Here is a 72,089-nt window from a genome sequence, read left to right on the forward strand (position 1 = left end):
CCCTACTCCTGCAATGGGAGCAGGGTGCCATGTAGGGAAGGGTCATGTGAGGCGTGGACAGTGCCCGCTGCCTGTAGCACGCGGGGCGGGGCCGGGCGGGGCACGTCCCCACACCCACTCCCTGAGTGGCACCCTGCCACCCCGTGCCACCCCTGGGAGCAGCTGCCAGCTGCGGGCTGTGGAGAGGGCATGGCATGGGGGGGAGGGTGTGTGGCCACAGGCAGCCCTGAGGGGACTGGGCAGGGGGATGTGGGCAGCACCCACCAGCTCCAGAACATGGTCGCAGGGCGGGGTGCACCCCTCATGCTTGCTCCCCACGTGGCACAGTGCAGTCATGCTCTATGCCCCTCCCACGTTTTGGTCCTCCTGGCTCCTGGTGTTTTGGCCCCCCACTGCAGCCCTCACAGTCACAAGCCATGCCTCCCCATGGCAGCAAGCCATGTCCCCACACGGCTGGTCCCAGCACCCCACAGTGGGGAACACAGCCTCGCCCTACCTGCCTCAGCCCCCACCTTCGCTTCTGCCTGGCTGTCCTAAGGATCCAGGCAGCGCAAGCGCAGTTGGTTCGGAGAGTTATGGGCAGACAGACAGAAGTGTTAAGGCTTTTATTATATTAAAATTGTTGTCTGTGTGCATGTATACATACAATATTAATGCACATGAATAAACTCTGACATATATCATGCTGGCATTTACTGCTCCTGGGTGCACATGAAGATGTGTGCCTGGGATCGCAGCACATTGAGCTGGGTCAGATCACCCTGGCTGGCAGGGAAGGGTCAACCTGACATCCCAGGGCTACTCTGACCCTGCTCAGCCTACTATGGAGGGGCTGGCTGAGGCATGAGGGTACTCCAGTGCAGGGCTAGCCAGCAGGCAGCCCTGCACTGAAGCACGCTCATGCCCCAGCCAGCTCTCTCAGTGTCTACATGTGCTTCGCTGCACAGTAAAGAACCCTGATGCAGGATAGTACTTGTATATACAAGTACTATTCTGTGGTGGAGTTACTTAGTTTTTTGCAGCCTAACCGGGCTGCACCTGTAGATGTTGAGACTTAACTGCAGAACTAATTAGGCAGCTCTGCAGTAAAGATGTCATGTAGATGCAACTTGTTACACCTAAATGGGGCACAACCCCATAGTTAAATTTGCCTGATCCTGAATGGAGCTGGAAACAGTTGGGGTTGAGCCAAAATAATAATAGATCTGGCATAACGTGTCCTGAGACTTTGTGTGTATTCTGCAGAAAGAAACTGGCTGTATATATAATCTCAATACTTCCATATTTCTGCCTTCCTCATCCAGAGACTGTGCTAAGCAGGCCAGTCACAGGACTGTAGACTGGAGCATGGTATTTTGGAAGAAAGGAGCTAGGGTGATAAAAAAGGTGATAAAATAGTGCTGTAGAAATTAGTTAAGAACAAATAGGCTGTAGAAAGCTGTTTACTGAACCATGTGATCTTTTTCTAAAGGGTAATCCCACAGGAAGCTTTAATATCTTTTTATTTTCATTGCCTTCTCTCTTATCTAATTTAACCATTTTCTTTGTTGTACAGGGCCATCCATCCCCTACCACAACTGATCAGCAAGGAGTGCCTTGGCATGGCATCAAACACAGCTGTCTATGATTATCCTCTGTTGGGATTACTCTAGGCTTGTATCAGTGTTACCTTGTTGATATCAGTGAGTTATACTGATGTAAAAATGGTGGTGGTGAGTCTCTGAAAAACAGTTATGCAAAAGGTGGGTTAGTCCTCACATTTTTGTGACTCAGGCTTAAGCGTCAGGTGATGGTGTGATACAAAAGTAGATGCATTAATGGATAAGATATCCAATAAGTTGAATAGCATCTAGCTCTAAGTGACTTGCCAAAGGTCCCACACCTGGAGTCTTTGACACTTCAGAGAAATAAACCCAAGTGTCTTGAATCCTAGACTAGTGCCCTGGGCCACTGGGGCATTAATTTTTTTCTATGTAGCATAATGGAGATACACACAAGGAGAACTCCGCACCTTGGTCTGGGCCCCTGAGTGCACTGAAGTAGCTCAGTGTTTTCCAGTGTCAGGCCCGTTGTTTCCTTTGCCTTGTTTATTCTACATATTCTGCTGGAATGTGACTATTCTTTCCTAATTGGATTAAAAGAAATAACTCTTCATGCATTTTTGATAAAGCATAAATGTCACCAGCTACAGAGAACACAGTGGAATGATTTAGCAAATGTATTAAAATTGAAAGATGCCCTTTAATACCAGTTGTTTATTAAGCTGCATTTTTTACTTGAATACTTCACTGATTTTTTGGCAGCTTCTCTGTTTATACTGAAGACATTATTTTCGAAATGAAGAAAAACAAAACAAAATCCAGCCCATAAAAGAGAGCTTTCCCTACCCTTAGACTTCTGTGTTTGCATGAAAATCTCATTTAAAATATCCTGAATATTTATGGTGGCATGTGCAAACCAAATTCCCAGGTCTGATATGGTTGTAAAGGCCACATCAAACTGATTAAAATGTGACTGCTTTCTTTTAAAAAATTTAGTCCTGCTTTTCACCCACACAAATGACTTTGGGCCTGATCCAAAGTCTGGTGAAGTCACAGTGGGAATCATGCAGGCTCTTCATTTTTACAAATTTGAGAACAGAATCAGTATTATTCACATGAGGAGTCCTGAAGCAGAGAATGGAATTATTCAGGTAAGTAAGAGTTGCCAAGCTGGGTATCTCTACTGGATGATCTTTATTTTTTCCCCTTTTTGATAGCTGTTTTATTTTTTAGTCAAAGAAAATCCAGTGTAAAATAATAAATACAAAAACACTCATCCAGATTAGTCAAATGGAGATAATATTAACTACTAAATGCCAGAAAATCTGTTGCCTGTCGGGGAATCATGTACTAAATATAATGAAACCAAGTTCTGCAGCACAAGATGTAAAACAGGGAGTCTTCACTGTACCTCACAGAGAAGGAAATTGCAGGGAATGTGTATGTGTATACGGTATGGACACATTTCCGTCTTTTATAGGACTTGGCATATCCTCTGTTACTCTGACATTTCTTTGATCAATTTCTTTTACAAAGCTAATTCCTGTTGTGTCTGATGAAATAGAAAATAGGGGTCTTGATTTCTCATGCTTGTTAAAGATCTTGCAGCACTTAACAGACCCTAGTTCTTGCATCCTGTGAACAGCAGTGGTTTGATACTTTGTTGTCTGACATTCTTAACCTGCAGCTGGGAAAGCTATTCTTCACTTAGAAACTGGCCTGGAAGGGGCCTCCTGGGCTATGCGGTGCCTTGCATTGTAAGCATTTGTTAACCCAAGGAATCCCTTCAGACCAGAATGTCATATACTTCTGTAAGGCACAGAACCTAGAATACCAAGAAAACCCATCACATGCTGCAGGTAAAAAGTAGTGGGGGGAGGGCACTGCCAGTGCTATCCTGCTTTCCCTCCTGGAATTGGCTTGCAAATGTGCAAATACAGTTGCAAAGCTCTGGACTACTGATGCAACCCTCTATCTTAGTTGCTTACACAAACTTCTCTACAGATGGCTCCATAGAAGACAACAACCTAGTTGTGCTCCCAACTTGTGGTTTACCTTATCAGTCAGGTAGGAGTTCTTTGGGTTAGAGTACTTGCCCACCTCTAGATATGCTACTATTGGCCTTTTCAAGACTTACAACAATGTAAATGCCCAAATCTAGTCACCAAGGTGTCCGGACAAGAATAGAATGCCACCTTAGTGATCCAACCCAAATAGTGGGCACTGGGTAGCTGTGCTCTTCTCATATGGATACACAAAGCATTTGAACTGATCCAGGTACCTTTAAAGTGCTCCAGAAATTGAGGATGCAGATATAAATCATCAGTGAAGTGCTTCAGCAGGGGCTGTTCCACTTAAAAAAAAAATAATACCAGAAAAAATAGGAACAACTTTGAAGTACTTCACTGTGAAGCACTTCATGTTACGTTTTCACCCTCCACTAGAACAGAGTAGGGAGTTAGTCTTCCCACATCCCACAGTGCTCTGCTTCCCAACCCCACACTGTTCCAGGGTGCCATCTCTGTGACTCAAGACAAACTTCACTTCTTCAGGGTCACAGGACCTGCCTAGCATGTGACCTCAGCTATTTACTGCCAAGTACAAAGGCATATTGTTCCCCTTTTTCTTCTGGAACCCACCCTGAGGACTCAGCCTGTACTAAAACAGAATTGTGTCAAGCACATCTACAGCAACCTGTGCCCAGAATGTAAATGTAAGCATCTTCTACCACGTTCATGGGGTAGTCTACCAACTGGAAGCAAGCAGAGGTAATGGACTTCCTTAAAACCGGAAGTTACAAGGATACCCAGTGTTTCCTAAGGATGTGCAATTACAACCAGGCTGTCCATAAGAGAATTATCTCCAAACTGGCTGTTCAGGGGTACAACTGCAATTTTTACCAGTACTGCACCAAGGTCAAAGTGCTGAAGGTATAAGAAGACTCAAGACACAAAGCAGATCTAAGGCAATTGGAGGGTGAGTTGTGTCTACTATTAAGAATTGCCTTGCATTCTAGTGGAACCATACTATGTTGTTGACTCCAGGGTCAACCCTGAGGCCACCAAGGGCTCAAGAGAGCCGTTATTGGGAAGAGCAGGAGAGCCTGGTTACCGCCCCCTGCACACTTGACCAGCAAGGCTCATCCCAATGAACATACCCTCGACCTCATGCTAGACCAGCTCATTACATAATGCTTGACCATCCTTTCCTCTTTGAAGTAGATTATTGCCGCCACATTTCTGTTGACCTCCCCTCCTTCACTCCTAATCATCCTCCCACCATCTCCAGTGAGTGTCCCCAACAGCAATCTGTGACAAGGCCTTTATCTCCCAGCACCCAGGACTGAGCTAAGTGGAGACAAGAGACGGGCAGACAGCCATACAACAACCTGGAAAATTTCAACATCCCATACTGATATCTGATGACCATACTGCTATCTTTCCACTCCATCCCCACAGCATCATAAGGCTGCCTGGGGGATGTGAGATCCTGCATAGTCACTGAATGGGGATATAAGTAACTATGAATACCCCCCACCCCCCAAAAACATCATTTCAGGCCACACAAAGCTGAAACAGGGCATGCTTGCTTTTAATGACTCTAGGGAGGGGCTCTTCTTACAAACCGCTGGATGAGGGACCGATGTGCCACCCCCACGGGGGGAGGCTTACTTATGGTGGGAGGCCTGTGCCCAGAATTTATGTGAGGGGTACTAACTTGCTATGTTATTATTTCAGTGATTGGTATGTCTGCATAGGACTATTGTCATGGGAATTAGCACCTCCCTCACTACCATTACTGCGAAGAGCTGCGCTGAAAGCAGTGTGAGAGAGTTTATGTGTGTGTGTGATTAAGCTGGGTTTTCCAGGGAAAAATAGAGAATTTCTGAAAAATTCTGCTGCCATCCATGGACACTAGAGGAGGTTGTAGAGACCTGTATGTATCTTCTTCACTCCCTCCCTCCTCCTCCCCCCACAGTGATGGGAGTTCAAACAGAGGGGAGAGCCTCAGAGGGCAGGATAAGCGAGTGTTAGTGCTACCCAGCCCCACTGCCAAGATTCTGACACTCCAGTCCAAATCCTCTCTACTGGTCCTCTCTGACTTTTAGCTGATGTTTTATGTGTGTCTACACCCTTAATGAGTTAAAACTGATCACTCTACTCTCCCAACTCTCATATGGTAAGAAAGCCATCTTTCATTCCTCCTGTTCTCCAGTTGCTGTGGAGAGGGCTATTGTGGGCAGATACATCATTTTGGGAACCTCCTAGTGGTGCTCTTACCTCTGCTGAGGTCCATTCTGCAGGCAGAGGGAGACCCTAGTGCATGTTTATCTTGAGTGTGCCCAGCTGTAGCCCCTGTGCTTCCTCCTCCAGAACTTCTTATTGAGGTTCTGGCTGCATTTTTTCCCACGCTGGCTTACTTTTGCACACCCTATGCATGGTTCCACCAAACCCTGGGGCCTCCTGGTCAACTCCGTGGCTGTACACCTCACCGCCCCCTGTGCTGCAGGGTGCCGCATGAGTAAGGGCATTTGAGGCATGGGCAGTGCCTGGGGTGGGGCATGCCCTCCTGCCTGCTCCCTGTGCAGTACCCTGCAGCCACGTGCCCCGCCCCACTGCCCCAATGTGGGGAGTGCCTGCTGGCTGTGGGCCACAGAAGGGGTGTGGCGCAGGAAGATGGGTGCACGGCCGCAGGCAGCCCCCGAGGGGAGCTGGTAGAGGGACAGGCAGTGCCCCGCCAACTGCAGCACATGGCTGTAGGGCGGGGCATGCCCCTCACGCAGCACCCTGCGGCCACATGCCATGCCCCTCCCATGTTTCGGTGCTCCCGGTGCGTGGGGGTGTGTGGCTGCAGGGTGCCACGTAGGGAGCGGGCAGGGGGACGTGCTGCATTAGGTGAGTGCTGCCCTCACCCCCACCCATGGCTGCTAAGTAATACTTGAACCTTTGTTTGAAAACCCTCCAATTTTCTACTATATTCATAGAATCATAGAAAATTAATGTTGGAAGGGACCTCAGGAGGTCATTTTGTCCAACCCCCTCCTTAAACAGGACTGTCTCCAACTATAGCATCCCAACCAAGGCTTTGTCTAGCTGGGTCTTAAAAACCTCTGAGGATCGATATTCCACCACCTCTCCAGGTAACCTGTTCCAGTGCTTTACCAACCTCTTAGTGAGAAAGTGTTCCGTAATATCTAACCTAAACTTCCCTTGGTGCAACTTGAGACCATTGCTCCTCGTTCTGTCATCTGCCACCACTGAGAACAGTTTAGCTTCCTCCTCTTTGTAACCACCCTTCAGGCAGTTGGGGATGGTCCTGCTTTGAGGAAGGGGGTGGACCACATGAGTGTGCACATGCAGGGGTTCGTGCTTGCCACAGGACAAACAATACTGGGACATATTTGTGCTACTTGTCCCTGGACATGCCCCTGCACGTGCACTCTGGTGCATGGCAAAGTGACCTGGGTGGGATAAGGGAGGCTGGAGTCAGTACCGGTAATGACACCAAGCCAGTTACTCAAAGCCTGGCTGGCACCCAGGTCATGGCTCTGGCTGGCCAGGCTCCGGTTTCTGGCAGTGCACATTGCTGCTATGTGGGCCATGCCACTTTTTTTAGTGGCGGGTTTTTTCGATACCAGGCTCTCCCAGTGTCAAAAAACCTACCCTGCTGCTAAATAGCGGTGTTGCAAGCAGGTGCATGTGCACCAGGTGTGGTTTGTGGCACCTCAAACAGGTTGTGATATGCCCCTAAGATCCCTTCCAACCCTAACATTCCCTGTCCTAGTGTTCTGCTAGACTTACAATTGAACCCTTAGCATTTAAGATGCTTCAGTTAAAATCAGCTATAGTCTGTGGATGGCAGAATGTGAGAAGCTTAAAATACAGTGGCTACATAAAATACTAAGCTGTCCTACAGTGCTCCTTTCCCCTGACACTGACCTTGTGAGACTCATCATACAGGGCTGACAAATAAAGAAGGGCAGCACTAAAATTGCACTGAGTGTAAGAGCCTGACTGGGAGACGGACAGATGAGTAAAAGTCAAACATCTGGGCTGCAATTTCCATTTTGGCTGTTGTGAAATATGATTACCTGATTAAGAGGAGCTAGAACTAAATGAAGGAAAGGGTGTTGTAAAGCTGAAAGTGACAGATCAGAGGAGTGAGACATTTCTGTTACTCTTAGATGAAAACAAATCACCAGACACTGACTTGGAACTGTCAGATGAGAAGCGAAGGCTCATCTGCACTCTGGGGCAAAGAAAGCACAGTTGCAATGTGATTTGAAAAATGTGTATGCAAAGGCTTGGGGATCAGGGCGCAACAGCAAAAAAACTGCAAGGCAAATGAGACTGAAGGAAGCATAAAAGAATTACCCAGTTCTCCAGTCCTCTCTGTCTCTGAATTGCCAAACAAAAATGGTCTTTTATCACTGCCCTGGAAACAAATGATCATTAGAGACAAAGACCAAAGACAACATAAAGAGGACTTTTCTTGCTCTAAAACAGGGCTGTATTACCTGGAATACTGAGGAGGTTCTGCTGTAACTTTGCAAGCTCTATGTATGCTGCAGGGATAAGTACATTTCCCTACTGGGAGGCAGCAAGTGCAAATGATTTGCTGGAGAGAAGGTGATCAAGGAAAAACAGCTCTTTCAAAAGAAGAAGGTTAGCTGATATGTGCCTAGTGCAGATCGGTGCTGTGTTGCTTCTGGTAGCTTGCTTGGCTTTGTTTGGGCCACGGGCTAACTGAATCCTAAAAGTGTTATAAGTTATCAACATTTGACATAAATTCATTGTGTTTCTCCCCCTTTGTAAATTTGAAGACCAGAACAGACCATTAGGATCATTTTGTGCAACCGTGCTCAGCAATCCTTGTGCTTGCCCAATTGCTGCAAGTTGAGCTAGGACTTACCTTTTCAGAAGGATGCGAAGCCTTTTTTTTTCAAAGGCTTCCAATGCTGGCAAGTCCTCCACATTCACAGGCAAGGTGTTTCAGTGGTTAATTCCTCTCTGCATTAAAGATTCACACATTTTTTTATTTGAATTTGTCTAACCTCAGATCCCAGTTTTCTGGGTCTTTCTCTGTCTTTTTTTGCATTATGAAATAGCCCCCTTTTTTTGGATAATATCTTCCTGAATCCTGGGGCATGGAGGGCAGAAGCAGATCAGCTTCACCTTCGGAGACCGTAGGCATCTAAACCCACAACCTTGAAAAGCTGTATGCTTTTATTAAAGATACCAGTGAATCACCCACTGCATTTAGCAACATTCATAGGATGGTGGGGAGCACAGGTATGGAAATTATGTTCCTTTGCAGCTTTACTCACTGACCCTCAGTTCATAGTAAATCTGTAAAAGGCATGGACCCTGTAAAAGGCATAGACATATGTTGTATTGATTTTAAAGGCATCTTCCAATGCAATCAGTAGTTTGACTTCCACTTTTTTATCTTTCTCTAGTACTGGTAGACATTCATGTAAAGGCATTGTGGGATCTGATCCCTGATCCAAACAACTGTGTCTCCTGCAATGCTACATGCACGGTTTTGGGATTGGGGGTCAGACCCCAGTTGCACCATTTCTGTTTGCAGGTGCAAAGAGAGTCCTGGATCATGATCCTAGGCTCCATCTGCACTGGCAAATTGAAAAATGTGTCCTTGTAGCTCCAGGGCAGGCTGACAATCGCTATTCTGTATACACTAAAAGCTAAGGAGTGGCTCTGTGTTTTTCTGCAGTGTTCTGGGCAGGACTAGAAAACCAGATATATTCCTTCAATTTTAGAGGCCTGAATTTCTCTACTAGGCAGATTCTAGGACATTATTATTAGTAACGGCAGCACATGTATGCCTGGGCAAAGGATGAATCAGTCTTTTGTTGTTTGCATTTCTTCTTGCGCCTTTTCACTTTGTAATTCTAAATGATGTGATTCCTCATCTCAGTTATGGAGAAGCTGCAATAAATACCTACATTGCAACTGGACACGCTTTTCTTCCATAAAAAAGTAAAGATCTTGAAGAGATAGCTGATTTGCCTTTTACGGAAAGAAATGACAATAATTTGAAAAAAATATATAAAATGACAATAATGAAAAAAATCATGTCAGTGTGTACTTATTAGATCATTCAGACAACCCAAGATGATTTAAAATTAGAGCCTTGCTGAAAACAGCATGAACATTGATATTGTTATTGATAGCACTCACAGTGTATTAGGAGCTGTACAGAAACAGAAGGCATGCTTCCTCCTCCAAAGACCTTACTTTCTTATAACCCACCAGCCTATATCCAGGTCTCCTTTTATTAAAATACTATTACAATAATGCCTAGAAGTTTATAACTCCTTTGTGCTCAATGATGTATGAACCCATAGCAAAAGTTAGACCTTGCCCCATAGATTGTACAGTCTCACTGAGGTGAGAAACAAAGGCTGCGCTATTCCTGTTTTGCAGCTGGGCAGTTATGGAATAGTGAAATTAAATGCTACTCCTATTTTCCTTTCATGTACTTTAGCGGCACTTAGGTAGCTGCACAGCTACAGTTGAGGACACCTATTCAAAGTTTGATCTTTTATTTTCACCTGCAGTAGAACAGGTTGATCCTCCACATATGGCTGTTAGAGAGGGAGGGGACACTCTCTGATATTGTAGACTCAATAGCATAGTGAACAGGGCACTTGCCCAGGGGGCAGGAGATCCAGAGTCTGTTTGAAACTATATCTCCTGATTTCCAACAGGGTGCTCTAGCCACTAAGCCACATACTAAGCATTGTCCCAAAGCCTTCTACCCCTTGTATTTAAGATTCACTGGACATACAACACTAAGGAAGTTTCTCTCAGATGGAAGAGGGACACAGGCTAGAAACCAGGGCTCTTTTCTTTCTATGGCACTGAGCTGCACACTCTTTAGCATGGGCTCTTCCTCCTGGCTCCACCTATCTTCCTCTCCTGGCTACCCTGTTGGCCAGCTTCAAAGGGAGGGCTGAAGGATGCTCTGGGTACTGCCTGTCCCATGGTCTGGTGGTTAGAATACTGTGCCTTTGAAGCAAGAGATGCTGTTTCAGTACCCCCTGTGAATAGGACCAGAACCCATGTCCCTTGCTACCTAAGTATCCTAGCCACTATTCAGTCATTAGAAGTTTCTTCCTTCCTTCTGCATCTAACATTCATTAGTTGTGTTTTTTTGTGCTTAAAGTTTAGGGACTTACCTGGTGTTATATGCATGCCTGGGCAATGCTGTTTCCTTGGGCACTTGTGCTGAGCTTGCATAGAAAGGAAACACCTGGTGAGCATACATACACTGAATCCCAATGTGTACACAAGTATCAAAAACTGTACTGCACAAGTGCCACATGGGTATGTGTAGAGGAGACAGAATTTAGGCCTGAGTGACTTGCCTTATGTCAAGGTCATACAGGGGTCTATGACAGAGCCAGGATTTGAATTCAGACTATCCAACTTAACCACAAATGAACTCTTCCTTATCTTTGTAACTTGGCTTTTGAATTTCAAGGCCTGTCTATTCAGTGGCATTCATGAAAGTTAACCCAAATTAGCTAACAGTTTGAATTTAAAGTGGATTGTTTTAACCATAATAATTCCCTTTGTGGATGTTAGGAAGAATTAGATATCGGGAAGAATTTTCTCACTAGAAGGGTAGTAAACCACTGGAACAGGTTACCCAGAGAGGTGGAAAAAGCTCCATCCTTGGGGGTTTTCAAAACCCGACTAGACAAAGCTTTGACTGGGATGATCTAGTTGGGGAGGGTACTGCTTTGAGCAGCGGGCTGGACTAGATGACCTCCTGAGATCCTTTCCAATCCTAACTTTCTATGCTTCTATGTTCATTCCAGCATTACACTGGCCTTAATTTGATTATAATATTCATTCACTTTCACTTTGGTATTTGTCATGTGGGAGCATGGACTGATCAAGTACAGATCTCTCTGTCTTTGCCTGCCAGCCCATAGCAAGGCCTTTGCCCATGTTAGAAATATTGTTAGAACTGCACAGTTTGCATCTCGTACCTGATAAGAAGAAACACTGCCAAGGACATTTCTCTTCCTTGGCCATTGCTAGCTTTTCTAATGCTAAATTACTCTCTACCCCCGCACTCCCCCTGACTTTCACATACAGATTACAGAAGCTGGAATTCAACTGACTGTGTCCTTGAAAGGTGGGGGGGATTTCAACTCTTGGTGACCTAGAGAGCTTTCTGAGCGTGCGTAATTAGCTGATGCATATATGCCTATCCGCCCCGCATACTTAAGTAATTAATTATAATATACATGCGACGAATGAAGTGACGTGATCACATATATGTTTGTATGAACCAGAAATGAGCTGTACGAGTTCCTGTTTCTGCACACGTGCCCAGGAGGGAAAGCATATAGTACCTGCTGCAGATTTCCTCAGGGGGGCGGAGCAATTTGAGATTTTCCGTCTCTGCTCTGACCCTATTTGCAAATACACCTTTTGTGCTGCTAATAGTGTGTGCCTGAGAATTATTTGCGAGCCTCCAAAAGAAATGAACCGCTTTTTGCATCACCCATGTTCTCAAAGATGTGAAGAGACCTGCACACAGTTAAAACACTATGTAGGAGCTGCTTGAGTCTTTCAGCCTTGCAAGAAGCACGTGTGACTTAGCTTTTAGTCTTCCAATGGTAAACACTTCTCATCCTGAAACTGCACGGGTGATTGTTAAACTGTACACAGAGTTGACCAGGATATGGGAAGAATATTCACACTATTAACAGTAGTATAACTGAGAGGGGAGGGATGTCAAAATAGCTGCTGCTGCAGTTGGTGGTTGGCTATGCTGCCATTTCTGGCAGCACATTGCCCCATGTACTGCTGCTGCCCAGGGTGCAGAGCTGCCCTGTCACACCTCTTACTTTTAATAGCAATACTGTTAGCCATCCTTTCAAGCTCCCTTTTGTTCATTAGCAAGAACAGGTGGCAGTTCCTGATATTTCTAGGGGCATTTTCTTTTCCAGACCAGCCTGCATCAATGTTTGCAAGCTGACTGTGGAGATTAACCAGTCCTTGGAATGTAACAGAGAATTACCCGTTTTAATTTTTTTATGATTTCTGTAGCTTGGGATGGACAAGCATGGGAGCTTGAGTTCTATGAAATGCTTCAAAGCCTTCAGTAACCTCCTAGGATTTGTAAGTCCTATAACACATATACAGGACTTACTGAATGAGTTAGCACACCTCCATCCCAGCTGCACCAGGGCCAGTTTAAAAACATCATGGGCACATCCAGATGAGTGTACTCATGCATTTTCCCCAGGGACAGATAGCAGTGGCGCATAGTTGTGCCATTGCTACTTGTCCCTGGGGAATGCCTCTTCATACACATTCTGGCACCTGACAGATTGCCCTGGATGAGGTAAGGGAGGCTGGGGCTAGCATATGGGTTGGCTCCAGCAGCCTTACCTGGAGTTCTGGGGGCCTCCCAAGGATGGAGCAGTGGTGATGCAGAGCCTGGCTGGCAGCTGGAGCGTGTCTCTGACTAGCCAGACTCCAGTTTTGGGTGGCACATGCTGCAGCCACATGCACTGCCCTGCTTTTTTTTGCTGCATTTTTTTCAGATACCAGGAATTCCCGGTATCTAATTTTGCCTCCATGGAGAACTCTTTCACATGTACCATGTGCGTTTTGCATCATGTCAGAAGCCTTTGTGGTGTTGCAAAGTGCACATACACACTTGTCTAGATATGCCACAAGCCTATGGCCACATGCTTCTCCATATAGAAGGAAGTTGCATATCAGGGTTCTGACTAGCTCTGAGCTATATTCAATGCAGTTTTGCAGGCAAGTTGCAATCCACAAGGCATAGATGAGCCTAGAGCAGTCCCTCCTGGATCATGGAGTTTGTTTTCCTCACTCTCATCACCTTTGTAAAGGCTGGACAGGTGAATAAATGCTTGATATCACTTAAATATAAAGTTCAGCAACAACTGTTCAAGCAGATCCCGGGACATCATTCTCCCACTGTACTCAGCCTTGGTGAGGCCGCAGCTGGAGTACTGCGTCCAGTTTTGGGATCTTCAAAAAGGATGCGGAGAAGCTTGAGAGGGCGCAGAGGAGAGCCATGCGCATGATCAGAGGTCAGGAAAACAGACCTTATGATGAGAGGCTGAGAGGAATGGGGCTATTCAGCCTGGAAAAACGCAGGCTCAGGGGCGATCTAATGGCCACCTATAAGTTTACCCGGGGTGTTCATCAGGATCTGGGGGAACGTTCACCAGAGCCCCCCAAGGGATGGCAAGATCAAATGATCACAAGCTCCTCTGTGACCGGTTCAGGCCGGACATAAGAAAGAACTTCTTCACTGTCTAAGCCCCCAAGGTCTTGAACAGACTGCCACCTGATGCGGTTCAAGCACCTACTTTGAATGCCTTCAAGACACATTTGGATGCTTATCTTGCTGGGATCCTGTGATCCCTGCTGACTTCCTGCCCCTGGGGCAGGGGGCTGGGCTCGATGATCCTCTGGGGTCCCTTCCAGCCCAAATGTTTATGAAATCTATGAAACTACCCATTGATATGGTAGAGGGTATAAAAAATAATATGTATTTGATGGTGGGATGCCAAAAAACAGAAGCACTGTTGTTACTCTCTGTTATCAGGGTAGTGAGGTGAAGATGTCACTTGTTCATGCTGCTTGGGGTACAGTTTGAAAATGGTGTTCTCTGCTGGAAAAGGTAAATTCTGAGTAATAATGTGATTTTTTTTTTGCAAGTCACCTATCCCCCGAATGTGGAATCTAGAGACTTCAAGCTACATTAGATAATCATGATGGCCCCTTCTGGCCATCGAGGGATGCAATTTCATGATGCAGCTAGGTCTGTGAATTGTGGCAGACTGTCTCAGGTTAAGAAAAAAAATTATATATGTTGAGACATCCTTAAATTTTCTTTAGCTTTATATTTTATTGCCTCTCTCTTGCAGAAAGTGCCTTTGTCCTAAATAAAGTCTTGCTCCATGCTTTAATGCAGATTAATCATTTTACACATTGTGAGAGCCTCCATATGAATCGTGCATGGAGCAATTATTAAGGCTGTGCAAAACTTCAGTAGCTGAATCAATTCAGAGTCGGAGATATAGTCCCCAAATCAGGAGACCAAGTAAAAGCTCCAAATCAATTTGAAGCATCCAACTTGATTTGGAAAAGCTTTGGAAAAGATTTGGCTGATTTGGAGATTCGGCTATAGATTAAACAGGCAGCTGACACAGCTGCCTCCAGCTGGTAAGTTTGTTGGGGTTGGGGGAGGGGTGGGGGAGGGAGTGATTAGGGCTGGGGTTGGGACAAACTGCTCATCGGGGGTAGAGGGGTGCATTACTTGGGGAGGGGGGCAGGTGGACGTGGGATGCGGGCACGGCAGCACTGGGAGTAGGGGCTCTGCTCTGCTGCTGCTTGCTCAGCTGGGGTGTGTGGTGGGGGGTGGGATGTGGGTGCGGCTCAGTCCATACAGAAGGGGGCAAGTGGCAGCAGGGCATAGCCCCCACTCCCAGAGCTGCTGTACTTGCATCCTGTGCCCTCTGCGCTGCCTGGCAAGCAGCTTCAGGGAAGAACCTTTGCTCCCAGTGCTAATGCAGGCACAGCAGCACTGGGAGTGGAGGCTATGCCTTGCTGCCACCCAGAGCGAGCTGCACCTGTATTGTGCCCTGGCCCTGCGCCAGCTGGGCAAGCAGCAGCAGGGCATAGCCCCTGCGGCTCCCCTTGCCAGGGCAGAGGCAGACAGCTGGAGGAGTTGTGGGAGAAGCCCCCATGGCTGCCCTGCCCAGCCCCATCCCCCACCCGGCCCACCCTCCCGCCACTTAAAAAAATAAAGAGTCCCGTACTCACCAGCTGGAGGAGCAACAATTGGGGCCTCTGGGTGCTTGTGGCAGAGTCCCCGCCATGCAGCGTAGGGCAGTGGGGGCAGCGGGGACATCCCTGCTTGCTTGGCACCTGCGCAGCAGCTGTCTGGGAGCTGAGGTGACTCCATGTGTCAGCTGGAGCCCAGCAGCACTCAGCCCTAGTGGCTCCAGCTCCCAGACAGTATGCGAAGCCCTGCTGCATGCCATGGGGCAGCTGCCATGGGGGTGCCAAGTGGGGGGTGGTGGTGATCCCTGCTGCCCCCCACTGCCTCCGACTTCTGCAGCCAGTGAGTGCGGGGCTTTTTTAAAGCTCTGCAGTCACCGACTGCAGGAGTGGCAATTGGTGCCTCTGGGTGCTCATGGCAGAGCCCCTCCACACAGTGCAGGGCAATGGGGGGCAGCAGGGATCGCCCTCCTCCTTGGCACCCATATGGCAGTGTCTCATTGCACGGGTGCAGTGTGGCTTGGCAGGGTGCTGCACACTGTCTGGGAGCTGGGGCAACAGCACTCAGTCTCAGCAGTCCCAGCTCCCAGACAGCATGCATTGCCCTGCCACTCTCCATCAGCCAGTCAAGTGTGTGGGGGAGAGGGGCAATCCCTGCTGCCCCCCCCACTACCCCATGTTGTGAAGGGCAGGGGGGCTCTGCCATGAGTGCGCAGAGGCCCCAGTCGCTGCTCCTGCAGCGCGTGAGTATGGGGCATATTTTTATTTTTTTTTAATGCTGGGACTAGGCTGGGGCCAGGTGGGGGATGGTGCCAGGCAGGGCAGCCATGGGGGCTTCTCCCATGGCTCCCCCCACCCGGGGAGAGGCAGGCACAGCAGAAGGAGCTGCCTAACTGTTTCTGCCTTTCCCCAGCCAATCTGAATCGCAGAATGTCTCAATCAGCGCTAAATCTTCCAAAGCTGATTCAGCCGAATTGATTCAGGACAGTGATCCAAATCTCCGAATCGAATCACTGTCCTTTGAATTGGCCAAATCCAAATCAAATACTTCCCTATTCACACAGGCCCAGCAATTATATTGCAGAGGGAAGGGGGATTAGGAATTAAGGCCTGAGTTCTATTTCTGTCCTTAAAGTTACTGAATTTTTGCTTTGCTGTTCTTTAAAGCAAGACAGCAAGACTCCATAATTTCATAGATTTCATAGACATCAGGGCTGGAAGGGACCTTGAGAGATCATCGAGTCCAGCCCCCTGCCCAAAGGGCAGGAAGTCAGCTGGGGTCATAGGATCCCAGCAAGATAAGCATCCAATTTACTCTTGAAGGTGTTCAATGTAGGTGCTTGAACCACCTCCGCTGGCAGACTGTTCCAGCCCTTGGGGGCTTGGACAGTAAAGAAATTCTTCCTTATGTCCGGCCTGAAACGGTCTTGCGGGGGTTTGTGACCATTCGACCTAGTCATCCCTTGGGGCGCTCTGGTGAACAAACGTTCCCCCAGATCCTGGTGGTCACCCTTGATAAACTTATAGGTGGCCATCAGATCATCCCTGAGCCTGCGCTTTTCCAGGCTAAAGAGTCCCATGTCTCTCAGCCTGTCATCGTAAGATCTGTTTTCCTGACCTCTGATCATGCGCGTGGCTCTCCTCTGGACTCTCTCAAGCTTCTCCACATCCTTTTTGAATTGTGGAGCCCAAAACTGAACTCAGTACTCCAGCTGCGGCCTCACCAAGGCCGAGTACAAGGGGAGAATGACGTCCCGGGATTTGCTCGAGAAGCATCTATGGATGCAAGCCAGCGTTTTGGTCGCTTTACTAGCTGCAGCATCGCATTGCAGGCTCATGTTCATCTTGTGGTCAATGATGGCCCCCAAGTCTCTTTCTTCTGTAGTGCTATCCAACATAGCACTGCTGAGCCTACAAGGATGCTGCAGGTTTTTCCTCCCAAGGTGGAGAACCTTGAATTTTTCAGTGTTAAACACCATCAGGTTCTCATCTGCCCATTTGCTGAGCTTGTCCAGGTCAGACTGGATCACCCGCCTATCTTCTGGCATGGATGCTTTGCCGCAAAATTTGGTGTCATCGGCGAAAGTGGCCTCATTACAGGCATTTATTTATTAATTTATTTGATTCTTGTAAAATGCAAAAGATTTTTTATTCAGAATGAGTATTTCAGTCTGGGTACATGACAGAGGTCTCTGTAATGCCTAACAGTGCTGCCTCACCTTCACTGCAAGCCAGTATTGTTTATGGTAGGCTGGGTATAAACCTGATAACTGCAGTTATCTGGTCAAATACTGACAAATATAACCCGAGTACAGTTTGACCTGAAATGGCTGTAACAATCTTCTAGAACAGGAGTGCTCAATCCCTGGCCCTGGTGACATTTATCTAGCCCACACCAGATTGGGCATGCAGAGAGTGGCACAGGGCCCAATCCCAGCATGCAGGGGCTGGATGAGGGCAGTACAGGGCCTCCACAGCCTGATCCTGACAGGAAGAGCAGAGGTGGTACAGGGCCTCCACAAGCTGATCACAGCTGGATGGGGGTGGCACAGGGTCTCCAGAGCTTGATCCTGGCTGGGTGGAGGTGGCATGGGTTCCTGGCCCCTGATCTTGGCTGGGCAGAGGTGGCATGGGGATCCAGGGCCTGATTCTGGTGCATAAGGGCTTGGCATAAAGCACAGTCCCAGTTGGACAGGAGTGGCACAGGGCCCAGGGCCCAATTCTGAGAGGGAAGGAGTTGCAAAGGGCCCAATCTAGCATGAGGATCAGCCCCGCATCATTCATCTGTGCTGCAGGGCCAAAGCTGTGAGCACCACTTTTAGAACATGCTGTTCACTGTAAGAGAGGAGTCAGTTATTTCACTGGACAAACCTTCAGAGCAGTTGGGTCACTGCCTAGCGGAAGCATATATACAGAACATATAATCATAGAAAAATAGGACTGGAAGGGACCTCTGGAGGTTATCTAGTTTAATCCCCTCCCTGAACCAGTTTTATCTCTATCAAAACCATTCCATACAAATCCTTTTCTCATCTATTACTTAAACTACACAATCAACCTTGTCACACGACTAGAAGATGTAGCACCCTAAGCTGCCACAGATGAAACAGGGGGACAATATCAGTCAGGGTCCTGCTGCTGTAAGGGTTGTTAAAATAAGCTCAACAGATTCAAGGAAGAGGACCATGCCTGCCACTACAGAAGGCAAACCCCGCCTCCATCCGTCTGACCATGGGGTAACATTCCTTCCTGACCCCAGACATGGCAATCAGCAAGACCCTGTAGCTAGGAGCCTCTGGGTTTAAGTCCCAGCAGGATCATTTGCAGACCCCAGGAAAAACCCCAGCCTTGGCTGGACCCAACACCCAATGCTTTTGAGGAAAGAGAACCGCCCCCTCCAGCCCTTGACACGTGTAGCAGCCAGTGCCTTTTCAGCCCTACATGGCAGTCAGCAAAGTCCAGAAGCATGGGAACAACCAAATATCCTCCATTCTGTTCTGTAGCCTTGGGGCAGACAGCATAAATGCATATATCACACCCACTTCTGCAGAGGCAGAAATCCCTTTTCTGTGTGACTGTATAATCTCATCACAGCCTCTTAATCTTCTATTAAGTCAGGTGTGGAGCTCTGCTTTATTCTCCTGCTGCTTGGTATGGTCATCTCCAATATTCTGCTTTAGGCTACAGAACTGTCCTTATTATCTCCCAGCAATCTTTGGGGAGGGGCTCCTGGGCTTCCACTTGTTCTTTACACAGCATAGCAGCCATAGGTGTTCCTGGCACTGGAACCCAGTTGCCACTGCTGCCCATGCTTTTCCCTCTGGCATCTGGAAAAAGCTACTGTTCCCAAGGCCCCTGCCACTGAATGCTGTCAAAACCTGCTTTGCTGCAACTTCAGGCTATTGTTACCTATCCTGCTGTCTGCAACAACAAAGAAAAGGAATTCTCTTTCTTCTTTAAGACAGCTCTTCAGATATTTGAAGACTGTTATCATGTTTTTGCTTAAGTGCCTTTTCTGCAAGCCTATTTCTTTCAACTTCTCTTCATATGGATTGCCTTCCAAGCCCTTTAATTATTTTTGCATCCTGCCTCTGAAACATAACTTTCCACATCCTTTTTAAAACACAGAGCCCAAAACTGCACATAGTACTCCAGATGAGCCTAACCAGTGCTAGTAAAGACATACTATCACCTCCTGTGTCTTGCACCTACTGTTCCTAATGATGCAGCCCAAAATCACACCCACCTTTTGTGTGGCTGTGTCATACTGCAGGGAATGTTCTACTATACTCATCCTTCCTGAGCCTGTTTGACAGATCTTCAGTGGGCCATTGCCTTTTTCAATTTTCTGTTTAGAGCCATTTCCTGAAATGAGCCACTTGTGGGCCGTTCGTGATACACTTTCAAAATTCTATGTTGATATGGACTAAAGTTCTCACTTTCTGATCCAACAGACTAGTGTCATTAGTGTGCCCACATATAGACAGCAATGTGTGTGTTATTTGTGGATTCAGCAGAGGAGTCATAGTCAAGCTTTTAGGAACAGGTTAGAATTCACTCATGAAATAAACTAAAGGAGAGAGATGTAACTTAGAGACAACTCTACAGTACAACTGCCTGAAGCCCTTGCTCCTAACCAGCTGCTCACAGACATGGTTACAGTAGGACAAGCCTCTAAAAGATGCAGTATCTTTATAGTGTCCAATTGATCAAAGATATATTGACTTTCCTCTCATTCTTCAAAACCATCTAGCCTGAGGTCATCCCATCCCATCCCATTCCATCATAGAATAATAGGGCTGTAAGGGACCACCCTGAAGGATCATCGGGTCCAGCCCCCTACATGAGCAGGAAAAACATCTGGAGTCAGATGACCCCAGCCAGGTGACCATCCAGTCTCCTCTTGAAGACCTCTAGGGTAGATGATTGCACCACCTCTGGGGGGAGCTTATTCCATCTTCTGTAGCAGCAGGATGCCAGGAATACGTGCTAGTTCAGTCTCAGTATACCGCATAGACAAAATCAAGTAAATGCAAATAATCCATCACTGCCTCTAAATTTCATACAACATACCTTTTTTTAAACCTATACAGCAAATAAAAATCATGAAAATCAACACCCCCCCCCATACAGCAGGCTGCTTCTTTTCAAGACTGTCCTACACTGGGCCATTATTCCTACAAATCATAAGCGTGTTTTTAAAAGGTCTATAAAGCCAGGACATAAGTGCATTTATTTCTGACTCAGAGAACTGCAGGAAGCATACTTCAAAGCTCCATAGAATAGTGAAATAAGAAAAACAGAAATGTACTTCCTGAACTGATCTGCTACTAAAGCTATGATGATATTGCTAGTCAGGTTGACCTTAAGATTCAACCCGTACCACCCAATGATCTACAAACAGTGGCTCTGAGGAAGGGAGCAGTTGGGTTGACTCTATCTTTATTTCCATGTGCTTTCACATACAATGGAAGGCCTGCCCTTCAGTAGAAATTGTTATAGATAATGAGGAAAGCCAGGCAGCTCCCTGAATATTACCTATAAGTGCTCTGAAAGCTGTCAGTGTTTCATGGACCACCGTATAAAGGTGAGATTACACATCACAACTAGACCATGTTAAATGTGCTTAAAACACAAATGGTTGTACATTTAGCACAACTGCTAAAAGCCCTCTAAGGCATCTTGAAGTTGCATCACTTTGGGTGAAGATTATCTGAGTTATGCTAGCTAGCTAGCTAGAATTAACTTCTGGCTGATGTGCACCACATGGGTGGTGGTTGTGACATCATAAACTAATTCCCATCCTGATGCAGTTTAGTTAGCAATGACACAACTTGAAACACAACTTAATCATAGAATAATAGAAAATTAGGGTTGGAAGGGACCTCAGGAGGTCATCTAGTTCAACCCCCTGCTTAAGACAGGACCATCCCCAACTAGATCATCCCAGCCAAAGCTTTGTTTAGCTAGGTCTTAAAAACCTCCAAGGATGGAGATTCCACCACCTCTCTGAACAACCTGCTTCAGGGTTTTACTACCCTCATAGTGAGAAAGTGTTTCTTAATATCTAACCTAAACTTACCTTGCTGCAACTTGAGACAGTTGCTCCTTGTTCTGTTATCTGCAACCACTGAAAACAGTTTCATAGTTTCTAGGGTCGGAAGGGACCTGAGCAGATCATCAAGTCCGACCCCCTGCCATGACAGGAAAGTACTGGGGTCAAATGACCCCAGCAAGGTGATTGTCTAGCCTTGTCTTAAAGACCCCCAGGTAGGAGCCAGCACCACTTTGCTTGCAAGTTGCTTCCAGACCCTAGCCGCCCTGACAGTGAAGTAGCGCTGCCTGATGTCTAGTCTGAATCTACCTGCTGCCAGCTTGTGACCGTTATTTCTAGTCACTCCTGTCCCGGAGTTGGTAAACCAAGCTCACGGTGTCACGGTGGGGCAGCTAGGTGGTGGCAATTGGACACGGACAGGTGGGATCAGTGGTGATGGAGTCTGAATGGCACGGGAATCATGGAGGTTTTAAAACCGATGAATTTATTTAACTTACGCTTTTTGAGGCGTAGGTGAGCTGCTCTTCAGCTACAGTGGCACAGAACAAACTAACAGCAAAGGGGTCTGTTGGCCCACGGGGTTCTGGAGTGAGCCCTTGCTATCTACCCCACGAGGAATAGGGGCGGCTGCCCACTCCTTAAGTCCCAGGGCTGGTCAGCAGCTCATGCAGGGATAAATGAATAACAGAACAAGAACTATAACGTGTCGAGATGAAAACGAAGATGGTGTCGTGATGCCAGTCCCACAGGACAATCAGATAGTCGAGGGCGATAGCCGAGGTCGAAAACCAGGTAAGTTGAAGATGAAGCTGACGTCGGAGTGGCGGGGGTGATCCGAGAGCGAGGTCAAAATCAGAGCCAAAAACAGTCCAGTAACCAGAGAATCAATACAGCGCGAACGAGGTACGATCAGAATGAAACACAGCGAGAGCCTGTGGCGGGTGCAGGGATCCCACATAGGTAAAACAGCTGGGTATTCGTATCCCACCACTCCCACCACATGTAGCGGGCCAGTAGGGGGCGCTCCTGCGTTGAGCCACCCACCTCCCTGCGCCTGCCCACCTTCCAGACTCTGAATGCCTCCCTAGGGGCGCCTTATGCTTGGCCGACCCCTCTCCCGGAGCACACTCGCTAGTCTGGGGGTAACGTGCCGCCACCACCCCGAGAAAGGACTGTCTTGGCCCTGTGTCCTCGGGGAAACACAGGCCTAAGAGTCCGACGGGTACTTGACCCGGTACAGGCACTTGGGGCACTTCCCCAAGTCAAGGGGGCAAAAAGTAAAGTCTCCCTTAGTCCGCAGACCTAAGGGGTCTCTTAGGCATAATTTAGACCCACCCCTCAATAAGTCTCCCACACCAGTCAAAAAGGAGAACTTTATTGATTACAAGGGGTAGGGTAAATTAGGGTACAGGGTTGAGCAATATTTTAGAAATCCTAAAGAGCAAACAGTCTGGCTGAGGTAGCCTTTTGATCACGCATCTGTGTTACTGCCAGCTAAATATCTAATCCGATTGAGTAGCTCACTCACAAGCATCTTCCAGAGTTCTCCAGTTTCCCCTCTGGAGTCTGGGGGTGAGAGAGAGAGCTAGGTCCCGCTGGCAAGGCTCCTCTGTCTCCCCTGCTTTGCTGCTGCTTCACCTCATGGCTGAAGAGAGAGAGCCTCCTCCCCCCACAACCTATATAGCCCCTGTGACCTCATTCCCCTGGGCCAGTGGAGGTCAGCCCCAGTTGGCTGTCAGCCAACCAATTTGAAATACATCACCTGTTACCAGGCAGGTTCCAGCTCCCCAGGTAGAAACCCCCCACCCAGGTGATTGATGCAAGTCACGTAGGCAGAGGGAGCAGGTTTCCCCCCTCCCTCAGGAATGCAGCCAGCTCAGGTTACCTAAATAGACAGGCCGAGGGTGCGGTCCCCTGTGTGCTGGGCCCATCCTAATCAAATGGTTGCAGCTCAGAGATTTTAGTCAGTGTCACAGGGCAGAGATTTTGGGGAGAAACAAGGTGGCTTTCTGCCACAGAGCCCACGCTGGAGGAGACCGATAGGCTGCAGAGCCTAACTGAGAGACAGTCCCTGGAGACCAGCCTCTGTCCTCAGTTGAACGGGTCTCTCCCCCGAGGGAGGGGCTCACTAACTTTTTATGTGAATTTGGTGGCCAATTGGAACGCTTACCTCGAAGAATTTTCTAGTCAGATTACCTCACTCAGTCACTCACCAGGCATGCGCCAGGACAAGCCCTGTAAAGCAAGTGAGCCTGTGCAAGACTGAAAAGTAGGTCAAGGCTGATTGACAGCTCCTGAAGTCACCCAGGGGGCACGTGCTGGGTGCACTATGAAAACTTCACTCAGAGCCATACCTCAGTCTGCTGCATATAGGAATTTCAATTCTTTCTGCACTGGCAGCACTCAATCTAAATTTTTCTCTGACAACTCCTAGTAGTGCTTGGGGGAACAGGGACTCCCCCAATGCCTGCTGGTCCCCTCTAACTAGTTTGTAACAGGCCACTAGATCCCCCTTCAGCCTTCTCTTTTGGAGGCTGAACAGATTTAGGTCCCATAGCCTCTCCTCATCGGGCCTGCCCTGCTGCCCCCTGATCATGCAAGTGGCCCTCCTCTGGACCCTCTCCATGTTGTCCACATCCCTCTTGAAGTGCGGTGCCCAGAACTGGATGCAGTACTCCAGCTGCGGCCTGACCAGTGCCGTGTAGAGGGGGAGGATCACCTCCTTGAATCTGCTTGAGATGCATCTGTGGATGCATGACAAGGTGCAGTTGGCCTTCCTAACTGCCTCCCCACACTGCCAGCCCATGTTCATCTTGGCATTGATGATGACTCCAAGATCCTTTTCTGCCTCTGCACTGACGAGAAGGGAGTTCCCCAGCCTGTAGGTATGGTGCCGGTTCTTCCTCCCCGGGTGCGTTACTCTGCACTTGTCGGTGTTGAATCCCATCCTATTCTCACCTGCCCACCCCTGTAACCTGTCTAGGTTCAATTGCAGCCTATTCCTCCCTTCTAGCTTGCCCACATCCCCCCACATCTTAGTGTTATCAGCAAATTTGAACAGGGTGCTTTTTACCCCCTTGTCCAAGTCACTGATGAAAATGGTGAACAGTGCGGGCCCGAGGACCGAGCCCTGTGGGACCCCAATGCCCGCATCCCTCCAGGTCGAAAATGACCCATCCACTACCACTTGGCGACCCATTTGACTTTGTAGGCGACACTACAGTCTCCTAGTTTTTTAAGGAGAATGGGGTGAGAGACAGGGTCAAAGGCCTTTCGAAAGTCCAGAAAGACTACGTCCACTGCTACCCCTGCATTTAAGGATTTGGCGACCTGGACGTAGAAGGCCACCTGGTTGGTCTGACAGGACCTGCCGCTAATGAACTCGTGTTGGTTGCCCCTAAGCATAATCTCCCCTGCTGGCCCCTCACGGACATGAGCCAGGATAATTCATAGTTTCATAGTTTCTAGGGTCAGAAGGGACCTGAGTACATCATCTAGTCTGACCCCCTGCCATGGCAGGAAAGAGTACTGGGGTCTCAAGACCCCAGCAAGGTATTCATCTAACCTCCTCTTGAAAACCCCCAGGGTGGGAGCCTGCACCATTTTGCTTGGAAGTTGGTTCCAGATCCGAGCCGCCCTGACTGTGAAGTAGCACCTCCTGATATCAAGCCTAAATCTACCCTCTGCTAACTTGTGACCATTATTCCTGGTCACTCCTGGCAGTGCTTGGGGGAACAGGGACTCCCCCAATGCCTGCTGATCCCCCCTGACTAGTTTATAACAGGCCACTAAATCCCCCCTCAGCCTTCTCTTGTGGAGGCTGAACAGGTTCAGGTCCCGTAGCCTCTCCTCATAGGGCCTGCCCTGCTTTCCCCTGATCATGCGAGTGGCCCTCTTCTGGACCCTCTCCATGTTGTCCACATCCCTCTTCAAGTGCGGCGCCCAGAACTGGATGCAGTACTCCAGCTGCGGCCTCACCAAGGCCACATAGAGGGGGAGGATCACCTCTTTGGACTTGCTCGAGATGCATCTGTGGATGCATTACAAGGTACGGTTGGCCTTCCTGACTGCTTCTCCACACTGCCGGCCCATGTTCATCTTGGAGTCAATTATGACTCCAAGATCCTTTTCCGCCTCTGTGCTGACAAGAGGGGGGTTCCCCAACCTGTAGGTACGGTGCCGGTTATTCCTCCCCAGGTGCATCACTTTGACCTTGTCTGTGTTGAATCCCATCTTATTCTCATCCGCCCACCCTTGTAACCTGTCTAGGTCTGATTGTAGCCTGTTGCTTCCTTCTAGTGTGCCCACATCCCCTCACATCTTAGTGTCATCAGCAAATTTGAACAGGGTGCTTTTTACCCCCTCGTCCAAGTCACTGATGAAGATGTTGAACAGTGCGGGCCTGAGGACCGAGCCCTGCGGAACCCCACTGCCCACGTCCTTCCAGGTTGAGTAGGACCCATCTACTACCACCCTCTGGGTGTGGCCCTCCAGCCAGTTGGCAACCCATTTGACTGTGTGGGCATCGACCCCACAGTCCCCCAGTTTCTTAATGAGAACGGGGTGAGAGACAGTGTCGAAAGCCTTCCGGAAGTCCAGGAAGACTATGTCCACCGGTACCCCTGCATCAAAAAGTCTAGCTCCATCCTCTATCCAACCCTGCTTTAGGTAGTTGAAGGCTGCTATTAAGTCCCATCTCAGTCTGCACTTCTCTAGACTAAATAAGCCCAGTTCCCTCAGTTTTTCCTCATAAGTCATGTCCTCCAGCCCCCAAACCATTTTTGCTGCATTCTGCTGGATTCTCTTCAATTTGTCCACATCCTTTCTGTAGTGGAGGACCCAACACTGGACACAGTACTCCAGATGCGGCCTCACCAGCGCTGAATAAAGGTGAATAATTACTTCCCTTAACTTACTGGCAACACACCTACACAACTACCAATGCAGCCCAGTATGCCATTAGCCTTCTTGGCAACAAGGGCTCACTGCTGGCTCATATTCAACGTACTGTCCACTGTGACCCCCAGGTCCTTTTCTGCAGAGCTGCTGTGCAGCCAGTCAGCCCCCAGTCTATACTGGTGCATAGGATTGTTCCATCCTAAGTGCAGGACTTTGCACTTGTCCTTGTTGAGCCTCATGAGATTTCGTTTGGCCCAATCCTCCAATTTGTCTAGGTTGCTCTGAATTCTATCCCTATGCTCCAGTGTATCTACTATTCCCTTCATCTTGGTGTCATATGCAAACCTGCTGCGGGTACACTCCATGCCATCATTGCCAGGTCATTGAAGATATTGAACAAAACTGGCTCCAGGATTGACCTCTAGGAGAGCTTCACTTAATACCACCTGCCAACTAGATATTGAGCCACTGATTTCTACCTTCTGAGCCTGATGCTCCATCCAGGTTTCTATTCATCTTACAGTCCATTCATTGAGCCCATACTTCCTTAGCTTGTCTGTGAGGATGTTGTGAGGGATCGTATCAGAATCCTTGCTAAAATCAAGAACACCACATGCACTAGTCTCCCTGCATCCACAGAGCCAGTCACCTCATCATAGAAGACAATCAGGTCAGTTAGGCATGACATACCCCTGGTGAATCTATGTTGACTTTCTAATTACTGTCTTTTCCAAGTGCTTGGAAATGGATTCCTTGAGGATCTGCTCCATGATTTTTCCAGGGACTGAGGTGAAGCTGACTGGTCTGTAGTTTCTTGGATCTTCCTTTTTCCCTTTCTTAAATATGAGCACTATGTTTGCCATTTTTCAGTCATCTGGGACCACTCCTGATCACCATGAGTTTTCAACAGTTGATGGCCAATGGCTCAGCAATCACATCAGCCAACTCCCTCAGCACTCTTGGGAGTATCCCATCTTCCCCCATGGACTTATACATGTCCAGCTTTTCTAAATAGTCCCTAAGCTGTTCTTTCACCACTGAGGGCTGCTCACCTCCTCCCCAAACTGTGCTGCCTGGTGATGTAGTCTAGGACCTGACCTTTCCTCTGAAGACTGAGTGAAAAAAGGCATTGAGCTCTTCAGCCTTTTCCGCATCCTCTGTCACAAGGTTGCCTCCCCCATCCAGTAAGGGATCCACACTTTCCATGGTCCTCCTTGCTATCGACATATCAGTAGAAACCCTTCTTGTTACCCTTCATGTCCCTTGGTAGCTTCAACTCTAATTGCACTTTGGCCTTCCTGACTTCATCCCTGCAGGCCCAAGCGACACTCTTATATTCTTCCCTATTTGTTGGTCCAAGTTTCCACTTCTTATAAGCTTCCTTTTTGTGATTAAGTTTACTGAAAAGTTCCCTGATAAACCAAGCAATTCAGACCATGCTGTGCTGGGAGTAGTGTCATGACACACGGGTCACTGGGTAGCCTGCTGTTTTGCCATGCCCTGACAGGGAGCCTGTGGGTGTCCATCAAGGGCCTAACTCTCAGTACAATGGATAGCCTGCTAGTGTGCCATGGCATACACAGGGCTAAAAGACATAGCAGGGCTAAAAGATGTCCAGAACAATTATGTCCATAAGGTACGAAGTTACCACTGCCTGGTACAACTATGTCTGATGTCCAAACTTTGCGCAGCAACAACAGGGTGAGAAGGAGGTGAACTTCCCTTGGCCCTGTCAAGACTTATAAACTGAGTGTACAGCTCCCTGGGGTACCCCTTACTGATCCAAGATGCATTATTTTCAGGGGAGAATGAAGCAGAGTGGGGCACATAGGTCTAGATCCAATTGGACCTTCACCGAAACAAAGAGCCTGGTGCAGGTGCTGGGGGACCCTGAGGTCATGCATCAATTTGTCTGCAGCCTGGGAGCCAACTGGCACATCTACCTTGATGGTGCCAGGAGAATGGGTGAGCGGGGGCACAACAGGACAGTCCAGTGCTCTGTCAAGGCAAATATGATGTGGGATACTTTCTGTACTCCACGTTGGCTGTGCGAGATGTTGAGACAGATTCATCTGGCTACAGGCAGGTTCATGGCCATCCAGCACAATAGGAATCACTCTGAATCTAGGAGGCATTCCCAGACCCAGGAGGACTGGCAAATAATGGCTGGGCTCCTTGCAATGATTCAATGCCTGTCGATTGTCTGCTCTACTCCTTTCTCAGAGTGGGACAAACTGGTGTGGATCTGCACTCTGCCCTCCACCAGTTCTCAGTCAAGTTCAGAGAGTCCACCTTAGAGCCAGTGTCTTTTAGTTAGAAATGATTATTGCTTAAATTGATTTTTTCCCCACAAATCATGCATCGTCACAGTAGTAAAAAGAAATTCCTCTGTTGTGGTAATTATGCGTTGTTATCTTATAAAAGCTGTTCTGTGGTTTGTTTAATTATAGTTAATATTTTGTTTGTAAATAAAGGTTTATATTTGTTCAATTCTTCACTTCTTTTCTCTGTGTGTAAGAGGGGAAGTGTAGAAGGGTCATGGGAGGGGGGTTGTGGGGGTGGTTACAGGAACCTGGGGTGTGTAGGACTTGAAATGTTAAGAGTAGGGCTATTAATGTTGTTAATGCTAATGCCCCTATTCAACAACCCTTAATATGGGGTTTGGCCATTTTAGTATTCTGTTTGGTGCCTGCCTCTTTTCCGCCGACTGCATGTCATGAAAGTGGGTGCAGGGAGATTTTGGACATTTGTGACTGTGGTATTACTTGGTGGTTCTGTTGCCTCTATGTCTGGCATAGTTCTTGATGTGCTAATGGGACCTATTCAGAAAGAGTGCTAGGTCCTCACATCTGCATTTCTTCCCTGGCTTCTGCCAGGTTGGGAGTGTTTGCTGGGATAATGCATCATGACAAGTCTATTCAAAGCAAGTTTTCAAGATACCTTTATCTCTCTGGATAGCTTGCACTTTGAACATGCAGCAGGTCACATGAAGCAACAATTTCCATCAACAACATTTCAAAAGGCCTTTGGAACAGAAGCCTCAGTAACTTATGTTTCCAAGTCACTTAGGTTGTGGACAACAGAAATAACTTTAATCTGTTTTGAAAGGGAAATTGCCATGCGCAAACATACATCGGCCCTTACAACGTACCTGTTTTGTCTCTCCTTTCTTATAGCAATATTAATGAGCTAAATTGTTATTAACATTAGCTCTGAAGATTGGTTTAAATATACAGTTTTGCTCCATTTGTAGTGCAGTGAGGTTAACAGATGTAACAGTTATATCACATTAACACATTTTACTAGCATAATTTAATACAAATATAACTTAAGTCTGTCCATATCCACAGATATTTTAGAAACCCCTTTCCATAAATTTTTAAAGCAGGGCATGGAATATACTGTGCATACTCTTCAAACATCCAGGACCAAATCCTGGACCAAATCCTGTTCCCAATAAAGTTAAGGATTTTGGCTTATACTGCCCTAGAAGGGGATTCAGGAAAAGAGATGTAAGAATCAAAATTTCTCTTTTGTTCTGTTTAGAAATTTTTTTTACAGTTGAGAATGCATATGCAAATACATTTTAATATATGTGGTGATACCAATAAGGTTGAGCTTTTTGTGCGAATTATATTTAATTGGTTTAACTTTAACAAGGGTGTACCACCCTAAATGTGAAGCTAGGGCCCTTTCTGATGATCCCAGATCAACTCAATTAGTATTCCCTTATTATGTAGCTTGTGTTTGCTTATATTAATAATTTTTATAATCAGGTCAAATCATCTTTTGAAATAGCATATATTCTCAGGAGGACATTTAAAAACAGTTGCTGGAATATAGTTATAAATAAATGTGACTTTTTTGAATAATATTGTCCAATGATCCTGAACGCCTTTACCAATATTTTATTTTTCTTACTTTTTTAAGAAAATCTTTTATCTGCTTAAGGGAAATATTAATATAATATTGAAACTTTATATGTCTGCTAATTGGCAGAAATTTTCAAATTTCATATGAATGTGATTATGTCTAGGAGTCCAATCGGAGAGTGGGAACTCAGTGTGCTAAGCACTGGACAAACACTGAACAAAAAATGTTCTCTGCCCCAGAAATAACTGGTAATAGAGCATTTAAATTCAATCTTATCACTTGCATACAGTTCCCCAAAGCAGTCAGAAGTCCCTCCCTAAGTTATCCTTTTTTTTCCCTGGAAAAATGCTTTTACTGTGTTATGATAGAAATAAACCAAGCAGTAAAAGTGTCATGCTTGTATATAAAAGCTTGCTCTAAGAACATTGATTCTTTAGACAAATTCTATAAAAACAAATTAGGCATAAAAATAATTGTTTTCCACATTCAAGACAAACATATTAATCTTTTATAAGACTTTGATGTATTCATTAATGGCTAGATTACTTTTATTTAGGATTCAGTCAAGCCCTTAAGTACTTGCTTAATTTTTTAAATACACAGATGCTTAAAGTTAAGCTTGTGTTTAATTCTTTACTGAAATGGAGCAGTAAGCAATTGTACACAATAATATTCAGCATGTACACAAACCGTACTGTAGTTAAGCACCTTTAAATCCTTAGCTAAATCAGACCCTTAGTTACAGTACTAAATCAACCAGTGTTTTGTAATAATTTGTAAGTAATAGTAAAACACTGAGTCCCAAAAAAGCAGATGCCAAAATGTAAATGGACAACAGATGGAAAGAAAATTAACCAAAAGGTGTGATGGCATGATGATGTGATGATCATCGTTTTACACAGGCCATATGCTGCATACCAGGCCCCAGGATTCCCTTTCCTCCTCCACCTCCTCCCCTACTGCATGGGCAACACTGGCAATGTGAGGCCTCCTGCCTCTTCTCCACATGTAAGCTGCATAGTGAAACATGCCTGCTCACTCTCCCTCTCTGGTGGTTGCTTGCTACACAGCAGTGGGAAAGGGGGTTTCTGTGGCCTGATGTAAAGCAAAGGCCCTATCTAGAGTATAATCCTCTTTCTCTCCAGGAAAAAAAAAAATGTTTTTCTCAACTCTCTTTAGAGCTTGATAGAGTCTTTGAGAAGCTAGGTTTCCAGTAATTAATAAAGTCCATTTACTGGGACAATTCCTCCTCCACAACAGTTTGTTGAAAATAAATTCTGTAAAGTTGAAATGAGATTCAGAACAGATTCTCCACGAAGGGTAGTGAGCTAGCAAGGCTGGAAGTAAAACCTATACTAATTCAAATGCTCATATTGTCATTTAAATTTTGGGAGGGGCAGTAGTAAGTAAGGGGTAAAAAAAAGTTGTTGATAAATGGGGGCTAGGAAGACCCATGGCTGTATCTTTTCACTTGCCAACGGCAGCACTGATCTTCCTGGTGCTAGGTGTGGAATAGCTTATGGGCAAAATGTTGAAATAGCATTGAAACAGAAAAACAGTTTTGACTAAACGAAACAGAAGAGTGCTTTTGAAATGAAACAAAACTTGAAATGAAACACTGTTCTGATGAAACGGAAGTCGAAGTAGAACAGTGCTGTTTCGCACAGCCCTAAATATAAACACACAGACACACAGACACACACAGTCATAGTTATAAATCAAATGCATGTTTTCCTCATTATTGATCTTCTCTTCCAACATCTCAATTTGTCTAAATTGTGTCTCTGGATTATTATGAGGGTATTACTGGATTGAAAAAAAGTTGTTCTTTTTAGGGCCTTTTAACCAAATATATTTTTTAAACATTCAGACATGTAGATTAGGTGTGCTCAACCCTTGGTCCATGGGCCAGATCCATCCCATAGGGTGGGGTCATCTGGCCCCTGGAGGTCCCCAAGGGTTCAGAAATTTGTTGACAGGCAAGTGGTGACAGCATTAATTGTTACTGCCCCGCCACCATATTTTCAGACTGATAGGGAGCACTGTGGGCTAGATGATGTGACCCTGCATGCCAGATTGTGTTAGTTCATGGCCAGATCCCAAATGTAGTGTCAGGCCAATGTGTGGTGGGATTCAGGTGCATGTGATCACACCCATGGGCCAACCATGCTTACCGAACCTATGCCGAATCTGGCTCATGAACTGACCCTGTACCACTCATTCAGCCTGCAGGGCTGGACAGCCCGGCATTGCTGGTGTAGAAAGGTCTCTATTTACTGACAAGAAAGATGTAGATGCAAAACAAAGGGTGCTTCCATTACCAGTGGGCTAATTATTATGTTTACATGGGAAGAGCTCTCCCTAATAAAACCATTACCCAGACCGGGAGAATGGGCAGCGATCAGGGGCTCGTGGCAGAGGGGGCAGGACAGCGGAGATTACCTCCCCGCCTGGCAGCAGCTGGGGAGTGCGGTCTTTTTTTAAAAGCCAGGAGCTGGGAGAGTGGGCAGGGCAGCCATTGGGAGTGGGTGGGGGATGGGGCCAATTCAGAGATTTGGCTAAATCTCTGAATCAGATTCAGCCAAATCAATTTGGGACAGTGATTCGAATCACCAAATCGAATCACTGTCCCCAAATCGGCCGAATCCAAATCCAAAGGAAATACTAGCTGTTTTGCACAGGCCTACTCCAGAGTAAACCCACCCTGGAAAGGAATCTACACATGTGGGGAAGTGGGAACAGATTTACCGCTCATAGTGGTAGTCTGCTCCCACCCCTACTGGCCCTGAACCAGGCCTCTGCAGCAGCCAGGGGGAGCTTCCCCAGGTGCTAGCCCAGGGGCTGGAAGGGAACATGGGGTCATGAGACAGCTGTCTCTTGGTGGGGACTGAAAAATTGCTCCCTGCCTCCAGCAGCTGCCTGCTGCTGTGGCAGGCTCTGCCACTGGAGCCTGGGCCACAACAATATCCCCCTGCCCCTGCAGCAGGGAGCTCCTGGACCCAGCTCCATGATCCGGGTAAGAGGGCTTGGAAAGAGCTGGAGGGGAGGGACAGGTCCCAGCCCCCTGCCCCTATCTGCTGGTGGGGCAGCTAGTGACAGGCCCCCAACTGAGAAGAGATTCAGCTGGGGGCTCGCTGCTAGCTGCCCCCCTGGCAAATTCCCACAGGGGGCTCTGGCCTGCCCCTCCTCTGAAGCTCTTTCCAAGCTGTGAACCTCTACCACCCAATCAGGGCACATGACTGGGACCTGCCCCCAACCAGGACAGCTCCCAGACAGCCCTGGGCTGCACAGGGAGGGTTGCATGTGCAGCCTGGAGCTGGCTGGGGACTGCTTGAGTGGGTGGCTGCTTATTGAGTTTTGTTGAGCTGTTGAGGGCTGCATGGGTAGCCCCACCCCTTGACAGGTGCCCTGCCCCCTGATTGCCATCTTGCGACCAGAAGTCCCTCCTCTTTCCCCTAAAAGTACTCCTTTCAGCAAGCGGTTTTGCCATCTCAGCCAGAAAAATATCAAATTATATTCTAAAGAGCAAACATCAACAAAATGCATTAGTTGATTTAAAAAAACATTTTTGTCCTGGTTTGCATGTGTTTGTGTAATGTGCATAGAGGCAGTTGTATATAATAGCTTAAAATGAAGTCTCACTCTTGTATATTGTCAGCAGGTGGGGGGCATGGGAGGTGGGTATAGGTTTGTGGGGGGGCTATGTGTGGGGGGAGGGTGGCTGTGGTATGTGAGGGGTTGTGCGTGTGGGGGTCTGCATGTATGGCAGTGCAAGGTGGTGTGTGGGTGTATGTGTATGGTGTGGCATGTGTGTAGGTTTTACCCTACGAACACACACACAACCACCTTCCCGCCCCCAGGCAGTGAGGAGCAAATAAATATTAATTTACTAAATTTTTAGGGGCCCCATGGGCCAGATAGAATGGCCTGGTAGACCAGATTCAGCCCACAAGCCATATTTTTCCCCACCCCTGCCTTAGACCAACACGGCTATGACTTATACCCTGATACATGGACCATAGCATCTGTGGGCCCCTTTAGCATTTTTGTCACTTGCTTGTGGACCTTCTTTAACTTTTCCATATCCTTTCTAAAATATGGAGCCAAAATTCAAGATGAGGCCTAGCCAGTGCGGACTGAAAAAGCCACTATCACCTCCTGTGTCTTACACCTAATTACTCTTATTGAGGTAGTCCAAATCTGCCTTAACCTTTTTTCAGCTGTGTCGCACAGCAGACTATTCACAAGTAAACTACTTGTCAGTAAATGCTCCTGGGCAGGCATCCACGTATGCAGGGAAACAGGAGTACATTTGCTGCTAGTGGGCCTCTGCTACCACCAAGGGGAGCTCTGGACTCCCCCTGGGTGCTAGCACAGGGGCTGGCAGGGAGCGCTGGGCCAGGAGGTAGCTCTCTCTCAGCTAGGGCTGGGACTTTGCACCCTACTGCCTGCTGCTGGGGCAGGGACAATGTCCCCCTGTCCTGGCAGTGTGGAGCTCTTGGCCTCAGCTCCCTAGTAAGGGGTAGGGGACTTGGAAAGAGCTGCAGGGGAGGGGCAGGTCCCAGCCCCATGGCCTGATCCACTAGTTGGGGAGCAAGCAGCTAGCTCACAGCTAGTTGCACCACCAGTGGCCTGGGGGAGGGGGGTGGGACCTACCCCACCCCTGCAGCTTTTTCCAAGCCCCATGCCTCAATCACCTAATCAGGGCATGGGGCTGGGACCGCCCCTAACCAAGACAGTTCCCAGCTCCCACTCGGCAATTGCCTCCCCAGCCTGTTTGCTATCCAGCTCCATGATCAAGCTGAGCGAAGAACAGGTCCCCAGCCCCCACCAGCAGGGAGCTTCCAGTGTCAGCTTTGCAGTCATGGGGCTGGTGCTAGAAGACCCTTATGTCCCAGCACCAGGTCTGTGGTCATGGAGCCAGCACTGACAGATTGTTATCTCTGAGCGTCTACACCACAGTCATGCAGCTGGTGCTAGACAATAGGGATTTTCAAGCTCCCCACTCTGTGATCATGATGGTGAAGTGGGAGTTGGGAGATAAGGATCTCCCAGCCTCCACTGCCTGATCATCATCTCAGAGCAGGGGGCCTTGGAGCTCCCTGTTGCTGGGGCAGAAGGACATAGTTCCTGCTTGGGCTCTGGAGGTGGAGCCCACCCTGGCAGCAGGCATTTCCTGGGGGCCAGGAGCAATCTCCTACCCTCTGATGGCCAGCAGACTGGGAACAGAATTGCTCTGGGCCAGGCATCTACATGAGTGCTACTGCACAGGAAGTAATCACAAGTAAATTTGCTACTTGCATTTGCTGGTAGCAAATTTACTCATGATTAACAAGGTTTACTGAGTACTAAACTACACTACTGCACAGTAGTGCATGTCATGTAGACGCACCCAAGGAGATCCTAATAGTTTTCATTTTAAAATAATGCTTATAAAACTACTTTTCTGCTAGTAATAAGCTTCTGAAACAAACTACTGGGAGTGTTCAAGATTCACTTTAAAATATGGATCAAGGCTAGTTCCCTTCCTGAGTCCCCTACTAAACATTTAATGCGTCTTGGGTCCTGTTTGAGATCAGCATTTTTTGCCAGGAATGCTTCCTTTTTTTGGCTCAGAGTTTTCCTGAAAAGGTCTGAACCTAAAATTCTGAGAGCATCAGTCAATAAAAAAAAGTGTGAACAGTGCTTGAAACCTCATGCTGCTGCATCATCCGGTTTCTCAAGGATCTCTTAACTATTGAGGAGGTGGAGTTTCGATAAATTACAACCTGTTACATAAGGTGGCAAAATTGTTTTCTTCCTTCAATTCACTGGAAGGAACAGACAAAGCTGTTCTGAGAAAAAAAATTGCTGGAATCAGCTTGGTACATTTTAAGATCATGGGGAATAATTATCAAGCTAGGAGTCAAGGAAAAAAAAACAAAGGAAGGCTGGCCAGAGGTTTTGGTGAGACGGTGAATATTCTTACTTTGTATTAACACTGCACCTTTCATTGAAATACCTTCTAAGAGTAAGTTTATTATCCCATTTTGTTGATGGTGAAGAACAGCCTAATGTTAATTAGATACAGGTACATGAGCCAACATTGTGTCAATGATATTAGCAATGAAAGAAAAATCACAGGCAATATAAGCTAAACAGATAGAAATAGGGCTTAGAGGTGATTTGTCCTCCACTGGGGGAGTATATGAAATAAATGGTTGTGCAAGTAAACAAAAAAGATACTACAGGGAGGCTGTATGTAGTGGGCAGTGTAGGGATGTGAGCAAGGAGCTAGAGTAAGAACCATGTATGCCACCTTTCTTTTTGCAAAAAAGGTCTTCCCATACCAGGAAATCCCAACTGCAAAGGGTCTGTTGGATCACACCAGATGCTCTAGTGCTATACATTTAAAAAATTCCAGCAAAGAAATCCTTTGTATTTAAAAGGATAAAATCTCTTCTAATGACACTAATTAGGAGCATATTAGCAGAGTGGCTAACAGCTTGCTATGCAGTTATAGGTGTGAGTTCAAGCTGTTCTCTGACTCATGCTTGAGGCTGCCCTTGTTGACCTAGATGGAAATGGGTGTCTGGTAACCTGAGCTGGGGTGCCAAAGGTGGCCAGATGTGATACAATATTGGTCCTTTGTGTGTTGTCAGCTATAGAAATTGATGGACTTTGAACGTGTTACTCTGATGTACTGACAGGCTTGGGGTGAACCTATGACTTTTTGTTTCTCTGGTTAGAACCAGTTGTACTCATCTTGTCACTTTTTCTTAAGATTAAAGTGTTTTGTCTCCATTTACCTTGTGCTGGTGTTCCTAAGTTCAATGGTTTAAAAAACGAATGTGGACTAATATACAGTTTATTTCTTATTGCTTAAACAAAAAAAGGTTATGTCTGGCTCTGTGGAATGATTTTGAAAGGTTACTTTAATGTCACATTAGTGATTTTGTTATTCTACCAACTTTCAATCTTTAGTGCATACTTTTAATAAAAATAAGTGTTACGTGACATTTTAAAAATATTATGCTACTTTGATAACTTAGATTTTACAAAATAAGAGTAAAAAAATAAAAATGGCTCTGTGACCCTATAACACCTCTAGAACCACTTGCACCTTGGAATAAGCCTGCTCTGTCTGCTCCTACCACCTAGGACCTAAAATGCCATGTGAAGGAGCTTTCTTCAGTTTTCTATCTCCATTGCAATAGCACCTAAAGCCTGCAATTCACTTCAGGCCCTGATTGTGCCAAATACTCTAGAGCCTAGATTTGTGTGTAGGCTGTGTCTGGGGGAGTGTGGGCTGGGCTGGGCTAGGGTGTGAGTATGGTGGGAGTGGGGATGTGTGGGTGTATGTATGGATGTTTGTGGAGGGGGTGTGGGTATGGTGTATGGTTGGGGTGTAGGAGCCAGTGCTATTTGTGTGTGTGGGTGTGGGGCGCTTCCTGCCCCCACTCAGTTTCCCCCCTGCCTACTCTTTGTGACTTGGCTGAACGCAGCCTCTGCAGATGAGGGGAGGGGAGGGGGTTCAGGGCTGCCTGCCTCACAGAGCCCTGAAAAGGAAGCAGCTACCACTGATAAGCAGCAAGAGAAGCCCCTAGGAAGGAGTGGGGGGAGGACAGGAAGCTGAACCTGGCACCAGTGTCTCTCTTGGTCTCTGTCCTAGATCTGCCTGGTGGGGCTGTAGCTGCTTCTGCTTCTGTAGAGCTGGCTGCTGCTGCTTCTTCCATCCCATATGCCTGCCTGGCAGGGTTGCGCCAAGCCCAGGTTGTCTCCTGCTGCTGCTCCTGCCCCACCTGCCTGTCCTGAGCCTGCCCAATGGGGCTATGTGAGCAGCCAAGCTCTTTCTTGCCTCCCCACCTCCATCCACAAGCTCCCCTGCACCCACCCCCCTTAAGGCCACAGCTTTCCCTCCCTCCCTGCTGCCTGGAGCGCTGCGGTAGGTATGAGAGGAAGAATTGCTAGAAGCTGGGTGAGCCCAGTATTTCCCGGGGCATCTGCAGCAGTGGCATCAGCAGCCTTGCCCAGAAGCTCTGACTGGCAAAGATGGAAGTGCAGGCACTGCCAGTAGCAGGAGTGGGCAAAACTCATCCCTATGCAGAAAGCAGCATAGGCAGCCCCTGGTAGGGCCAGATGCAGTTAATTGGTGGGTGCCGGCCTGTGGGCAATCAGCTGGCAGGCTGGATCTGGCCTGTGGGCCACCCCTGCTCTACACACACACACACACACACACACACACTCTCCCTCTCTCTCTCTCTCTCTCTCTCTCTCTCTCTCTCTCTCTCTTCCTGTCCTGGGGAGCGTGCAGTCTGAAAGAAGATGTGCTATATCTCTGAAGTCATAGTTTGGATCATGGCCTGGAGCTGCTGTCCCTCAAACTAGTGCTCCAGGTACCTCACCAATACCTCTGTCTTATTCTTTTGCTGCTTGTGTGTATTAGGTTTGTGAATTTCATTAATAATAATTTATCTCCTTTGTTAAATATTTCTGTAATGCCATTCCACATAGAACAGCATCCAGCTTTCACTTCATTTTTAGAGCATTTTAGCCATTTTCCTGATTCAAAAAAAGATAAATATGTTCCTGTGAACGAAATAATGGAGAAAATCAGCAAACTGCTGACATTGGGCCAGATTCTGTTCTGTCTACTTAAGTGGATTTAGGTGTCTAAATGCAATCCTATTTCACTTTTCCTGAGTTCCTGAAAAACTGCTTATGCTAAAAGTGTTTACCCCCTCTTCCTCATGCTGCTTTTTTGGGACTCTTTCTTTAAGATCAAACTAGTATATTACAAAAATAGTTGGTTTAATGGATTTTCAGGGACTTAAGCAGGCTGAAATAGCATTGCACTTAAGTGCCAAAGTCCATTTAGACATCCGATAGGTGGAACAGAATCTGACCCATAGTGTACAGAATATTTTTGATATTATTTGTTTTATTAAATTACCACAAATGAACCCAGTTGGATCAGAATCTGCTTATGCTAGGTACTTCAGTAGTACACAGCCCCTGAACTGTAGGACTTATCTAAATAGCTGAGCGAGAGAGGGGAAAAAAATACCTTTTTTGTTCTGACTGGATGTCTCCTAACAAGCTTCCTGAAATGAAATGCAGTAACTGTTTTATTTTTCTTCTTTCAGTTTACAAGAACAGAAAGACCGTGAATACCTCATACTATGTTTGAAAAAATTCTCTGTATAGTACATGATTTTATTTTGCAGTAGACTGGAGCAAGAAAAATACAATTTTATTAGCAGCTTGACTGGATCTCATAATGTTGAGAGATTCAGCTTCTAGATTTGTGTCTGCTATTTTGCACAGGTGTTCATTATAAAATTCCCAGTTTGCCTGTTCATATGGGAAATGTGCACAAATCTGATCTATGATGTCTTTGTTACTTAACAGTAAATATCTGTTAATTTATTTATGGTTATTGCTATATCCATTTTGGGCAGGCAGCATAAAGAAGAGGTTAAGTTAATGTGATGTATGCATATGTGATGATAATATGCATTAAACAATCTGGTGATAAAACCATTTGTACAAAACTGGAGGTTATTCTGAAAGATCAGCCATAACTGTTATAGTATATGACTTAGGCATTACTAGTGGCAAATAGTGAATTCAGGAAGAAAAACTTAATGGTAGCCCTTAAAACATGCTTAACTTTAAGCATTTAACCTTGTTGAGTTTATGAAGACTGGTGAGCCTAACTCACAGGTGGGAAAAATATGGCTTGTGGGCTGGATCCGGTCCATGGAGCAGCTTTGTTTGGCCCACAGTGAGTCCACTGATCCTGCCTGGTCCAGGCACTGCCCGACTGTGTAGCATACAGATGTATTCACAGAGGATGTTTGCCCCTGACCTTGCTTAGGATGTCCTGCCACTTGTTGTTAGGACAGGACGTAAGGATGGGATGATGTAGCATGAGCATGTAGAGCTGGTAATGGTGGGCTGTTCAGAGTTCATTACCAGCTTGGTAATCTCCAGTCTGCTAAGATGGTGGGGTAGGCAGCGCTGAAGGACCTGCTGAGGTAGTGGTTCCACAACTAGATTCGGAGAGCTGGAGGGTACCAATGGGCAGAGACTACCCTTGCATAGGACCTGGTGGCAGATACTGGGGGAGTCCATAAACTGTACCAGACACATACCTATGGCAACAGCTCTGGGATGCACAGTGGTTCGCAGATTCAGGTCACCATTTGTGGGGGCCCTCACTGCCTGATCTGTGGCATGCACCTAGGTCTCAAAGTGCAGACCTTTTTTCTAAGGCAGTCAGCGCCTCACTCCCTGCCTTTGGGTTGGGCATGGGAAGGAGCCCTGTGGCCCAAGGTGGAAGGACCAGTGGCAGTGCCTAGGCTTGGGGGATACCAGTTTCCCCACAGAAGCCTGGGCATAGCTCTGGTTTCCCAGCTTGGAAGTCACACTGGTGGAGCTGGGGGCACTCTGAGTGGGTGTGGTGCCCCCTGATGAGGAGTATCTGGTTCCCACAGGTGTTGGTGCCTGCAGCTGGTGGCTGGCCCTTTGCCATTCCCACTGCCAGGTGTGGAGTTAGTACCTGAAGAGCCCTTTGCCATGGGTCCCTTTGGGGAGCTCCCCTTGGGGGAGCCTGACTGGGGAGACCTGCTGATTTCCCGCCCCCCGCCCCCGCCTCACTGCCAGCTCCCATGTAGGTTGCTGAGCTGGCAGTTCCTGTAGGGGATTCTTGTCCTGCCATGGGATGAGTGAGCTGCTGGGCTCCCTTTCTACCCAGAAGAGGGGCTGAGGTAGTCAAAAGGGCTCTTCCAGGAGGCTCTTCCAGCTGCGCTATGATGGGGGAGTGGTGGTGGGGGTGGGGAGAGGGATGACTGGGGGAGAAGGGGGAGGGGAAGCAGCAAAGTGGGCTGGGCTGTGGAGAGGGCTGGGCATGGCTGGTGCCCTGGGGGTGGAGAAAGGAGATGCACGCTTGGGGGCACACAGCTGGGCTGCTGAGCTTAACGCAGACATGCAGGCAGACGGTGTGGAACACAAGAGTCATCACTTGGTGGGGGTGGGGCCGGGACACAGGGATGCTGAGGAGGCAGCTGGCATGAATGGAGCATTGGAGGGGCTCCACTGGTGGGGTGGGGTCCCCTCAGGGTTTGCAGTGGCTCTGGCAGTGCAGAATCTAGGAGCAGGAGTGAGTGCAGGTGCAGATTTGGGTGCAGAGGTGCCCCCCCCTCAAGGGGGAGGGTGGTAGCTGCAGCAGCAGCGGCAACAGTGGTAGTGGTGGTGGGGCTACCCCGCAGGGTTGCTGGCGAGAGCCTCCACCCACAGGGAGTCAGAGGACTCCTCGCCCAGAAGCTCCAGCAGCCAGGGGGAAGTGGTGGCACCTCCTGGTGGACACAGGCCTATTTTTAAACCATTGAGGAAATGTAGGCCTCGGCTCACCAAGTAAAATTATAAGCTTTTCTTAAGAAGGAGGCCACTGAGAAGGTAACACTTGATTCCTTGGGAAAAATAAAATAAAATAAAAACAGGGGAAAGAGGGTCATAGGTTCAAACCAAGTGCACCAAGGGGGGACACCAAGCAGAGTACACCAGACAGTGCCTACTGGTGCTCAGATGTGTCTGAAGGGTTGGGGGACACTGCCCAGTGAAAATATGCCCAGAGACATGAACAGGTGAGGGGCAGGAAAATGGTGCTGTAGTCCCCAGGGGTCTGCCCTACCAGGGCCTCCTTCTGGTTAGATATATTGTCAGCTTGGCTATGGCCAGAAGGAAGTTAACTGGTGTAATGCAGGCCTATTTGACAGATAAGTGGGGTCATGGGCCTTTGACTCATACAGCAACAGTTAGTGTCCTCTGTTAATAGAGGGGATTATTGAATATGTGTCAATTGATTACTTGGGCCAAAAAAAGAACTAAACAGAATGGGAGTGAAGGTCATCAATTAAAAATGGGTACATCGAGGGGGACACTGAACAAAGTACACCAGACAATTTCTACCGGCCTTCAGACAGGTCCAAGGAGCCAGTGGCCACTGCCTGGTGTAACTCTGCCTGGAGACATGAATGGACAAGGGACAGGAAAATAGCCCTGCAGTGCCTGGGGGTCCTCCCAGACAGACCCTCCTTCCTGGTGAGATATAGCCAGCTTGGCTAGGGCCAGGAGGAGGTTGACTGATAAGATGTAGGAGGCTGAGCCAGATGGATGTATGGCCTGAACCAGTAAATGGTAGTTCTTATGCTCCTATGTAATACTTCCTACCCTGAAAAAAATAGAGGGCTCACTTTTTGGGATTGGTAGTTTTTTCCTGTTCTTTAGTCCTGACTTTGGTAAGCTTCTCATTGAAGTTAAATTGAGGATTAAAAGACCGTTGAGTGAAATGGACTCCTCCTATTGCTAGGTAAAAATAGAAATGCAAATAAACAAGCTTCAAAAGCACAATCATGACTTTTTTCCTAGAAACACACTGATTTCAACATATCAATATTTTAAAGGAACTTTTAAACCTACATTCAAGTTCCTTATGTGTTCCTAGTATATTCTACTGTTCTTTGAAAAGCCAAAGAATGTTTGCATTTGTTTTTTTCTTTTTTGTCTCAGATTAACAAAGGAAGAAAGTTTCCTTGGTAACTCCCTCATCCAAAGAATATGAAGCACCTCTAGCCTTTACTACATAAGTATCCTCTTGTTTCAGTGGTACATGAATCAGTGCTCTCACTTTGCCAGGATTAAATGATTATGAAATTATATGGTGAATGTGAAAGCAAAAAATCCCTTGAAGATATGCTAGAGAGATCAAAAGACTCCTTGTGTTGCTATGAAATGCTCTGTTATAGTATGGGATTTTACCTCATTACACAGGCATAGGCCACATTTACATGAGACACTGGCTGTACACTTGTTACTACTCAATCGTTTAGTATTTATTTAAACAAGTACTAAATGATTGCACAGTAATTGGAGTTATTGCACAGTAGCATTGCTGAACGGCTTTTTCATGATGCTGACTGTGCAGTAGCCTGAGACTACTGCATACATGTTATGCTTTCTGCCATGCAATGATACTGTGAAGTAGTCTCAGGCTACTGCACAGTCAGCATCTTGTGTAGATGTGGCCATAGTTGAGCAGTATCACAGTGCCTCAAAGTAGGTCAGAAGGGATGTGTCTACACATGTAATTAATGTGCCTGAATTTACTGTGCATTAAATTCAGGTGCATTAAACTTTGTCCAGGAACACATCTACATGTGCGCTCTGCACCCAACAGATTTGCAGATGGACAGATTTGTACCCAACAGGAGAAGTCAGGTCCAGAGATGCTGCTGCCCTGCCCTGCCCCTCTGCAACATCCTGAGGGATCCCCAGGCTCCAACCACAGCAGCCTGGGTGCCAGCCCTGCACTGGCAGTAGGCACAGAGGCAGTCTCAAGCACAGGGGCAGCCTGGGTGCCAGCCCTGCGCTGGCAGTAGGCACAGAGGCAGTCTCAAGCTAGTGGGGGTGCACAGGGGCAGCTGGTATATTCCTGTTTTAGTGCGGCACAGTGCCTGAGAGGCAGATTCTGCCCATGTGGAGTCCTGTGGGGCAGCTTTAGGGTTTGCAGGGCTGCAGGACCCAGCATGTGCCTGGCACAAATGTGGCACAAACCACATGGGGCAGGCAGCTGCTGGAATGTGTCCTAGGGAGCAGAGCTAGAATCTGTTGGGCTGCAATACCTGGTACATGCCCACACTTTTGGGGCACAGTGCACAGGGGTCAGGCAGAAGCTGGCATGGACCCTAGGGGTCAGGCCAGGGGTTCAGAGGCCAGCTTGGGACAGTCAATGAGTTGTCCCTGTCACTTTGCTGCAGAAACTTTCAGCAACATGGCTTTGCACCAAGTAGGAGGTTGGCCCCCTACTGGTGCTGCTGACTGGGTGCAGTTTGCACCCAACATTAGTATCTACACATACGCTAATATGTGTTAGTTAATTCACCATTTTTTCTAGTACCTGTATGTAATGGTACTAGCAAATGACACATTAGATTAATCTAATGTGCAGTAATTGCCACGTATGTGTAGATGGTCATGCTTTACTGCACATTAGGTTAGTCTAATTCACAGTAAAACATCTTGAGTAGATGCACCCAAGCAATAGTAAAAGAGGGAAAACATCCAGGCATGAGGGGGTTTGAGTGGGAGTGAAAACAGGGTATGTCACACTGCTTGGCAGTGCTGCTAGGACACCACCAGCAACTTGCCCTTCTTTTCCATGATACTGCCCAACTTCTGATTAGACCTGGATGAGAACGGGAGGAGTCTGGAGTTACTTAAAGTAGAAAAATTTATGCAGAGAATAAAATATTTATTTCTGTGTGGTGTTTGGTCTTTGTGTTGGCCAGGACAGAACCAATTGTTTTATTTGGCCTACAGTGACCACCCTTTCTCAGTATCTTCTGCATCCAACCGACATCCTAAAGGGCCATGCACAGCCACTAATGAATGTGCTCAGCTGTGCATCTTCAAAATCAGTGGTATCCAGGGCAACCACATTGGCTGCTTGCAGACATAACCCCTACTCCCCCCCCCCCAAACCCCCCAACTCTTTACTTTAAACTTGGTGCATTCTCACACTGAGCCCCGTGCACGTCCAAAAGAGACAACACATTACATTAACCCAGATCTGCAGTGTCTGTAAAGATTGTGTGCCTTAGTGGGGCTTTTTTGGCACTTTTATGTAATAACTGCTTGAATCAGCTTTAGCTAAAAGCACCAAAACGCCATGCTGAAATGCCCAATCTTTACAGATGCTGCATACCTAGGTTGAAGTTATTTGCTGCTTCTTCCTGTAAAGCTATTTTTTTTTAAATGTCTGCAAGCAGCCTTTATTTCAAATAAGCCATGGAAGCACATCAGTTGTTTATGCATTTCTTGGATCCTGGCAGAGCCAGAACAAAATCTATCCTCCTTTCCTCTGAGAGTCCCACAGGTTGATGGGAAAATCAGCAAATTCAGTAGTTGGCTATGAGTGTAGCTGATGTGCAGCTGGAATAGGGCAGAGGCAGTTCCCTTAAAGCCAGAGGACCTGAAAAGTTAAGTAGCTCGGGAGGTGGTGCCCTCTACTTTCCACTAGCAGGTACAAGACTGATTCAAACATTTAGCTGTATCAATTGTTTTTTAAGCAAAAGAGGCACATCCCCAATTTCCTTATCAAATATACATTTATTTATAAAGGTATAGTTATCTTTAAAAGCTAGAAGTTAGACCCCTCTACCTCAACACTGTCTCTGATCTCAAGCATCATGCCACTGTGCTTGCTTTTATGGCAGAGCAGCTCTTTGAGAAGAAGCCAGGTAGACATTTTTTATAAATGTCATGAGAGCACATCAAGATTTATTTATTTTAACAAGCAACTGTGCATCACAGTTAACTCTAAAGTTTTTAGAGTTTAGATTGCTTTGTTGCAGTGGCTTTGGCTTGTCATGGTCATACATCTTTTTATTAAGATTTGCCCTTTCTAGCAGCATCTAGTAGGATTTCTGAAAATCTTTTACAGTCTATAAATTAGGTTTTAAATGTATATTTTTGACATTCTGCCAACATCTCTGGGAATCAGTTCTACAGTGTCCTCAAGTTTTACTAAACAAAGAGCAAAGACAGAATTCATTGCCATTTTATTTTGTTTCTGTTTCATGCAACTCCATTGTCATCAATGGATTTGTAGCCACAGAGAACTGGAGAAATGCAATAGCGAACCAAACCTTAATAATTCAATCATTTGTTGTTATTAATGTTTTTATTATTCATATTAATTTAGCACCTAGAAATGCCAATCGTGAACCAAGCCCTTGTTGTATGTGGTGTTTTTCAAACACAAAATGAAAAAGGGACCTTGCCCTGAAAAGTGTCAAATCCGAGTAGAAAATATGAGACAAAGGTGGATGGAAACAAGCAAATGGAGGAGAAGAAGAAAACAATAGGCCCATTTACACTTGCAATTAATGTAGAGAAAGCTCTGTGAAAATACTGTGCAGTAAGCTTTCCCTGGAAGGATGTCTACACACTGCCTACCAGGAGCAAATTTGCTCCCAAAGGAAGCAGTTCAGCTCTGATCCCATATGGCAACTAGGGTGAGCTCGGGGGTCCATTAGGTGCCAGATGTGGGCTTCCAGGGAGCACCAGGATGAGGCCCTAGATCTGGGGGATGTGGGAGATTTTCTAGCCTCTGAGGTAGCTGCCTCCCACTCCTCACACTTGCCCCAGGCAGCTTCCTGCTACCTAACCCCCACTCTGAGATCAGAATTGGGGCTGAGATATTGTCCCTTGCCCAGGGAGCTGCCTGCTGTCAGGGCTGCCTCTGATCTCAGAGTTGAGCCTGGGACAATGCCCCCTGCCCCTGTAGCAACTTCCAGTTCCATATCTGAGATTAGAGCCAAGGCTGGGACATTGTCCAGTGTCCCAGGCAGCTGCCTGCTGCAGGGGCAGAGGACACTGTCTGAGATTGGAGCCAGTGCCAGCAGCAAGCGGTTGTCCAGGGCAGGGAACAACTTCACAGCCTGGGCTCCAATCTCAGAGCAAGCCCTGTCAGCCGGCACCTGCCTGGGGCAGGGGACAGTGTCCCAGCCCTGGCTCCAATTGCAAGTTCAGAGTGGTAAAGGTCAGTGTGCGCATTCCTGCACATTGAGGAAAGAAATGACCTGATATTCATGAAGTGGGCTATCACACTTAATGGTCCTGTAGGATCATGCAACACTGTTTGTTGGGTTTTCTGTAAGTCTGGCAAGAGAATAAGTGGTTTTGGGGAGGGGGGGTTGGAAATTCAGACACAGCACAGCTAAAAGTCCTCTTTCAGTGGAGGTAGGTGAGTAGCATTGGTTCCTCAAGGCTGCTGCTTTTGTGCAAAGTCTTGGGACAATTTCTGTGCTAACATGGTTTCTGCAATGTAACAATAGTAGTTTTCACTGGCACCTGTGAATGCCTTGCATATAATTCCCTGTTACTAGCCACTGATGGGAGCGGGGGAGGTTCTGGGGAGTTGGTCTGAGGATATGAACCTATACCAACTTTAGTGCCCCAGTCCCTGTGACCCACTGACCCAGGCACTGGTGCTGGCGACCCCTTGATCCTTCCCCTGCCTGACAACCAACCATGATCATTTGTGCCCCATACCTGGCATTGGCACAGAGAGAAGGCTGAAATCCAGCCTCTGTGTATGACCTGTTCAAAGTACAGGGGGAAAGTGATGGCAAACATGGGGTGAAGTAGTTCCTCAATTAGTTCAGCCTTGAAATTAGAGAAGTGCACAATAGTTTGAAGGGCAAATGAAAGCACTTAAAGCTGAGAAGTAGTTATTAATTCATGCCACTGTTGGAGTAATGGACAAGCACAAGGACGGATTGGAGGGGGCGGGAGCTGGTGTTTCCTTGCTAATCATGATGAACCTGGACTTGAAAGAGCCAGCCAGAACAGACCTTACTGTCATACATGGCAGTCCTGTGTCATGTATGGTGGACAATATCTGAGTGAGCCCACTTCACAGTGTTCAGCTGATGAGTTTGATGAATAGTCGGTTAGGAATCATGTAGATTCACAGAAAGTAAGGGCTGGGAGGTACCTAGGAAGGTCATCCACTTCAAACCACCCTACTCAGGGCAGAAACACTGCTGAGATCAAATGTTCCTAGGAAGGCGTCTGTCCAGTCTGCTGTTGAAGACTTCCAAGGTTGGGGACCACATAATCACTTTTGATAGTCTATTCCATATTCTGGTCATCCTTACTGTAAACAAGTTCTTCCTTACATCCAACCTGAAACCATCCTCTAACAGTGTAGGAGCATTCCTCCTTGTCCACCCCTGCGTGGACATGCCACCTAACATATTTTTTCTCATTCATTCAGGTTTGGAGACTGTGCTTAGGGACAAGTGCCTTGACACATGGGTGACTTGTGGCTGGCCCTCTGTTGTGCCATGGCCCAACAGGGACTCTTTAGGTGACACTCCTTGGCATACCCATCAGTACATGGCTCATTTTTTACCTACACAGATTTTAGGTCCCCTTTTTTTTTTGCAAAAAAGTATGGACAAAAGAAACAAAGTTGCCAGAATGGCACCAGCATGTCTACTGCACAAACCTGTTGCACCAAAATGAGGTTTAGTGGGGGAAAACTTTTCCTGACCTTCTGAACCAGATCCCTATAAATTGAGGGCACAGGAGCCTGGGTATGGGTAGCCCTTATTGATCTGAGATAGCTGAGGCTGAGGAGAGATGAGAGCAGACCAGGGGGACAAGAGAGCCAACCACAGTGTGTAAGACTAGGACAACTTGGTCCTATATAGAAATTAAGAGCCTGGTGCAGGTGCTGGAGGACTCTGAGGTCTTAAGCCAGTTTGGTGTCAGCAACAGCTCAACTACAAACTTGCACATCTACCTGGATGTCTTTGGGAGACTTGAGCTCATCAGAATGGCACCCTTGTGTGTAACATGTTGCATTATCGGTACCTCCAACTGTTAATGGAAGTACTCGAATTTCAAGAAAATAGACTATTAGAGATATCCAGGTGGTCGTCTGCTCTTTGAGAACTTGCCAGCCATGGGTCCAACTACAAGTCCTGCTGCCCCAAGTGAGGAATACGGCAGCAGTTCACTAGAACTGGCCCTCGCTGAGTCTGCCGAAGAGGAGAGCCCGTTGACATCCTCCTCCACAACTGGTATGTTAAGCCATGGGGAACTGACATCTGACATCTGAATTGACATATGGCTGTGACCTGGTGGGGGCAGGGTTGGGGGATTTCTGTCAACTGACATAAGATGTGGGTGGGGGGTGGTAATTCAACTGACAACTAACTGATGGGTGGGGGGTATTGGATTGTCATGCAGGACAGTGAAGGGCAACGTAAAGCACAGAGGCTCTGCTGGTGACTTGTTTGCAGCCAACAACAGGCAGGCAGGCAAGCCTGTCTTGTTGTGTTTTCCAAAAGACTTCTTATGCACTTACCTGATTCTCAGAGCACAAAATAATACCCCACATTCCTTCCTTCCTTGGTTTTTAGTTCCACTTAGTATGCTGCCACTGTCACCATCACCATCACTGCTGTCAACACTGCCCAAAAATGCAGACCACATAGGAAGCCTTAGAACAATGCTCAGACAGATAGGATCATCAGTGCCATTAGCACTTGTGCGGTGTGGTTACCAGAGATGGCATGATAGGCACATTGAGTCTGTGGCTGAGTGTCAGCTGGGCAATGCAGCAGGAGTCATTCACAAGAAAGGAAGAGAGAAGGGCAATCCAGCTCAGAAATGTAGAAAAGCAGTGTGGCTTATGTACAGTGAGAGTAGCTGAGTATTGCTAGTTACTGGTCATCGCCTATTTCATGATTTAAGCATAAACAATGCCTACAAGTATTGTGTGCTTGTAAAAAAGATCTTGTAATGAAACTCATTGCACATTGCCTGAGATTTAAGAAGTTGAAGAGTACTGCTTTTTGCTACTGTTTACCTTGAAAGTTCTGTAATGGTTGGTTGTGATGCTTAAAGCGGTTCATTTCTCTGGAGGCCACCAAAATCACAGACACACACTCATTAGATGGCACAAAAGGTGTATTTGCAAATAGGGTCAGAGCAGATTCAAGAACTCAGATTACTCTGAACCCACCAAGGAATTTTGCAGGCTGTATTTATCTTTTCCCTCCTGGGCACGTGTGCAGAAACAGGAACTCTTATAGCTCACTTCCGTTTCATACAAGCATACATGTGGTTACATCACTACATACATCGCATGTATAGTATAATTAACTACTTAAGTATGCAGGGCGGAGAGGTAAATATGCATCAGCTAATTAAACATGCTCAGACAGTACTATAGGTCACCAAGAGTTTAACCACCCCCCCTCCCCCCCCCCCCCTTTCAAGGACACAGTCAGTTGAATTCCAGCTTCTGTAATCTGCATGTGAAAGGCTAGGGAGAAGCTGGGGGAGAGTCTGCGATTTAGTATAAGAAAAGCTGTGGCAAGGCTGGGCAAGGAAAAAAGTCCTTGGCAGTGTTTCTTGCTTATCAGGTGCAAGATGCAAGCTGCACATTTCTAACAATACTCCATTTCTAACAATATTCCATTTCTAACAGTTGGTTATTTAAGTTATGCTTAATAAATCAGTAAAGGTTAATTATGTAAAAAAAACCATTTCTACCTTCTTTTTTTTTAATATGGGCAGCCATCAGGAGATCATCAGGACAGGGTCCCAGGCTTTGTTCCTGGCTTTGTTGCCATCACCAGGGATCCAGGTTTTCTGTTTCCCATGGAAAAACAGAGAAAATCATGGATTTATTGGTTATTGTTGTCAGAGAAAATTCAGATTTTCCCTTTTAGAAGAGAAACCTACGGATCTCCTCCTTTTGCAGAGCTCTGCAGGCTGGCAGAGTTCCAGCCTACAAGAACTGTTTGCAAAAGAGGCAGGGAAACTCTCAACCCTGCCTTGAGGAAAAGGGAGAGGGGGACTGGTGGGACCTGACACCTGCGCTTACTGGAGGTTGCTTCAGGCTCACTTTTCTTGCTGGAAGTAAGTGGGGCTTGGGGGTTGTGGGGCAAGGCTGGTGGGGAGGGAGCTGGGTAGGGGCTGAGGGAGCAGGGAGGTTTGCAGCAGGCTGGGCACTCCAGCCGGGAGGGAGTTTTCAGCCTCCCCATTCCTAGCTGAAGCGCTTGGCCGGCTGCAAAACCCTGCCGCTCCCGGCTGGCGGCAAACTGGAGTGTCCGGCTGCCTGCAAACCTCCCTGCTTCCTCAGCCTCCAGCCAGCTTGGGCACTCCCTGGCCAGGCATTCTGGCTGGGAGCGGGGGGTTGCAGCCAGCTGAGCACTCCAGCTGGGAGCGGGCAGGCTGCCAAACCCCATCCCGGCCAGAGTCCCCAGCTGGTTGCAAAACTCCCTGCTCCCTCAGCCTCCGGAGCCTCCTTGGGCACTCCAGCCAGGAGTGGGGTCGGGGGGTTTCTCAGTCCCCAGCCATCTTAGGCACTCCCTGGCTGGGCACTCTGGCTGGTGCAGGGTTTGCACCCTGCCCGCTCCTGGCCAGAGTGCTTGGCTGGGTGCAAACCCCCACTGCTCCCAGCCTGCTGAAAACACCCCGTCCAGGCCGGAGTGCCTGGCTGGGGAGTGCCCAAGCTGGCTGGGGCCTGAGGGAGTGGGGACGTTTGTAGCCAGACAGCCGCTCTGGCCAGGAGGGAGTTTGCAGCTTGCCCGCTCCCAGCTAGAGTGCTCAGCCAGCTACAAACCCCTGCCACTCCTGGCCAGCTGCAAACCCCTCCTCCTGGCCAGAGTGGCTGGCCAGGGAGTGCCCCAGCTGGCTGGGAGATGAGGGAGCAGGGCGGTTTGCAGCTGGCTGAGCACTCTGGCTGGAAGGTGGGGGGGAATTGCACCATGGATGCAAAGTTTAGTTTGGGTAACCACAAATTAAAACGATGTCGTGATGTGTTTTATTTTAAAATGCGAACACTTTTAAAAGGTCAGGAAAACCCTCAAATGCAAACTGTAACGCCATTGAAATGCAAGAAAGGGCAAATTATGTCATGTGTACAAGTGCCCTTACATTCTAGCCTGAGCATCTGCCCCCCTGTAGTTTGTTAGATGAACCATAAATGCAACTTAGTTTTATGTTGACAGCTAGAGTATATCCTAAGCATTTTTGGCAGGTATGCCACATATTAGCCCTTTGTCTTCCCAAGTGCGATTCCAATCCCTTTCTCTTACCGGATCTGCTTCTCAGTTTTCTGGTTCCCATCCTGTGCTCCACACCTCATCGGATGCTCTGCTTTCTGATCCCTAACCTATCTGTGCTGTGCTGCCTGTCTACTCCCTTATTTGCCATGTGCCATGCACAAAGGCTGACTGTGTCACTTGTGGCACCCATGAAGCAGGTTGGCCACTCCTCTCCTGAGCAACACCCAGCCCACAGCCTTGTAGTTTGGTGGTTTAATTTCCTGTCAGAGGGTGCTGCTCCTTGGGTAAGTACCTTAGCCACCAGACTGTTAGGTTAAAAGGTTGGAAAGTCCTTCTTTTCTAATTTAGCACTAGAAGATAAATGCGTAGGTCAACCTTTGGAGGTGGAAATAAAATCCCTAAAGTTCCAAAAATTCTGCTAATATATTTCTATGCAAGTGCCACTTAGGCATGTAGGGCTAAATCCTACATATATATATTCCCCTTTAGTAGTGATTGACTGCTAGCAACCACCTGGCTGTTTTTCCAGTGCGTCTCTTTTGGATATCTGTACCACATAACTTCTATATTCAGATCTTTTTAACCACCCCGGGATCACTTCTCAGAACTATCTGATGAATGCTCAGTGCATTTTCCACCTGTTATGACCCTGGGATGTAATGTAATTGATTATTTTCAAATATTTCCTTATTTACTATTTATGAATCCCCTGATCCTGTTATGAGGGCCCTCATTAATAAGGAATAGAGAGTCGACAAGCACTTTGGTTACTGGCTTTCAGTTTCTGGCCTTTTTATGATATCTGTTTTCAGTGACCAGAAGCCTGATTCATATCCCCAGTGACTTCATATGATGATAAAGTAGACTTCTCAAAACATTACATTCTACTGATTGTCTGAGAAATATTACAAATGCACAAAAAATTGATCAGAAGAGGAAAACAATAAAATGGAAGAGTTTCAGGTGCATCAACAGCTGTATCTTATAGGGTGCATTCAGTTACTAGATTCTGATTCCTGAAGGGACCATTGTAATTTTCTGTTCTGATGCCCTCCAAAGCTGAAGCCATAAAATAGAACCCAGTAATACCTACATCAAGCCATAATGTCTGATATAACTGTAGGAAAATGCAGTATTCAAATACTCAGATTTCTGTGAATTGATGAAAGATGGAAATTTTGAGGTCAGTTAATGAAGCTAAACACATTAGCTGAATAATCATATCATCTGCTTGCCACTGCTACTTACTTCCAGACTTTTTGTCAAATTCAAAATTGATTACAGAAATTCTATGTTGATTTAGTATTCAGAATGAATGGTCTCATCATGACATGACCACTGAAGCTTGCTTCAAAGTAAACTTGGACCCCAGCTGGGGAGTTCAGTTTTGTGGCTATGCTTTATTTTGTCTGCAGGGAGCATAACATTTTACTGCAGGATTTCTAGCTCCCATTACAGAATTGCAAGGTTGCGCTGCAGGACTGCAAAGCCACTATGCAGGAATGTCATGCTTCTGGGAAGGCTGCATTTAGAGCTGCACAACAGTTTGATACAAACGACTTAATCATTGGTGTAGACCCATTTTTCCACTTGCCTGCTGTCTGTGAACAGATGATGTTACTTTCAAATACTTTTGTAAAAGCTTTCTAGTTCAAAAGGAAACAAAGCTCTCTGCTGTCCTAGCAGGAGAAAGAAAGGGAGCCAACTTTGACAACCTTAATTTATACGAATGATAACGCTGTCCCAGTATATTTCTGTGCTGTGTTTTAAGTTGTATTGTTTGTAGGCAGTGGTCCCTCAAAGTCAAGGATGGTGTCTATCAGGCTTGATGGGTCCTCAGGTGACTGAAAAGCCCAATGCTGGTGCACTTTGCTGGACCAGCTGGTGCCACACCAAATGGTCAGCAGCTTGCTCCTCCCAGCCATTGGTGTTGATGTCACAGCTTGAAGAAGGTGGCACTGGTGCATCTGACCCAGTGATGGACTCTATCAATGATAGCCCATTGAGAGAGGTGGCTGCTGAGATACGGAAGGTGCTCCACATACTCCAGAGCCTCCCCGCCTATGTATACTATGCGAGGGATGTTCAGGTAGCCGGGGGTGGTGTTGGGGGGGTTGGTAGAGAACCTTAATCTGAGCGACGTTCAGAGATAGACCAAGTGTCTTATACAAAGTGTGGCAGTGCAACTTTGGGTGCCTGATACTTTAAGGGCAGAGTCAGCCAGCTACCGGGTGCCTGATGGTGGCAGCCATTTTGGGAACCAGTTATAAAGAAGCTGCAGTTTGCTGCTGCCAGTCCAGGCAGGAACATGACCTGGTTGAGCTGCAGGAGGAACATCAGGAGGTAAGAGCAAGAGGCTCTTGGTCCTCAGCATGACCTAAAACAGTACCTTGCCAAGGAAGGGTGGCCTGGTGGGGCTCCTAGTGTCATGGGAGCCCCTAAGAAATGCCAGGCCAGTTGCCTCCCCTGTGAAAGGCAAGGAGGAGTGCCCCCTCCCCCAGAGAGAGAAGGGGGCAGGAGTCACATGGGCAGGTCACTGGGCTGGGCAGATGAAATAGGGCTGTGGACAGGTAGGAAAAGGCATCAGGGAGCAAGACGGGAGGCCAGGGATTGGAAGACCCCAGGATTTTGAGGTGGTGACAGTGCAGAGCCAGGGCCCAGAGCAGAACCGTGATCTGCTGCCCCATTGTCCCCACAATGGTTGCTGGTTCCAAGGGTAAGGGTGTGTGGGGATCAGGTGGGTCCCAGCCCTGTGCTATCAATGCCCCAAGATGCTGGCTGCAGCCCTGGACACAGCTCACTTCCTGCTCACAGCCCCATCCCATCTTTTTGGCTGCATGCCCTACCCACACGGCTCCTGCCCAGTCTCTGTGCAGTCCCTGTGACAAGTGCTGGTTCTGTGGGCAGAGACATGCAGGGAGCAGACTGTGGTTCTTTCCTGCCTTATGCTACCTCTGCCTTGCAATCCTGGGCCAGAAGTTGTGCAGGCAGGGTGCACAACTGAGAAGATTAAATGGGCTGTGGGCGGGCAGGGAGCTGCTTCTGGGGTGGGGCTTGGATCTTTGGGCGGTGATAGTGTGTGGCCAGAGACCAGGGCAGAGCAACAGTCCACTCCCTGCATACCCCTGCCTGCAGAACCATCACCCATTCTGGGGGTATGTGGGCCGTGGATCATAGCTCTGCCCTCAGCGCAAACCCCACATCATTACTGCCCTATGAATCCACCTTCCATTCCTGGCTTCATCCTCCTGTTCCACTCCTGAACACTGCTTCCCCCCTGCTTGTGTCCCCATCCCACATACAGAGTTTTGGTGAGTTGGGTAGGGAATGCTGAGAGAGAGAAAGGGATACAGAGAGTGTGAGCCAATCACAGCAAGCCAGAGTTTCAGGGAGAGGAGAAGGGGGAGAGAGAGAGAGTCGCTGTGATTAGCCAATCACAGGTAACAGGAAAGTCATGGAAAGTGAAAGAGAGAGTGTATGAGAGAGAAAGGGTTAGGGAGAGACTGTGCAGGCCAATCACAGAAAGCCAGAGTTCCCCAGGGAGAGGGAGGAGGAGAGAGAAAGAGGGGAAGAAAGTGGGAGGGGGAGAGAGAGAGTAGCTCATTCTCTTGCACTCTCTCTCTTTCTCTCTTACTGTTATCAGCCATGACTGGCCAATCACAAGTAGCAGGAAGGTCACGGCAAGCAAGAGAGAGCGCGTGCGAGAGAGAGAGGTGGGGGGGGGAGTTTAGAAAGCTAGTGTGTAAGCAAATCACAGCAAGACACAGTTTCCTAGGGGGGTGGGGGGGATGTTGTTCTCCATCCATTTCTCTCTCTGTCTCTCATTCACCATGACCCCCTGGCTTGCTTTGGTTGGCTTGCATGTCCTCTCTCTCTCTCTCTTACTGTGATCAGCTGTGTTTGGCCAATCAGAGGTAGCAGGAAGGTCATAGCAAGAGAAACAGAGGCAGAGAGAGAGGGAGAAAGGGATAGAGAGAGAGTCTGTGAGCCAATTGCAAGGCAGAGGTAGCCAGGCAGCTCCCAGACTACAGTGGGCAGCACGGTTTGGAGAGGAGGTGAGCAGACATCAGTGGTGAAAGAACAGGTTAGGGACTACTTAAAAACACTGGATGTGTACAAGTCCATGGGGCTGGATGGAATGCACCCGAGGGTGCTAAGGGAGTTGGCTGATATGATTGCAGTGCCATTGGCCATCATCTTTCAAAAGTGATGGTGATCAGGAGACATTCTGGGTGACTGGAAAATGGCAAACATGGTGCCCATATTTAAGAAATGGAAAAAAAGAAAATCCAGGGAACTACAGACCAGTCAGCCTCACCTCAGTCCCTGAAGCTCCTGTGGGATGCTCCATCTGGCCCAGCATTGCAGCATTCACGAGCCATACTTGGTACCTCGAGGTATGTAGAAAAAACATTTCAAGCTGTGTCTATGGTTGAATTGCTGATTCTCCAAATCAGCATTCAATCTTTAGATTCAGCCAAGTTGAATTGGAGACAGTGATCCAAAGCAATTACTCGAATCGCTGTCGGTGATTCAGGCCGAATCAAAATCCAAATCAAATATGGCCCCTTTTGCATGCCCCTAGTGGCCAGATATACCATCTCCTTGTGAAAACCTGGAACTGTTAGATAAGTAGGATTTGGGGGGTGGGGAGGGGCACTTTTATTTTGTTTGCTTTGCCTGAATTACTCTTGTCTGCTATCACTGTATCAGTAAAATTTGCCTATTATTGAATGGAAGAAGTCATGGTCAGTCAAATTTAGAAAGGTTGGGACTGTCTGAAACGAGGGATCAGGACTAGGTCATAAATCCAATACCAACACCCTGTTCATAACTTCCTATTTCTTCTGGAGCTTTTAATGCTCCCAGTAGGACCCTCTTTGCTTACACAAATGCCCCACAGCAGGGCTTTCTTAAAGGCTTTACTGTTCCTCTTTAAAGGGACAGAATGCCCTGTTACACCCCACCTTCAAGATCTACAGACTTTTTATTTAGACATCCATTAAATTAGGGGCAAGATAGTTGTTCTTGCATATAACTCTTTCATGGAGCCTAGGCATTACTGAGGAATTGAATAAGCAGAAAGTGTTTTCTGAAAAAAACTGACCCCATCAAAAGTCTTTCTATGGTCAAAGGAATAAGAGTGCCATTTCTGTGTACTGACTTCAAAGATCTCCTGCAGGTCTGCTAACATGCATGTTATTACACTTCCTATTACTGTACCTGACTATGAATTTACTTGGTTGGTCACTCTAGTCAGTCTCTCTTACAAGATTTTAGATAGGGTTTTGTAATCTGTATTCAAAAGCATAAGAGGTTGACATTTATTTAATAAGGTCTTATCACCCTCTTCGGCTATCAATATGAATAGCCCTCAGTTAAAAGATTTTAGCACTTTTCCTCATTCAACACCATGGTAAGATGTTAACTACATGAAAGCACTAACACAGTTTTGTGGTTAAGCCATCAGGCCATAAGACTACCCCTATTCTTGGAGGTTCTTGGGGCAACAATAAGATTTCTGAGGTCCTAATGCAACATGTTTTGATTACTTATTCAGTGAATATAAAATTAGTTTATTCTTCATTTATACTATCAGCCTGGTGATCAGACTGGCCAACAAAGACATAGTACAGGTACCATGTGCCTTAAAATTTGCTGATTTAAGGAACTTGTTTAATTAGAACATTGCTACATACCATCTCAAATGTATATCAAGCTTTTGTTATACTATCCTGCATGCTTTTCTTGTCTACTATGGCAGGTTGTATTAATTTTGTCTGTCCCATTTTGTTCTTGACCAGATTCAATAGATCTTTAGCGGATTTTAACCCTTACTGCTCTCGACCTGTATTATGGAATACAATTATCTCTTCCACTTCCTTGACCTTAATATCAGATAAATCTGATAGCAGGGTTGATGTCACGGACTTCAAAAATGCAAATTTCAAGAAGATCAGGTCACTAGTAGGAGCAGTGCTGTGGGACCAGGGACTGAAGGTGAAAAGAGTGCATGAAGAGTGGTCATTCCTTACAAATACAATCCTTGAAGCACAAATGACATTCCCGTGCAGAGGAAAGGTACTAGAAGGGCTCGGAAGTCCTTTTGGCTAAACAGAGAAATCATGGTCCTCCTAAGAAAGAAGAAAGAGGTGTACAAACAATGGAAGCTGGGGACAGGTCCCAGGTAGGACTATACAACAACGGTGCACACATGTAGGGAACAAATTAGAAAGTAGGCCTGTGCAAAACTTTGGTCCCTGATTCGATTCGGCCTGATTTGGTGATCAAATCTCCAAATCTGAATCGAATCAGAGGACCCCTTAATTTCTCTGAATCGAATCAGAACCCTCCGAATTGATTCAGAAAGATTTGGTGATTTGAACGTAGACACAGCTTTGAATGTTTTTTCTAAATACCTCCAGGTAGCTGGTGGCTCATGAATGCTGTGATGCTGGGGTTCATGGAGTGTCCCACAGGAGCGTAGGGGTCTCCTCGGCATGCTCAGCAATACACCCAGAAATGGACCAGAAGCACTTCTGGTCTACTTCTGGATCTGCTGGAAAGCATGCAGGGGCCTCCCCTCCCCCCCCCTTCCCCTCCGGCTCGGCATCTGGTGCCTCCTGGGTCTGGGGGTACCTGGGGTCCCCCTGTAACCAATCGCCAAGCCAGGGGAGCACGGGGGACCCCCCCCCAAGCATGCACCCCGGTGCACCTGGAAGTGGATCAGAAGTACTTCCAGTGCACTTCCAGATTCACCTCTGAGCACATGGCGGGCTGCCCCGTGCTCCTGTGGGATGCTCCATTCACCCCAGCATTGCAGCATTCACAAGCCAAGCCTGGTACCTTGAGGTATGTAGAAAAAACATTTAAAATTGTGTCTCTGTCTGAATTGTTGATTTCCCCAAATCAGCATCAAATCTTCTGATTCAGATTCAGCCAAATCAAATTGGGGACAGTGATCCAAATCAATGAATCAAATCACTGTCCCTGATTCAGGCCGAATCCAAATCGAATAGGGCCTGTTTCGCACACCCCTATTAGAAAGGCTAAGGCAGTGACTGAACTTAAATTAGAAATGGGAATCAAGGACAACAAGAATTCCTTCTTTAGGTATGTAGGGAACAGGAGGAAAACAAATGGGAGTGTGGGGTCATTGCTCAGCAACTCAGGACAGCTGGTTACTGGCACTCAGGAGAAAACTGAACTCCTGAATGACTACTTTGCTTCAGTATTTCACCAGGCCAAGGGAAAAATCATGCCAAATATGGTACAGAATGAGTAGGGCTGGAATGACTACCTCCCTACTATTGCCATAGAACTGATGTGATCAATTAAAGAAATTAGACATATATAAGTCAGCAGGACTGAATGAACTCCATCCAAGAGTGTTGAGGGAGATGGCTGAAGTCATCACAGAGCCCCTGGTGAAACTCTTCCAAAACTCGTAGTGCTCTGAAGTGGTTCCTGAGGACTAGAACAGGGTTAATGTTGCGCCTGCTTCAAGAAGGGGAAGAGGGAGAACCCGAGTAATTGTAGGCCAATTAGCCTAACTTCTATCCCAGGGAGAATCCTAAAAAAAAATCATTAAGGAGTCTATCTGCGATAGGCTTGCAGAAGATAGGATTCTGAATGACAGCCAGCATGGCTTCATTCTAGGCAGGTCTTGTCTTACCAACCTCATCTCCTTTTACAGTCAGGTAACTTGTCACCTAGATAAGAGGGAGGTTGTCATTGTATACCTTGATTTCCAAAAAGCCTTTGATCTGGTATCCCATGATGTTCTCATGAGAAAATTGGAGGATTGTAGACTTAACTGCGAGATAGGTAGATGAGTAGGAAGTTGACTGTGGGGTAAGACCCAGAGAGTCCTAATGAATGGATCTGTCTGATCCTGGTGAGAAGTGGGCAGCAGTGTCCCACAGGGGTTGGTGCTTGGTCCAGTACTTTTCAATATCTTTATCAGTGATTTGGATTTGGGGGTGAAGAGCTCACTGACCAACTTCACAGATAACACCAAGTTATGGGGAAGTGTGGTCACACTTGAAGATAGGTGTGATGGTGGACCTTACGATGCCTCTCTGTATCCTCTTATAATCTCCCAAAGAGCTGTAAGTACCCCGACTTTCCTGCCTGCCACATCTTGGATGTTATTATAATATGTTCTGCTTTATGATGTCACTTGTCTGGAGGGCTGTTATATATATTTGTTGTTTTTATTTAATTAATTTATTTTTTGGGTGTCTCTATTAGGAGTCCCGGTACTATAGAGGAAAACTTCACTCAACTGTTCACACACATTTGCTGATATATATATATATATATTCACAATCAGATGTAGATTAACACTTGTCTTTATTTTTTATTCTTTATAACACTATACAAACTTTATCTTTAAACAGAAGTAGTCCATTTCTCCTTTTTTTTTAATACCAGTTATATCAACTTTGTAATTCTATCTACATACAGTTCTTACCTAACTATTATCAGTTTGGTTGGGCTGAACTTGGTGTTAGTAAACGAAGTCCCTTTAACTCTGGTTCGTCCATTTTATTTCTTTTTTCTGGGGCAGAATTTTGTCTTCAAACCCTGTTGTATTCTCTCTCTTTATTTCTGTTATCATGAGTGTGTACCTTTTATCTTGCATGTGCCTGAAGCCTTGAATCCTTGTGGTCAGCACTCTGTTTTCTCTAAGCTTGTGGGAGTGAGTCAATTCACTCTTCTCGTTTGTTTGTTTGTTTGTTTGTTTACTTTTCAGTGCGGCTGCCAGCCGTGTCTCCTGTGCCTTTTTGGGGATCCGCCCTTCTTTCTCTGAGCTTCGCTCTCTCCAGCGTTGAGAAAAATCCTGAGGTAAGTCTCTTATCTCCTGGGGATCTTCTTTCTCCCTCGCTTTCTCCTTCAGACGCTCTTTTCTTTCCCCAAGACTTCCGTCTCCTCTGTCTTTTCTTTCCCCGGAGCTTCTATCCTTGTATGGTAATAGCTCCAGAAGCAGTGTTCTCTGGCTCTTTTTGCCGTATCGCTGTTTAGTCTTTCACAATAGGCTACAGATACAGGCGGGTCTAGACAGGCTGGCAAGTTGGGCGAGTTGGAACCAGATGAGGTTCAACATTGAGAAATGTAAAGTGTTCCACCTGGGGACAAACAACTCCCTACATACTTACAGGCTTGGCAGTGACAAACTGACCAGCACCATGAACATAGGGGACTTGGGAGGTAATAATAGACCATTGTATGAATTTGAGCCAGCAGTGCAACCGTGTTGTCAGAAGGGCAGATAATACTCTGGCATGCAATACTATCCTCCAGCAAAACCAAGGAAGTGATTCTTCCACCCTACTTGGCATTGGTGAGACCCAACTAGAGTACTGCATCCAGTTCTGGGAGCCACACTCTAACAAGGGCATGAAAGCTTGAGAGAGTCCAGGGGAGAGCCACCTGTATGATCAGAAACTTACACGGTAAGCCATATAAGAAAAGGCTGAATGACCTGGTACTCTTCAGCCAGGAAGGCTGAGAGGGGACCTGGTAGCTTACTGGTACATCAGGGGAGTATATCAAGGGCTTGGTGAAAACCAAGAGTAATGGCCACAAACTTCTAGAAGACCGTTTTAAGCTTAACATTAGGAAAAACTTCTTCACAGATGGGGTGTCCAGACTGTAGAATAAGCTCCCCACAGAGGTGGTACAATTGCCTGCCCTGGAAATCTTCAAGAGGAGACTGGACAGTCACCTTCTTGGGGTCACCAGACCCCAGCTGTGTTTCCTGCCTGGTGCAGGGAGCTGGACCCGATAATCTTCTGAGGTCCCTTCCAGCCTTATAATCTATGAATATATGCTGTAAAATTCTGCTTGTGACAAAGGAGGGTAGGTTTGCTGGATTCTAACCTGTAGGTTCAGTGGGGAGCACTTTGAGGTCCTGCAAGAACACCGAGCTGACAGGTAACATGGGGGTTACACAGTGTGCCCTGTTGTTCAAAAAGGCTAATGGTATAATGGGCTGCATCAGTAGGAATGTTGCCAGCAGGTCAAGGGAAGTGATTATTATCCCCTCTATTCAGCACTTGTGAAGCCACATCTGCAGAGCTTCCTGGAGCTTCCTACTTTCCTTTGGGGGTGTCACCAACAAAGGCCACTCATTATTTTTGGCAAAAAGAAATATCAAATGGAATCTTACTCAGCATTTACTCCAATGCAGCCCAATATTCCCCACACAATGTTCTAATTAATGTATATAATGAGAAATAAATAAAGAGGTGAGCTCAGTGCAAACCCGTGCCTAATCCTAGTGTAAGCAGGTTGCTTATCCTATTGCTTGTAAGAGAGGGGTCCAGAGACCTGAGGCACAGAGGGGGTTGAGGCTGAGATAGTCAAGCCCAAACCAGTAGGCAAGGGCTGGAAGCCTACAGCTAGAATGACAGGGACTAAAGCCAAGATGGCTGAGTCCTTTACAGGAGGACCAAACTATAGACACAGTAACATCCAGGAGGCATGGACATGGCTGTAGGGGAGGACAGAGACCATGAATTTAGCTCTTAGGGTGATTAGGCCCAATGGGGTTGGAGGCCCAAGGCTGAGAGACTGTGGGTGGCAGGGTCGGAACCTAACTAGGTGGACCGAGTTGAGCTAAAGAGCAGATCTCAGTATAGAGAAAGTACACCAAGAGCTCACCAGCCTTTGAGGACAGAGTCTTCCACATCTCTAATATCAAGGCGTGGCAGATGAGGAAGCAGGGTGAGATCCTGAGAAGTGGGAACAGTTTGGGCAGGATTAAAGAAGCCACCAGGAGGCATCATGGCTACCCCTAGGGTACATCCTGTTACAGGTCCTACTTGTGTGAGCCCCAGTTCTCCCACCTTTCTCAGCTGATCAGAGAGAGGGGGTGGGCTTTACTGTCAGATCCACCTGAGTGGTAGCCAAGTTCTGGACTTTGACCTCAGCCCTTATAGTGAGAGAGCAAATTGTGGTTGGCAGAGTTGGGGTCTTCTCCATTAGATCTGCAAATCCAGGGCAGACTTGCATGATGTAACCCCTGCTGCCTAATGATGAAAGGTATAGGGCCTTGACAGCCCAGAGTGGTCTGGGCAGAGGCAGTGGAATGGCTAGGATGGGGGATTGCAGGTTTCCCTGCAGCTGCCTGGACATAGTTCAGGTTGGTTTGCTGAGTAGTTAGTTAAGCTTGCAGAGCTGGGGTAAGGCTGAGTGGGCAGGGCATTAGATGACAAAACACATGTGTCTGCACCAAGTGAAAGTGCTTTGGCTTTGCCAGTAGCCTCTTGCCTTTCCTACTTCCCCCTTGGAGGAAACAGCTGAGGAGACTTTGCCCTTTCCCTTGGACCCTATTTTGGGAGTCTTGTGTCCCCCTTGGGGGAAACTAGCTGGCAAATGCCCCTGGCCCTGCTTGTTCTCTCTTGTTTCATTATCTTCTCCCTTGTTGGGTGGGTCTTCCCTACAATGGCAGAGTGGGTGGTGTGGGGAGGAGTGAGAGAGAGGAAGAGCACCAGGGTCTCCCCTTGTACTGGGGGAAAGGGAAACACAGCTAGCTGGGAGGGTGAATCGGGGGTGCCTCCTAATGGTGCACCATGTGTGACAAAGTGGGGGGAAACTACAGAAAGTGCTGATGTACCTAGTGTGTGTGGTGGGGGAGTGGGAGGGGTCTATTTTCCCAAGAGGGTAAGGAGGGATGGGGTCTGGACCAGGACTGTAGTCATGGTGAGAGCATTAAGAAACTGATGTAGCTCTGACATTACAGAATTTCAGGGTAGTAGCTGATAAACAAGATTTGAGAATGTTAGGAAAAAAGGGATAGCCTCTACACTTTGTATTATTTAGGAGCATTTCAACTTCAGCCTGAATCCACAAGGAAATTTTGCAAAATTGCCTCTACTGCTAATATGACAAATCAACATACTAGCTCTGAGAAGAGGTGAATGTATGGTCTAGTGCAGTGGTGGCAAACTATTTTCACAAGTATACCAAAAGTTAAATCTCAAGTATGAAATACTGCAGCTCCAATAATGAGCCACTGCCATCACCTAGACCTACTGAATCCTGTCACCACAGGGAAATTGCAACAGTGAATTTGGAAGTATTTATCCCTGCAGCGCCAAATCCTCAAGACATCACTGATGCCCAACTCCTGCCCTATCCATGATCCTTCCTTAATCTGCAGTGTATCAAATGCATCAGTTGCGTGTTCCACTTATAGCCCATACTATGTGTTGGCCTCCACTAGCTTAGTGAATCTGCAACTAGTATGGCAGTCAGGCATGATGGGTTGTATTACCAATAGTGCTGGTGCCATGCTTCATGACCTTAGACAATCTCCTATCCTTTGTCTACTTATTTCAAACACTTTTCAATAGGAACTGACTTTTACTATGTGTCTGTTTGGTGCCTAGTTCAAGACGGCTCCAGTCTCATGGCCATGTTGCACCTTTACACTGAGCCATACATGTTGATCAGTGTTAGTGCTAGGTCAAGTTTCAAGCAGTCACACTTCTTGTCAGCAGGGGCCTGAAGGTCTGAAAGGTTAGAATTCCCCCCATTCCTGTTCCAGGTTTCCCCGCTTGCCCCACAGGGCTCTCCCAGTTCCTTCTGGCCCCTGGGACTCCTCCATCCCTCAGAGTCCTCCCTTGCCTCTTGCTTCCCTCCACCCTCAGGGCATTACTAACCTGTGCTTGCCTGAGCTGCCTGTCTCAGGGGAGCCTATCTGCCTTGCTATTGCTACTGCTGGGCTTCTGCTCTTCTGGTGGCTGCTGGGCATGCAGGTTAACCTTTCCTTGTCTGCTCTCCAGGACAGGTGGCACGAGCAGCCACAAGTAAGCAGAGAAGGAGGACAGGACTCTGTGTGAGTGTGTGTAGGGGGGATGGGTACAAGCAGGTATCTTGGGTGCTAGGGAATGGGGTGAGCAGTAGGCCTGATCTGGGCCAGCAGAGGAGGTAAGGTGTAGCCTAGAGTGGCTGCACCTTAGTGTAGCAGGAGCTGGGTAGCATGGAAGAGAGAGAAGCCTGCTCCAGAATGGAATAACTGTGAGCCACATAACTCATTTCAGGTGTTCATGTGTGGACAATCCAGCTGTTAAGAGCTCCAGGAGCTGCCCAAAATTACCATGTAACAAGGCCCTCAGTGCTACCACAGTATAGGTAATTGATGACTGTTTTTGAACTTTAATGGTTATTCAGGTTAGTTCTGAATTTTGTAGCCTCACTTTTTATTTTTAGTTTTAAGAATGATGTGTTCTCTGGACATTCCCACAAAGACTCACAAAGAGAAATGTTATGCAATATTTTGTATTGCTGCTTTGTTTCCCACTAGAGAGAATGGTTACTCACCTTTACTTATACGTGAGGGCACTGTTTCCATCTGGTGAATCAGAGCTGCATTCTGGCATTTTGTCAATGAAACAATGGTTTGGTTAGTGCTGCAAGTACCCTATGCCATGAAAACTCTTAGCAAGCATTACCTGCCTTTAAGCTATTCTTCTCTAAAATGTCTGCTGCTGACTATGGTAGTACTTGTCACTTGTTAACATATGTATAGGGGACTAAAAAACATCAGGGATATGTTTGGAAATTAAACTTGCATTAAATAATGTCTTCATTGTAATTATTCCTCTATTTATTAATCCCAGTCTTGGTGACAGAAAATTAAACAGACCAGATGTTGTGGCATTATGATGAAGGAATTCATAGCATAGTTTAAGTGTAGTTATTTCCTTGCATCAACAAAAAAAAGCTTTTAGCTTCTCTCATAATTTTAATTAAATCATGCCTAAAGGTTTAAAACTGTCAAATAAATTTTAATTATTTGAATAAAACATAAGTTGAGGTGTAAGGGCTATTATTCTGATATACCAAGTAGTTGCAGTCTCTTTAGCATCTATCTCAGCTGGAACAAGACAGCTCTAGTGCAGTGAATTACTAAGTGTGTCACCCAGATGAAATGATTGTACAGTCTTTGTTCAGTCTTTGCATAATCTGTTCCTGTGATGCTAACTGGATCTAATAGCATTTCAACATAGATGAATCAATATCATGAGAGCAGGATTAAGAATCTCTTTCATATGGGGGGCAGGGGGGGAATAGGGGTGGATGGGGTTGTATTCCAAATATAAGGTCGATAACACTTTATGCCTTATCATAGGTCTCTTGACTCATGTTGTTCCTGGAGTCATGTGATTTATATGAACATTTTTAGCTTTCATAGATTGCATAGATGCTTAGGGACAGAAGGGTCCTTAGTAGACCATGAAGTCTGACCCCCAGCCCTGGGCAGAAAAGAGTGCTGGGGTCAGGTGACCCCAGCCAGGTGCTTGTCCAGTCTCCCCTTAAAGACCTCCAAGGTAGGGGAGAGCACCACCTCCCTTGGAAGCCCATTCCAGATTCTGGTAACCCTCACTGTAAAGAAGTTCTTCCTGATGACTACTTTAAAGCTGCCCTCTGTCAGTTTGTGACCATTGTTTCTAGTAACTGCCGGGGTGCCCTGGTAAACAGAGCATCTCCCACTCCTTGCTGTTGCCCCTTGATGAATTTGTAGATGGCTGCTAGATCCCATCTCAGTCTCTTCTTGTAGAGGCTGAAGAGATCTAGGTCCCTCAGTCTCTTCTCATAGGGCCTTACCTGCAGGCCCCTAACCATCTGAGTATCCCTCCTCTGGACCCTCTCAAGGTTTTCCACATCCCTCTTGAAGTGTGGTGCCCAAAACTGAACACAGTACTCAAGCTGCAGCCTTACCAATGCTACATAGAGGAGAAGTATCACCTCCCTAGATCTGTTCATGATGCACCAGCTAATGCACGATAGAGTGCGGTTAGCTTTACTGATCACTTCATCGCATTTGACAACTCATGTTCATCTTGGAGTCAACTATGTTTCCGAGATCCCTTTCTGCTGCTGTGCTGCTTAGGAAGTCATCTCCCAGTCTGTACGTGTGTTGGTGATTCTTTCTCTCAACTTCATTGAAACAGGAGTTTCTAGTTTTTCTAGTTCCATAAAGGAGTAACTAGAAAAAAATAGAATTTAAAATTTTGAATGCCATACAACATAAAAAGAACTCCAAATGTATAACAATATCTTTTTAAAAAAATACTAATAATGATTTTTTTTTACTGTTCTCATGACTTGTTGGACACGAGACAGTACCTCCGGCCTTAAATATTCAGGTAAGTATTATTTTACTAAATATCATCAGGTTTGCTGTTTTTGTAATATTATAAAAGGTGGATTAATCATTTGCCTCTTGAATATTTATGACTCGGATTTTTGCTAAAACTTAAACTCATAAACTGCCCACATGCATGCTGAGCTGGTCTCCATGGAAACCCCACCCACCTCCCTGCTCCATCTGGTACCCTCAGCAGTGGGTGCGGGGCAGATGGGCCTGGGGCCAGATAGGATCAATTGGCATCTTCCCTTGGTCCCCACCACTGTGCCAGGTGGTGTAAACAGCTACAATGGGGGACTAAGGCCATGGCATCTTCCTCCCTGCACCACCATGCCAGTTAGTGTAAAAAGCCATGACGGGGAAGGCAGAGGCTGGGTCAGCAACACCCCACCCCATCCCTCAACTTTTTGCCAGAACTTCTTAAGTGTCCCTCCAGCTCAAATAATTGCCCACCTTTCCCTTAAGTTGACTTAAAAGCTTCAGCTACTATAGAAACTGGAAGCCTGGATCTTTTAGTGGTGCTTCTGTAAATTTACTGGTAAATATCAGTTGGTGCTATTGTTAATGGTGTTAAAACATTCTCTGCTAACAAAAGAAGTTCTTTTTACAATATGAGCATGTCACCAGTAAAGCTGTTTCTGTGTCTGAGTCTTTTTCACCTGTAAATAAAACTCTTTTTCTTAGGTGCAGCTGTAATTATAACTGTGTTATAAAACAAGAAGAAAAGCATCAGTAATGTAGGAAACAACATTTATTGCTGTTATGTTTGCATTATAAAACCAACCAACACCACAGCTGACATAAACATTCCCTCATGCATTCAGTAGCTGTTCAGTTTTAAGTCACATGGGCAATTCTGTGCACTTGCTTTCGACTGGTTTCCGGAGGAAATTCATCACTACTTTGTCCCTTGTGTGCCTGTGTTATACCAAGGGTAAAAGAGTATCATTCAGATATGGGAGTTCATGATAGTCTGAGATCTACCATGCATGATGAGTTGGGATGGCTATGCATTAAAGTTTTTTTCTACCAGTGAATGAAAAAAATTAGAATTGTATTTTGGAGAGTGCTGTAGAAGTCCTCTCTCTCTCGCTCTCTCTCTCGCTCTCTCAATTACTGTATTTCATGGTATATAAGTCAAGGTTTGAACCCAACAAATTTACCCTTAAATTTCCACCTCATCTTATGCGCCATATCAGTGCTTCTGTTGCACCCTGTGCCAGTGCCCTGCTGCATGGGGAGGTGGTTTGCTGGCATCTAGGGGCTTCCCTGGTGCTGACTGAGCCTCCTGCCTCCCCTAAGCACTCCTATCTGACACCCTGGATCCAGGTTAGGCATCCAAACCCCACACCTACCAAGGGTCAAGCTGGCAGCAAGTCAGGCAGCCCCTGAGTTATGGGAGGGCCCAAGCTTTCCCTCTGCAGTGGCAGTGCCATCCCTGTGGCCTTCTACTGCTACCAGTACATTCAACCACCCTCCTTCTTCCCGTCTGTGCTGTCCATGGGGTAAGGCAGCCCCTTCCTAGGTGACACCAGGCATCCTGTGGGCTGCAGGAGTCTGGTAAAGGTTAAAACAGTGAGAGGCATGACCCTGCTTTTGGTAGAGCCTTTCCACCTGCCCTCCCCTCATGGCCAGGGCATGAGCTGCCAGTGGGCTATGCAGGCCCTGAACTGTGAGGGAGAGGAGAGGTCCTTCCCTCTGCAGTGGTTTTTCCCCTTGAGCCTGGCCAGGAGGGCTGCCAGCAGGCCAGGTGCTGCCCCAGCTTAGAGGTGCACAATCCATGAGCCCACCTGGGCTTTCAAGTTCCAGCACCTTTCATGCCATCCCCATTGCCTCCTCCCACTGCCAGTGTGCTCAGCCACCCCCTCCCCCAATGAGGCCGAGTCAATTTATGCACCAGATCTACAAAAATCTTAACTTTATTGAGTGGAAATATGGGGTCAATACATTGCATTGACTTGTACACTGTAACATATGGTACTTCATTTGGCTGCTTTGTTTTCAGCACTAGGCAGTCTTCATCTGTATCTGTTAGGAGCTTCTCACTGTCCATGTCCCTTTAGGGTTGCTAGACTTGAGAAATGTCATAGTGCCAATTCATCTGCCTCCCTGATGCATCTTTTGTAGATATGTAGTTGGTGTGTGGAAATTATGCTAGAATCTAGGCAGATCACAAAGTAGATGGGCAGAGGTGCAGTTGTTGACACAGTTTACGTTGCAGAACTCCCAAAGGCTACTCCTATAGATCAGGGACAACATTCTATTGCATCTACTAGGCACATAGGTGAACTTAAGTGCCTAAGCATGATTCTAGTCCACCCTGCTTGAGTCCTTGTAAGACAGCTAAAACAAAAGATAAGAGGATCCTCCTCTTCCTCACTGCTTTTTGGTGACTCAGTCTTAATGTGTAGATGATGGTGTATTACAAAAGTAGATGCATTAATGCAGTGGTACTCATCTGGCTCCATGAGCTGGATGAGTAGTGTGGAGCTAGTCCAGAGCCCATATCTTGGTCACCACTTCATTAATGAACTTCTGAAGACTTAAGTAGATTAGAATTGAATCACACTTAGACACCTAACAGGTGAAATAGAATCCTATAGGTGGGTTCTATATTATTCTAATAGGTAGGCTCTGGAGCATGAGGATTGCATACTGCTGTTCCCTCCATGCTAAACATGAGAAGAAGGAATATTTCAGTGGCTCTAGTTAGGTTTAATTAGGACTCCGGACACTGAGATTCCAGTGGTAGCTCAGCTACTGTTTTGCCACATCACTAGATTAATTTATTTAATTTAACCTGCACTTTGGTTCCCCATCTATAAAATTTACAGGGGGAAGAAGCTGTGAATACAACTGGTAATTGGTGAGATCAGTAAAAATGGGAAATTCTGTCATATTACTAGAAAAGAGTACAAAAGTATTGCACAACTGTCTAAGGAGAAAATCAGAAGGGCCAAATCACAATTTAAGATGCAACTGGCAAGAGACACAAAGGGCAATACTACAGGATTCTACACATATCTCAAAAGTAACAGGAACACCAGAGAAACCATAGCCCCCTTACAGAATATGGAAGCCAGGCCAGTTATGGGTGATGCAGAGGAGGCTGAAGTATTTAGTGCCCTTTTAATGTCAGTCTTCACAAACAGGGGTATCTATCAGATTATGAATGTACTTGGCAGCAGAGAGAGGGAAGGAGAACAGATAGCCAAGAGTAGTAGAAGAGCAGGTTAGGGAATACTTAGATAAGCTAGATGCTTTCAAGTCAGCAGGGCAGGATGGGATGCAGCCCAGGTTATTGAAAAAATGGATGAGATATCTGGAGCCATTAGCTATCTTTGAGACTCATGGAGCTTGGGGTGGTCCTGGATGGCTGGAAAGGGGCAAATATAGTACCCAACTTTGAGAAAGGGAAAGAGGAGGATCCAGGGAATTACAGACTAGTCAGCCTAACCTTGATACCTGGAAAGATCAAGGAGTCTATTATGAAGCACTTAGAAGAGAGAAAGGTGATTAGAAACAAGCACCTTAGATTCACTAAGAACAAATCACACCTGACAAACCTTGACTTCCTTCAAGGGCTATAGGCTGTACAGGACAGGGAGGAGAGGTGGGGGTGTGGCCCTCTACATTAAGGAGGACTACACATCATCAGGTAGCACAGAGTCAGAGGAGGGGCACACAGAAGTGCTCTGTGTTAGAATACAAGGCAGTCGAGGGGAAAAGAGACTTAACAGTGGGGGTCTACTACAGACCACCCAACCAAGGGGAAGAGCTAGACCAAGAATTCTTAAGTCAGCTCACGGAGGGAGTTAGGTCAAAGGATGTGGTCATGAGTGACCTGAACTTTCCAGACATCTGCTGGGAAGAGCGGTCAGCCAGGTCTGACTGCTCACATAGGTCCTAGCCCAAATGCAGGACCTCCATCTAACCCAGGAGGTGCATGGCCCCACCAGGGGAGACACTTTGTTGGACCTGGTGCTGGCCACGGGTGACAACCTGGTGAGGGGGCTGCGAGTGCTCGACCACCTGGGTGACAGCAATCATCGCCTGCTGGAATTCACCATCCAGCGCAAGGTGGCAAAGGCCTGCAGCAAGGCAGCAGGCCTAGATTTCAGGAGGGCGGACTTCAATGAGCTAAGGAGAATAGTTGGGGAAGCACTGAGGTCCCAGAGGGGAGGGGAGCCAGGTGTCCAAGAAGAGTGGTTACTCCTTAAGGAGATGATCTTCCAAGCCCAAAGGGAGGTAATCCCAACACGGATCAAAGGGAGTAGGAGGGCACAGAAGCCCCCATGGCTCACCAAAAGCATCTGGAACTGTCTTTTAGCTAAAAGGGAGGCATATACCCAATGGATGGGAGGGGCCATCACCAGGGAGGACTATACTGCAGTTGCTCGGGGCTGCAGCGGGGCAGTCAGGAAGGCCAAGGCGGAGACGGAACTGGGACTAGCTTCCCAGATCAAGGGCAACAAGAAGTCCTTTTTTAAATACATAGGGGACAAAAAGAAGGTACCGGGTAATGTAGGGTCCCTGCAAGACACGTTAGGAAATTTGGTTGTCACACCAGACGACAAAGCTAACCTAGTTAACAACTCCCTTGCCTCCGTTTTCCTGATTAGCCCCCCCACCAGGACCCCCTCAGGCCCCAGGGGAGGCACACCCAGGCCAAAGGTCAGTGAGGATGTAATCCGGGAACTTCTGGAGGGACTGGACATATTTAAATCAGCTGGTCCGGACGATCTCCACCCCAGAGTGCTGAGGGAATTAGCTGACATCATTGTGGGACCCCTGGCATGGCTTTATGAGTACTCGTGGTGCTCTGGTATGGTGCCAGAGGACTGGAAGAGGGCCAGTGTGGTTCCCATCTTCAAAAAAGGGAGGGAGGAGGACCCGGGGAACTATAGGCCAGTTAGTCTTACCTCGATCCTGGGCAAGCTTTTTGAGAGAATTATCCTGGCACATGTCCGTGAGGGGCCAGCAGGAGAGATTATGCTTAGGGGCAGCCAACATGGGTTCATTAGCGGCAGGTCCTGTCAGACCAACCTGGTGGCCTTCTACGACCAGGTCACCAAATCCTTAGATGCAGGGGTAGCAGTGGCCATAGTCTTTCTA

Source organism: Crocodylus siamensis, chromosome 3, assembly GCF_052110815.1.
Source record: "Crocodylus siamensis isolate JL-2025a chromosome 3, ASM5211081v1, whole genome shotgun sequence".
In the NCBI taxonomy this organism is placed as follows: domain Eukaryota; kingdom Metazoa; phylum Chordata; order Crocodylia; family Crocodylidae; genus Crocodylus; species Crocodylus siamensis.